Here is a 71268-nt window from a genome sequence, read left to right on the forward strand (position 1 = left end):
TTTGTCTCTGAATAAGTAAAAACAGAAAGAAATGATAGAAGGATACGCCAAGGCATGCAGACGCCTGCAGGACTACCTCGAGTCGTTTGTTGGACTGAAGGCAGCAACCTCACCGCAGTCCAAAAGCTACAACACCGGGATCTGCACACAGTGCAGAATGTAGTATCAGCACAACCGACCCCATGTGATGGTAAGTGCCTAGCCTAACCTCAGCGAAGTAGTGACGAGGCTAGGACCAGACTACCAAATAAACTTGTGTAGTTAAATCATATACAACGGAAAATAAAAGCAGATATTCACAGTTAAAGATGGGAGGGGAAAACATGCTACGGGGAGTTCAGATAACAACAAAATATCAAAGAGGAATGGAAAGAAACCAGAATTTAATTGCTAACAATAATGAGGAAAACAAACACAATATTCACTTTCATTTCTTTCTTGTTGCAGGCGTGCAACCCGATCCCATTTCATATATCTTATTGTAGGCATGCAACCCGCTCCCATTTCATATATCTCGTTGCAGGCGTGCAACCCGCTCCCATTTCATATATCTCGTTGCAGGCGTGCAATCCGATACCATTTCAAATATTTCCGTGGTGGCATTCCACCAGCTCCCATTTCATATATCTTGTTGCAGGCGTGCAACCCGATCCCATTTACAAATCAACATAAATCACAAAAGAATCCCGGCAAAGGAACAAGAGTATAGCAACAACATCCCGGCAAGGGAGACAATATCGTAAACAATAACATCCCGGCAAGGGAGATAATAGCATAAACAATAACATCCCAGCAAAGGAAACAATATCATAAACAATAACATCCTGGCAAGGAAGACAATATCATAAACAATAACATCCCGTCAAGGGAACCAACAATGCTAATCAACATATTAGGCATGAATAAATCTCAATGGAGTCACAACATTTACACCACTAGACCCACAAACATGCTTGACACCGACGTATAGACACTCGTCACCGTGCCTATACATCGTACTCCACAATTTACACAGCAACTAAGACACAACTCATAATCTCTCAAGCTAAGGTTAGACCAAACACTTACCTCAAACTTCCACGGCCAACTCAAGCCTCAAACACTGCCTTTCCTTTAGAATTCGCCTCCAAATTACTTGTATCTAGCCCAAATTAATTTAACAACATCAATAAATGCTAAAGAATTCATACTCAATGCTTAATTATAGGTTTTCTATCATTTTCCCAAAAAGTCAAAAATCGACCCCGGACCCGCTTGGTCGAAACTCAAGGTTCGGACCAAAAACCGATTAGCCATTCACCCACGAGCCCAAATATGCAAGTAGTTTCGAAATCTGACCCCAAAATGAGATCTAAATTCCAATTATTCAAAAAGCCTCAACTCTACCCAAATTCCTAATTTCTACCATAAAAACCCTAGATTTTTGGATGAAAATTGGTGCAATGCAATGGGGAATTGAAAGAAAAAGGTTTAGAATCATATACTAATGCTTTGGGGAAGAAATTATTCTTTGAAAATCGCCTCAATGCTCTCTAGATTTGAAAATATGAAGTTATGGACTCAATCCCGATTTGCTACTATTTTTAATTCACTGGACGGGCCTTCTCCGCATTCAGGCCCAGTTGCCTTCGCGTTCGCGTTTAGTGGCCCATGTTCTCTTAGAACCAAAATCCCTTTCCCCCTGTCCCAGGAAAAAGGCCTTCGAGTTCGCGATAGCAGGTCCTCGTTGGCGAAGGGTAGCACCCCCAAAGCTTCGTGTTCACGTCCTGTTTCTCGCATTCGCGTAGAAGGAATTGTCCTTCAAACTGACTTACCCTTCGCGTTCGCAAGAGTCCTTCCGCGAACCCGAAGAACAAAACTCCAGAATACCAGAAACTGAAAACCTGCAACTTTTCTAAGTGTAAAAACATCCCAAAACCTATACAAAATTGACCTGAGCATTCGGGGCTCCAAACCAAATATGCATACTAACTCAAGAATATCATATGGACTTACTCGTGTGATCAAATCGCCAAATTAACATCTTTAACAACGAATTTAGCATCAAAATCAAAAAAAATCTCAAGAACACTTATGTTTCAAATTTCACAACCGAGGGTCCGATTCACATCATTTCAAGTCCGTTTCATACCAAATTTTACAGGCTTAATCTAAACACCATATAAGACTTGTACCGGGCTCCGGAACCAAGATACGGGCCTGATACCATCAATTTCAAATACATTCAACTTTCAAAAAACTCTAAAAATTTCAGTTAAACAATTTTCTTCAAAAATTCATTTCTCGGGCTTGGGACCTCGAAATTCAATTCTGTCCCATATTTTCTACGGACCCTCCGGGATGTTTACCCAAAATATTGACCGAAGTTAACTTAAGTTCATTTTAAAAGCAACATTTATCATTTTTCACATATTTTCACATAATAGCTTTCTGGATACACGCCCGAACTATGCACACAAATCAATGTAAGACAAAAAGAGGTTTTTAAGGCCTCAGAATACATAATCGACTTGTAAAACAAGTGATGACCTTTTAGGTCATCACAGACTAGCTGGTTGTTGACAGGTTAGAGTGCACAATTTTATTTTCTTCAACTGTTTAACACTTATAATTATAGAGGCAAAATTCTACGTGAGCAGTAAAAATAAGGGGAAGCTATTGTCACGACACAAATTCCATTATAGGCCGTGATGGCACCCAACACCGTTGTTAGGCAAGCTAACACTGATCAATTAGTGAATTCCCATTTTAAATAAATTAGTAAGTGATAACTTTCTCTTTGTTTGATAAAAAGTTTAGGAGTTTGAAATTTTAACGTAAATAAATGGAAACAATAAATACGAATCGTATTCATGTAAGTAAACCAAAGTCATAAGTCTACTAGTGTGTGTGTCAAGACCTGGTGTCACAAGTATGTGGGCAATCTAGTAGAATATACAAAACCATACTATCTTACTGTTTGAAAGGAATAGATAGAAAAATAAAGACATAAGGGAGACTCCAGCTACTGTAGAACGGCTCAAAAGGGCAGCTCACCGGGAAGTCTCAAGTTGGGGAGTCAAGTCTACGCGTTGGACTGATAGCCAGATGCACTTGCCTCAAATCTTGTACAATCGAGTACAGAAGTGTAGCATGAATACATAAAAATATGTACCTAGTAAGTATCTCGTCTAACCTCGAAGAAGTAGTGATGAGGGGTCGACTTCGACACTTGCTAGGGCCAACAATATAATAATATGAAGTTTTAATTTTAAATCATAATGTATGTAGATAACACTAAGCTAAAAATAAGAATAATAACTGAAAAATCCTTCCATCATATTTAAGAATTCAAGACACTTTCTTCATTTAAAACAACTTACCTTTCAAGAAGCAAATTATACAAACTATAAAGAGCTCCAGTTCTATTATCACACATAAATACCACCGAGGACGTTCGACCCGATCCAACATAAGTATAAATTGTGTACTGTCGATGGTCGAATGGCATCATAGTTGCATCTATTCACCTCGCTCGCGAATCATACATGCGACACGGTCAAACATAAATTTAAGGAATTTCCCCGCTCGCGAATCATGCGTGCGATGCGGTCAAGTATAATCTTATCATTTAAATCATAAACCTTTCTAGATTCTTTTTAAAAATAAAGACAATTCAACTTGAAGCCTTTAAATCTTTAGAAAATCCTCAACTTAATTCCTTTCGTTACAATTAGCACATAGAATCAAATAACATTGTCCATAAAGCATGGTGTAAACCTAAAACTACCCGGACATAACAAAAATAGTAGTTACATACGGACTCTCGTCACTTCATGCGTACGTAGCCCCCACAAACAATCACATATTAATTAAGTTTACCTATGGGGAAATTTCCTTCTTACAAGGTTAGAAAGAGACTTACTTTGCTTCAAAGCCTACTTCCAAACTCAAAAATACGCTCAAACCCTCAAAGCGGAGTCGAACAATCCAAATTTATTCAAATAGTGTAAAAACCAATCATTATAGGTTCAAAAGTTTATATTCTAACTAATAAAGTAATTACCCAACCCCAAAGGCAAGATTCCTAAAATTCACCCCGGCCCACGTGCCCGGATTCCGGAAATTTTTGAAGGAAGTTGTTACTCATAACCTGAGAAACATAAATATATGATTATCACTAAGTTTCATGATCAATTTCGTGGTAAAAATCTCATTATTGTCAAACCTTAGGTTTTTCATCTAAACCCATAATTTTCACAATTTTACATGTTAATCTACCCATAATCTAAGTATTTAACTCACATATGGTAGAAATTACTTACCCCCAAAAGCTAGATGAAAATCCTTCTCAAGAAGCTCCAAAATCGCCCAATAATAGACTGAAAATGAGTCAAAAATATCTAAGTCCCGTATTAAATGAAGTGTTGGGTTGGCTGGCATCGCACCTACGGATGGGCTCCCACTCCTGCGGTCCCGCTTCTGTGGAAAGGGAGCCGCTTCTGCGGCACCTAGGTTGCCTTTCCTTGGCTGCTTCTATGATGCTTGGCCCGCACCTGCGAGCTCGCACTTGCGGCTGACCAATCGTAGGTGCAGTTATGACAGTAGCTAGAGCTTCAGCTCTTGCTCCAACTTTCAACTTGGTTTGACCCTCGTCCGATTGAAGCACATAGATCCCCCCTCGAACATGTCAACAAGTTTGGAATTATAAAACAGACTTGCTCGAACTCTCGAAATGCCCGAAACATCATTAAAACTAAGATTCACACCCTAAAACCAATTGAATCAAACTTATGAACTTCAAGTTCTTCAATTTACTTCCAATGTACCGAAACGTACCTATACTACTCAGAATGAACCAAAATTTGTGTGCAAGTCTTAAATGACATTACAGAACTATTCCCGATCTTGAAATTCCATTTGGACCTCGATATCACCAAAATCTGCTCCAAACCAAATTTAAAGAACTTCTAAAAACCTTCAAGAACCAACTTTCACTATTAGGCGCCAAAACACTCCCAGATCATCCAAAACCCAACCCGTACATACACCCAAGTTTGAAATCATCATACGAACCTATTGGAACGGTCAAATTCTGATTCTTAGGTCGTTTTCTCAAAATATTGACCGTAGTCAAACTTGGCATTTTAGGTCAACCTTAAGGAACCAAGTGTTCCGGTTTCAATCCAACTCTTCCAAATCCCGAACCAATCATACCGCAAGTCATCAATTAGTAAAAGCAAATACGGGAAGTCTTATTTAGGGGAGTGTAGTTCTAAAAAGAAAAATGATTGGTCGAGTCGTTACAGCTATAAAACAGGTTAGTTACTTTAAAAATGCTTTACAATGTAGAAAACGTTGATATGGTGGTAAAAGCAGTGGTGTTCGTAGAATATTGTATAAACATGTTGGTTCGTCGATCTATTGTCACGATTTAATTTTTAAGTGGTTTACACCTAGAATAATGATGGTTATTTATGTTTTTACTTTATGTTTCGAATTAACATTTTTAATTTACATCAAATTATACTATATTATAAGTGTGAAGACCTAAAGGGAAAGTTAAAAAACCAAAATGCCCATAAAAGCTGAATGGCCATTTTACCCTTTAGTCAAATATTACCCCTATAATGTTATTGTGGGCGTAAATGTAATTATATATTTATATTTTGTTTCTTTCAACTTCCATGTTAATAGCCTTTCTATACCTTCTCTACATTCTTTATAGCATTAAAATTTTCTTACTTATTACTGATTGTTTGTATCTTTCATATTCTACTGAAGTAATAATAATTTTCTTGCACAACTTTTTACATTCTTTAAAGTATTCTATAAAAGTGCAAAATAAGGTGTCTAAATATTTATATATAGTATTGTAAAATAAAATGTATCAAAGAAAGTGTGATGACCCGGCCAGACGTCTCATGAGTTACCGCTCCGTTTCCCCTATTTATGCTTTATTATGCTTCGTTATCCGTATTTTATATGATCGAATTGAGTAGCTTGTGTTCGAAGTGGATTTGGTAAGAAATGAGACACTTAGTCTCTTTTAAGAAGGTTTAAGTTGGACAAGTCAACCGGATATTGATTTATATGTTAGAGGGCTTAGACGTGAGTTCCTATGGTTCGGTTAGCTTCGAGAGGTGATTTATGACTTAGGAGTGCGATCAGAATTGGTTTTGGAGGTCCGGAGTAGAATTAGGCTTGAATTGGCGAAGTTAGTATTTTGGCAATTTTCGGTTGGTTGGTGAGATTTTGATCCGAGGGTCGGAATGGAATTCCGAGAGTTGTTATAGCTTCGTTACATCATTTTAGATGTGTGCGCAAAATTTCAGGTTATTCGGACATGGTTTGGTTGGGGTTTTGATCGAAAACATATTTCAGAAGTTTTTACAAAAATTTAGGCTTGAATTCGATGTGAATTGATGGATTTGGCGTTGTTTGAGGTGTCTTGATGATTGGAACAAGTTTGAATGAGGCATTGGGTTGTGTTTGTGCTTTTGGTTGAGGTTCCGGGGGCGTCGGGATGATTTCGAGTGGTTATTGGAGGAGTTTGATGTTAATTGCAGCTTCAGATTTTGCTGCTTCTGGTATTTTCGCACCTGCGGTTTGGGGACCGGAGGTGCGGTGCTGCAAAAGCGTCAAGATGGGCGCAGAAGCGGAAAGGGGCCAGGCGAGCTGGACCACAGAAGCGGCTATTGGGATCGCATCTGCGGAATCGCAGATGCGGAGGGAGTTCGCATATGCGGTTTTGGGCTGGTTTAATGAATTCCGCAGAAGCGGAGGTTTGACCGCAAATGCGGTACCGCAAAAGCGGGTTTTGGACCGCAGATGCGGAAATGCCTGGCCAGAAGGTATATATTTCATCCTTCGCGATTTTTGAAGGGTTTGACCATTTTGAACTCGGAATTGGGAGCTTTGGGCGATTTTGAAGAGAGATTTCAAGGGAACTTCGATAAGGTAAGGATTTTGGACCTAAAACACACTTCTATGGTAATATTTCATGGATTGAGACTGAAATTTAAGAGATTAAATGACTAAAAATGGAGGTTTAGGGTTTGAGTTTAAGAGGACTTAAATTAAGGATTTGAGGGGTCAATTGAACTCCGATTCTTGTGTTTTGGATATGTATGAACTCGTGGGGAGGCGAGGAATCTAATGACGTGAAAATTTCTGAGTTTCGAGAAGTGGGTCCGGGGCTAGGGTTTTGCTAATTTCGGGATTTTTGATATTTTTCGAATGTTTTCGCTTGGGCTTTGTTCCCTTAGCATATTGTGACGTATTCGTTCTGATTTTGGATAGATTCGACGCGCGTGGAGGTCGATTCGAGGGGAAAAGGCGTTGCGAGCTAGAGTTGTAGCCGGTTCGAGGTGAGTAATGTTGTAAATGATGTCCTGAGGGTTTGAAACCCCGGATTTGCACATTATAGTGCTATATTGAGGTGAGACACGCGCTGGATGAGCGTGGGGCCTTTTACTACTGGGGATTGTGACTCGGTCCGTCCCGAATGATATTTTACCGCGTATTTGATTGAAACTTATTTGTTATCATCATTATTTGGACTGATTGCCATATCTGGGCTTTGTGCCAACTATTTGAACCCTTCGGGGATTTTTATCACTATCTTCTCACTGCTTTGACTTATTATTTGAACTCAGTCCTGTTGATATCTATTGTTTTACAAACTCAGCCACTTTTACTCAGATTTGAAACTTATGTAATATTTCTAAATGATGTTTTGGGCTGAGAACTACTGTTTTACTAATGCACGAGGGGATTGTGATGATTTTCTAACTGAGTGAGGCCGAGGGCCATATGTGAGGATATGCTGAGTGATATGAGGCTGAGGGCCTGGGATACTTTATATGCCACGAGGTGGCTTGAGTGATGTGAGGCCGAGCGCCGAGAGATGATGCCACGAGGTTGCTTGATATAGCACTTGGGTTGTAAGGGGCCCCTCCGGAGTCTGCACACCCATAGTGAGCGCGAGTACCCATCATGATCTGAGAGAGTGAGCCTGAGGGGCTGATATTGTACTGAGAGTGAGCTCGAGGGGCTGATACTGTACTGAGAGTGAGCCCGAGGGGCTGATACTGTTCTGAGTGATTGATACCGTGCCGAGGGGCGGATTTCTACTTGTTATTTACATATTGAATTACCTGTTTTACTTGTTTTAAAAGGGATTTCGTTTGATTTATTCACTGATTTACTGCCTTAAATGATTTTACTACTTGATATGGAATTGCTTTGTGCCCTTACGTGTTTTCATACTTTCAGTCGTTATTTATAATTATTACTCACTAGGTCGGAATACTCACATTACTCCATGCACCATGTGTGCAGATTCAGGTATCGCAAAGTTCGCTCCTGAGTGCTGATCCTCCCAGTCCAAGCAGTGATTCGGAGACTACGATGTAGCTGTTGGCGTCCGCAGTCCCGTGCCTCCCTTATCTTATCATTTTCGTGTTCTTAGAACTATTGTATCAGATTTAGTGTTCAGTAGACTTGTATCTGGATCTCTTAGTTGCTCATGACTTGTGACACCCTGGTTTGGGCTGTGTCGGGATGGTTCTTACTGATGTTATCGTTAATTCCGCAAATTATGGATATTATATCATGCTTTAGAACTGTTTATGATATTTAATTGTTTAAAAGAGGTGTTCTGTTTGGTCTGACTGACCTTATCTTCATGAGAGGCGCCATCACGATCGAGTTCGGGAATTGGATCGTGACAGAAAGATGGCTTTCTCTTCGAAAATAATATGTTTAGTGATTTTTTATTTACCAAACAACTCGTATGCTATCAAAAACTTTTGATAGAGAACAAGAAGCAAAAGAATATATGTACATTAACAACAAGAGGATTATTTGCAGTTTCCTCTTCTGTCTTCCCATTTTTTTAAGTAGGTGTTACTTTATCTTTTTTATATAAAAGAATTTAAATTCTTCTCCGAGTCACTATCCCTTCAAGATCTAATTCTATGAGGTTATACAGTGCTGATCATTTTATATTTTATATTAATTTTTCTTTGTTACTTCCAATGAGTATTCATGGAACTGTACAAGTATTTATTTTTCATGAGATATATTCTCATTCATGTTAGAACTGGTAATTACGATAGATCAATGGTGATATTCAAAGTAAAGTTTAATGTGCAAGTATCTTTTTTTTATATAGACTCATTCATGCTAGAATTGGTAACTACAACAGATAAATTGTGATATTTAAAGTTTGACGTGTATTCTAACTGGAGGTCATATTACTTCGACAATATTTACTTATAAATTGTATTTTTTTCTTCTTTTTATTAGTTTCTGGAAGAGTTTTAAAGTAAAAATGATATTAATGCAAAAACATCATGTAAAAAGTCACAAGCATGTTAAGCTTATACGGAAAATTTTCAGGACTGTACTGAATACCTTAGAAATTATCATCTTTTATTCAAATAGGCTAATTATTCATCAAATTGAGCTTGTAATTTTTTTTTTATTTTATATTTTGTTATTACTCATTATGCACATACTTTAATATATTATCTATATTATTTTAAACAAATATGTTTTAATTTATATGGGACACACGTGCAACACAAATATACAGAAATTAGTATATTAAATAAGTGATACTATATGACATCATTTATTAAAGGATGTCTTCGCCATTGAGCAAGGGAGAGGCGAGGGCAGGGAGCGGGTATATATTATTTTGTGAATTTTGTTTTTATTTTTAGTGATTCCCAAAGTCAAATAAGAATGAATACCACTACCTAGGGGTGTTCATAAAAACCCGAAAAATCAAATCAAACCGAAAATCAAATTAAACTGACCAAAAAAACTGATACTTTTTAGGTTTGGTTTGGTTTTGATTTAATTTTAAAAACCGATTAAATTTGGTTTGGTTTTTGTTTTAATCAAAAAAATAACCTAAAAAAAAGAACCAAGCCAACTATAAAAGTAGCTATTTAAATTTTTATATTACACCTATATATATGTATACTTTTATATAAAGTATTTAAAATTTTATAGTACATCTTAGTCACTTGTATTTTTAGTCTAGTTCTTTACTATTATAATAATTTAATTCTTTGCTTTTACATTCTAATTTGATTGGTAGTTTTCTTTCGCTAAATACAAGAATTTATTTCATATAAAAATAATCAATTTTTAATTGAGTACTTAAATTATTCTTCATTATTTGATTCAATTATTATCAATATATCTTGGTAAATGATAGATTTCTCAACGAGCAATTGATCTGATAGTGTTATATTGAAAATGTAGTCACCGGAATATGCGTTTGGTAGTGTATCTCTCATATTTAAGAAAAAACCCGATAAATAATCGGAAAAATCGAAAAACCGACAAAAACCGACAAAAACCGAATCGATAAAAAACCGACTTAATTGGTTTGGTTTGGTTCCAATATTTGAAAAACTAACTTACTTGGTTTGGTTTCTTTTTAGGGAAAAACCAACTCAAACCGGAGCATGAACACCCCTACCACTACCACCATTAAGAGCGAGACTTCAGGGGTATAACAAAGATATACTAAACTCGACTTCCTAATGAAATGTTTAACTGATGTCTTGACATTGGGGGGCAACTGCATAGATAGCCATTGTTAGGAATGCTATTTAAAGATTAACTAGTATTTATTTTGTCCTGAATTTTTATTCTGAAAATTTAAATTGAAAAATTGAAATTCAGGACACAATGACTAATTCCTAAATAACAGTCCTTTAGAGTGAATATCTGGTGTCATTTCTACGAAACTATGCAACAAGGAAGCGTTTTTCCTAGCCCAATAGTAAAATGGGATCTTTACACAAATAGCCGCCTTCATTGTTTACTTTTTGTATTCGGTATATATAGATTATAAAAAATTATATAATATGTTATATATGAACTATACATATATATCATACATCTGTGATTATTTTTAGTTTAAGTTGCAAAATGTGCGGCTATTTTGGGTTAATTGAAAGTTTGAAACAATCCCTTCTTTGTTGGATCACACTTAAGCCCATAACATAAGGCCCAGCCTGTGAAATCTGGAATGATCAGAGCGAAAGTAAGGGAGGCAAAACAATGGCGGCGCGGCAAAAGTGACCGCGTGAAATGTGAAATTTTCGCTTGAAAACGTTTTCAGCACACAACATAAAGGCACTGCACCACTCGCACCCTGATTTGAAGGACCAAACTGCACCAGACTCACGCCTACCGACGACACCCATATGTTATCGGCTTAGAGAGAAAGCCTCGGGAACGCCAATTTCTACAGCCATTCTTCCTACTTTTCATACTCTCCTCCACTCAACTCACTCACTCACTTTTCCCAAAAGAAACTTACACCCTCAGTTTGAAGCCCTAGTTCCTACACTCGATTCAAATTCTTTCTTCGTCTCTCTCTCGATTGAAAAAAAAATTAAGGTAATCTTTAATTCTTCTAACCCTTGTAAATTTTGTTGGTCCACACTCTTGCAAACATCGTTTGGGTAAATGTGCGTAGAAACAACAAGAAAAATGGAAATTTGGGACATTTTCAACATTACACTAAATTCATGGATTTTGCACTAGATTCTTTATTCTACTGTTGGTTAGTGTTTTCTTTTTCCTTTTCCCGTACCTTTAGCTTCGCTTTTTTTATTCTTTAACATATTACTAGAGCTAAAATTATGCAGATGAGCTTAATTGTTCGGGTTACTTGAGTTGGCTGGTGGATATTGTATAGTTGCGACTCAAGCTTCTGTCTGTCTCTTTGTTATAAATTGCTAGTTTCTAAAGACAAGCTTTTGACAGATTGACAAGAATTTTTTTTTAAAAAATAATTTAAAAAGGAGGATTACTTTGGTAAAGGTGGTGCTTGTGACAGCTTGTGTTCACGTAGACTATTCTACTTTGGTAGAGGAGATAAGTGAATAAGGTATTTATGTAACACTCAAATCTAGAGGTCAAGTATTCATATTTCTCAAACTAAACACAAGAAAAGAGAAGGATCCAAGATTTAGCTTCCTTTTCCATTCAACTCTAGTAAATGTAATTTAGTTGGAGATATGCGTAGATTTATTAAGTAGAAATCATGATCCTCTTTTCATTGTATGAACGTGTAATTGATGTTAAGTTTTATTCTTATTATGTCCTTGGTGTCTTATTTTGATTTTACATGATGATGAGCACTAATGCCAGGCAAGTGTATATATTGCATAATCCAAAGGAGGAAGTTATTGGTAGTAATTTCTACTAACAAAGAAATAAAGTTTATTATAAAGAGTATAGTGCTACCTTTCTAGCATTTGGTTTAATGTTATATTGACCTTTTGTTTTATTTAGGAAAGTGGACATTATTTTGGACTGACAGATGAGGAAAGTATTCTTTTGTAGTGACCTAAGATCAAGTTATTCATTTGCTCGAGCTGTTCATTGTGGATTAGCCGATTATATCAACCTGAAAAACTTCCTCATCTCAGTATTTCGCCTGTCTTTGTCTTTATATTTCTTCCAGAAACTAATAGATTTGTAGGCCAGTGTACTCATCTAGTCCGCCAAAAGAAAATTGAAATTTAATGTTGTTTTGTGCTCAGTTTTTAATATACATTTGAAACAAACTTTCTCATAATGTGGTCAACCTCACTAATTTTACTTACCTAGGTTCGCTAGCTCCTTTTGTGGTCTCGTGTCAGAAGTAAACTAAGTTAAGCCACTCCACCAAAATGCTTTTTATTGATTGAGCTTTCTGGAAAATGTTATTGTCTTCTTTCCTCGGTATTTAATGCTGCACCCCAGGCTATCAAGAAGAAGGAACACCACTCACTGTGTCTTTTTGTGTCTGTCGCTGAATGGTTAAAAGCTCCCAACCTAGTAAAGGGGCAAATTGTGGGTTCTATTCTTGCTGGACGGGCTGAGAATAGTGCCCGCTCCCTTGCACTTGGGGAGTTGGATGGCTGTTTCTCTCTTTGGAACTTTCCTTCTTTTTCTTTTTAAACGTTAAAGCAAAGGGCTTAAAATACAATTTTTCTAACTAGCCAAAATCTCCTCCCCCAATAGTTAACGCAATATGTACGGCTTGCACAAAAGATGTCACTATATATATTTCATAGTTGAGATTCTAGATTCGTCCAAAAGGAATAAACGAATAGGCTACGGGCCGTACCTTAATGATCCCTAACCATGTTGATATTCACGAGTTCTAGTCTTTTGATAGGTAAATTATAAGTTACACCATTACCAATTCCAGGGACTTTATGTAGTAATTATAGCATGTGGACTAATGTATTTGGATAGTTTTTCTTGGCCCCCACTACTTGAAAGTAATGAAGGTGCCGAGAGCTGCTGCTATTTATTTCTTCATATCCTTACTACTCGATGGAGATCAATTAGCGTCTCTTGCCTCTTTTGTACGGTTGCTTTTATGAAGTTTAGCAGTACAAAAGTAAATATAAGTAATTAACAGTGCTTTTGTATCATGTGACTGGTGATGAAAACATTAGAGAAAACGCCAGCAACCAAGTGTCTCATCTTTTAACTGATTTCATATCATACATTAATTCTCATTATTTTAAGCGCACAATTGATGAGCTTTTCTATTCTGTATCTCCCGTGTTAGTAAGTATTTGAATGCAATTGAGTGTAAGCTTTTTCAAAAAAAGCGCAACTATGATCTGATATTTATGTGCTCATGCCTTTTTTTTTGGGGTCACAGAAGCAATATTGGATTTTTCAATTTGGAGTGTAAGAAATTCAGCGCCTTGACATTGTCTTTCTGAGGATTGGGATAACAGATTGCTTGTGATCTTGCATTGAATATATTCATCACTGCAGTAATTTAGAACTTGAGCACAGAGGTCATTCAGACTAAAATAAAGCGCATAAACTAGTGGAAGCAGGGATTGTAGGATAACTGTCTCCTGAAGACATTTTTGGTAATTCCAATCAGAAAGAGATGAGACCACAGCTAGAAGATCAAACTGAGATGTCGACTCTTGGAAACACAGCAGTGTCACCTGGAAAGGTGGCAAGAACAACTGCTAGGGGCCATAACACAGCATTAGCAGGTAAAATGTCTGAAAATCCTGGTGTTGAACAATTGGGAGATGCATGTGAAAACGCTGTTCAAAAGCTTAACTTATCAGAATGTCAAGAGAAAACACCTGGTCAACCTAGAAAAAGAAAGTCTACTTCAGGAACCCCTATCAGCAGTACTAGACTTCTGCGCTCGAAGTCAAAGGAGAAATCTGGAGCTTCTGAGGTGAATAATACTGTAGTAACTCATGAAGCTAATGAAGAAAAGAAAAGAAAAAGGAGAAAGAAAAAACATAGCAAGCATATAGCTGTGAATGAATTCACAAGCATAAGGGGCCATCTGAGGTACTTATTACAAAGAATAAAATATGAGCAGACATTGATTGAAGCTTACTCTGGTGAAGGCTGGAAAGGACAGAGGTTTGTTAAATTGTATTAGAATTGTTGTGTAGTAAAATGTGTGATACCTTCTTGTATTTTTGTTATACACAGTTTGTCAGATTTTCAAATACTTGACCCTCTCATAGCTGCTTGTTACTCTACTGCAATATTTTCATATTTGTAAAGTTTGAACAGTATACAAGATCGATATTGACCCGTGGATAAGGCTGCTCCTCCCTTAACCAGAGGTTTTGAGTTCAAGCCCTGGGTATGGAAAAATCCTTGGTAGGGAGCGCTACCCCCGAATGGGGCCTTACCCGACGCGAATCCGGATATAGTCGGGCTCCAATGCGGGTACCGGACACCGGGTGGGAAACCAAAAAAAAAAGACCGATATTGATGAAAGAAAGTCATAATACTAGTGTAGTTCTTTGAAACAAGAGATGTTACTATAAAAAATCCTAGGTTAGTGCTTGTATACGGGGCTTCCCTGGTATCAATAAAATTATTTACCTTACCAGAAATGAAAAAAATCCTAGGTTAATTTTGTTTAAATGATGATGGCTTGAGCTTCAGGTGCACACCACTAAAGATATGTTGTGAAGTAGCATCGTGGGCCTTGTACAATCTCAAAGCTTGTTGCAGGATATCAGTTCTTTTTCTTTGTTGGCAATATTGCATAATCATTCTGTTGATTTTTGTTTTTGAAGTATTCCGTGAGGTACAGACTTATCGTAACAAGAAAATAATTAGTCATCCGTGAGAGGTACTTTGGAGGTGCTTATGTGTTGCATTATCAGTGTTGCTTTAATATGATGGTCTAATTATTTGCTCTTTACTAGGAGGAAGCAGGTGGAAGCAAACTAACCCTGTAGACTTATTGGTATTGTGCTTTACTGACATCTGCCATAGACAAAGGCATTGGGTTTAGCAGCAGCCAGTTGCTATTGCCCCAATAAGCTGATTCTAGTTTATCGTGTCATGTCACATTGCTAAGGCAGGGAGAATGTATGTTGTATGTCTAGTGCATTGTTATATTTGTAATTATCTACTGTTTCAGATGGTGCTTCACCCTCCACCCTTTACTGCAGCTACCAGCTTAACCTAGCCTAACATTATCTGGCCTGTCGAAAAGATAATAGAATAGAAATTATGTTATCTCTAGTATTTGTTATTCCTTGCTTAGCTCACTTATGCAGTATTTTCCTGTTTATTTTAAAAAATTGAGAATATACTATGCCGAATCATTGTTGAGTTTTATGGTGTTGATAATCTTGCAGCTTAGAAAAGATAAAGCTGGAGAAGGAGCTAGAACGAGCCAAGGCTCATATTTTTCGTTACAAATTGAAAATTAGAGATTTATTCCAACGCGTTGATACTTTACTCGCTCAAGGGAGACTTCCAGCATCTTTATTTGACAATGAAGGGGAGATTGACAGTGAAGATGTAGGATATACTTGTTGACTGCTGTTTTTTTTAGATGTGTTCACAGTTTTATGGTGAGATAATTGGATAACTCAGGCATCTTTATTCTTCTGCAGATATTCTGTGCTAAGTGTGGCGCTAAGGATCTGCCGGCTGATAATGATATTATTCTCTGTGATGGCGCTTGTGAACGTGGATTTCACCAGTTGTGCTTGGAACCACCTCTGTTAAAAGAAGACAGTAATATTCAATTATCCTGTTGATAGTTGTTCTGATAGCTTTTGTTTTCTTAAGTCTCTAATAACTTCTTTACACTCTTGCTATGCTTGCAGTTCCACCTGATGATGAAGGCTGGCTTTGTCCTGGCTGTGACTGCAAAGTTGACTGCATTGACTTGCTTAATGATCTTCAAGGAACAAATCTTTCCATCACTGACAGCTGGGAGGTTTTGTCTTGATCATTCTTTCCGGATAATCAACAGTTAGTTTTTTTTTAATTGTTATGATCTTAAACATTGTTCCTAAGTGTCTGCTTCTAACATGTGTAGAAAGTATATCCTAAGGAAGCTGCTGCCGCTGCATCCGGGGAAAAGCTGGATGATATTTCTGGACTTCCATCAGATGACTCGGAAGATGATGATTACAACCCTGAAAATCCAGATGTAGAAAAGAATGATTCGGGAGATGAATCCAGTTCTGATGAGTCTGATTTTTTCTCTGCATCTGAAGATTTGTTAGAAGTCCCTCCTAAAGATGATGAGATCTTGGCGCTTCCTTCTGAAGACTCAGAAGATGACGACTATAGTCCTGATGATCCAGATAAGGATGAGCCGGCTAAGACAGAAAGTTCAAGTTCTGACTTTACTTCTGACTCTGAGGATTTAGGTTTGATAGTTGATACTAATAGGCTGCCAGGTGATGAGCTAGGGGTTTCCAGTTCAGTAGATAATAGTAAGCCCAGCTTGGCTTCCCAAGAGGAAAAACCTAAAGGTGGCCGAGCTAAAAGAAATTCGTTGAACAATGAGTTGTCCGATCTTATGCTGTCTTATAGCCCTCTTGTCTCTTGCAAAAGGCACATAGAGAGGTTGGACTACAAAAAGCTGCATGATGTAAGCCTTTCTATTATTATTCCTTGTTTTTTTAATTGTATGTGTCACTATGTATAATTATCCACATGTATGCTGTTTAATTGTCTACTATTTGTGTTTATAACTATAGCAGTACCTTTCAACCCTCTTGACATGGTCTTGCCTTGGTCTGTCTCTTTTGTTGTGGATTAGCAGTATGAAATTTACTGACGTACCCCATGTAGAATTTCTGTAAGAAAACATGGAAACTTTAGTAGTAACGATCATACCAAAACCCTCAGGGGTTGGCCTGGTGGCAATTGACTTGAGCCTTGGGATTTGCTCCCTTTCAAGGTCTCAAGTTCGAAACCCACTGGGTGCAAACAATTTCTGAGGACCATCGGATTGGGTAAAACCTGAATTAACTGTGGTGCACTTGCGGGAAACTCCTTGCCGAGGGCCTATGCACCCCCGGGATTAGTCGGGGCTCTTAGAGACTCGGACACCCGGTGCAAATCAAAAAAAAAAGTAGTAACGATCATACCATTTTTTCTTGAGCGTATTCAAAATGATACTCCTGGTCTTTTTAGCACAATAATTCAATTGCTGTTTGGGTTATTTCCTTGACTTTTGTCTAGATGCAACTTATCTATCCTCGAGCTGTCACTCACATTAACATAATTTCTAGTTTTGTCCAATGATTTCATCAGTATAAAATTGGTTGTGAGAGCTTATTCTCTCTAGGTCAAGGATTGAAGAAAAAATGGGAGCACAAACACAATACCCTTTTGAGTTGGGACAAATATTTAATCTGTTTGTGATTGGTTATTATGATCACTTTCTACCTGAAACATGTTATGGTTAAAATTTTAAACTATCAGATTGTACGTGGCATATATACAATAACCGGGTCACTGAATTTTACTACAAAAAATTTTCAGAGTAAAAACATGCACTCCCCGTTTTGGCTGACTCGAAGCTCTTATATAAAAAAAATTCAAATTGAGTTCTAACATCTGTATTGGCCTTAGCCTTATAATAGGTGCTTAAGTTGTACAAGCAGTCAAACACTTGTCATTATAGTGGAGAACTGTTGTTACTCTTTCAAGTTTCCTCTCTCAAAGAGGTGCATGACTGATGTTTAGGTGCTGAGGTATCGTTTTCACTGAATCCAGTAGCCGACCTTTGATGTTTTCTCTTGTTGGTTACTTGATATAAAGGTCATCTCTTGGCAAGAAAGCAAATGACATTTATCTCCCAAAACACGGCTTGTAACTTTCATATGATGTGGTTCAGCTGGTGGAATGGACAATTACTCTGATACAACCAAGTTGAAATGTCGAGTTTGCAAATGATCTTGGAAATTAAAATGTGAAGGTTTAACTGCTATTTTTAAGGGAAGATCGAGGAAATTGCTTATTTGCGATGGGACATTATTTTTCTTTATTGTATAACATAAACTAAGATCTATTATACCGGAAAAACAATGATTTATTTCATTGAAATGGTATGTCTCTGCATGTGATATTTCATCGATCATATATGTGCTTGTGTTCTTCAGTGTGACTCCCTATCCTCTATCTTCCACTTGCTTGGATTGATTGCTCTGATTCATCTTTGTGTGAAGGAAACATATGGAAATGAATCTTCTGATTCTAGTGATGAAGATTTTGAGGGTGATCCTTTACCCAAGGTGAGAGAGATCAGAAGTGCCAAAGCTGCTAGGACTTCTCCTAGTTCAACTCCAGCAGATACCAAGCATCAAAGTGGGAAGCAGAAAGTGAGTAGACATACTGATAGGGGTCTCTGCAAGCAACTCAAAATTGGAGGCATGGACACCTCTGAACCTCATTCAAGTGGTAAAAAGAAAACATATGGGGAAGGTGCCATCAAGGTATTGAGGGCTTTACTCTGATTCCAACTTTTTACATGTCTGATCAGTGTTTATAGGTCCAGGGACATCTTACTTTCCATGAAATTAAAAACAATTTCTATTGAAGGTAGGAGGAGGTCATTGTTATGTCATGCTTGAACAAGTTGTATAAAATGGATATTATAAACTAACTTTATTAAGTAGCTATTAAGCAGAACTTGTTTACTCTCTAATTGCCTCCAACTTTTTACATGTCTGATCACTGTTTATAGGTCCAGGGACATCTTACTTTCCATGAAATTAAAAACAATTTCTATTGAAGGTAGGAGGAGGTCATTGTTATGTCATGCTTGAACAAGTTGTATAAAATGGATATTATAAACTAACTTTATTAAGTAGCTATTAAGCAGAACTTGTTTACTCTCTAATTGCCTCCAACTTTTTACATGTCTGATCACTGTTTATAGGTCCAGGGACATCTTACTTTCCATGAAATTAAAAACAATTTCTATTGAAGGTAGGAGGAGGTCATTGTTATGTCATGCTTGAACAAGTTGTATAAAATGGATATCATAAACTAACTTTATTAAGTAGCTATTAAGCAGAACTTGTTTACTCTCTAATTGCCTCCAAAAAAGAAAGTAGTATACTTTTTTGTACTTGTGTTAGCCTAATATGGTAATGCCCTCTGAAAGAAAGTATCTTTAAAAAGTTGTATGGGTGTATGATTTTTTATTTTGTTTTGAATATCATGTTTTTTTGAATTTGCTTGAAGAGACAACTTGATTAGTTTATGAATGAGTTGTGACTGAATCCTAGTTTGTGATTTAGAGCAATTGATCGACATATTTCTTTACTTTACTAAAAGAATATTCTTAGTTTTCATGCATTTCCCCACTTCAGCTTAATGTTTTTTTGGTGTTTCAGAGGCTCTACGAATCCTTCAAGGAAAATCAGTATCCTGACCGTGACGCAAAGGAGAAGTTGGGTAAAGAATTAGGCCTAACAGCTCACCAGGTTTTATGAGTTCTCCCTGGCATATGTTAATTTCAGCTTTGTCCGCTTTTTGGCCACTTGTATCTTCGATTTTGCTTTTGCTGCTGCCTTCTTTTTCCTTAGCTTCTTTTTGTCAAATATACAGGTCAGTAAATGGTTTGAAAATGCTCGTCATTGCCATCGTCATTCTTCTCGCTGGGACTCAATTATGAGTCAAAAAGTGTCGAAAGAATCTCCTTCCTCACCAAATATTATTGGAGAACCACTTGGAACTGAATCTAAAAGCACCATAAACAATGTTTTGTGCAATGGGGTTGGAAAAGTGGAACCACCAAAGCAATGTCTTAACGGAGAAAACTGTCATGCAATAGGTAAGAGCGAGGGAGATTTGTTGATACGGGAGACCAGTGGGAAAAAGTCTAGAAAACCAAAAGCAAAAAATGATACCACAGATCGAGGATTGGATGACAGCCCCGCCAATAAGACTTCTAAGAAGTGGAACGCACAGGTTGATACCCCGAATTCTCAGAATGTCCGTAGAAGTAGCAGGTTGCAAAAACAAGGCTGAGTCATGGAAGTGCTGAATTCTGGAACATACAAATACTTTTGAGTGGAATATAAATCTACCGGGAAAGCTTTTTGATCTATATGAATGGTTAAGATTGAAACATTAGCCAGACGATGGGTCTGACACTTAAATACTCATGCGGGGTTTTGGGGGACACAGATATGTGGAGCCCTCCCGTCTATCCAACAGCATTCTGGAGTCTAGGTGAGTAGCAGAATTTGTACTTACTAGTGAGGAAAGCTGGATGTAGCATTCGAATTTCACCATCCGTATTGGATGTAGCAGGACTTCTGGAGCTGTTCTATTTAAATTTTGATAACAGTTTACATTATGTCTAAATCGTATGGTATACATTGTCTGATGTTGCTATATTGTACGTATTGCAGAGTAAAATATTTCTTCCTTTTTATTTATTTGGTTTTCATCGTCCTTCTGTTGTAACTGCTACAGTAAAACCAGCCTATTTCAGTTGGATTCCTGCACAATCCGTCTTCATTTGGGAGAAGCTTTTAATGCTCCAGTATCATTTGTTAAGAGCCAAAATTCACCTCGTGTAGAGTATATGACATAATAGCGAACTTTCCAGCTCTAATTTTCGACACGAGATGTAGTTGTGAGGAGTAATTTGGCTTGGTTTCTGGAATCCAAAAGTGTGTACCTTTTTAAAATAAAGTAATTATTTTGGAGAGTAAGGGTTTTGAGAAAAAGAAAAGTGACTTTTCATGATATATATAAATTTTTCCGAGAGTTTATATTTTCCAGACCATTTCTTCTTAACTTTATTCATTTATTTCTCAATTCTCAGCTATAAACACAACCTCCTTCTCCTCTAACTTTATTTAATTTCTTTTTCAATATTGTTATATGTTGATTTCTAAAGAACAAAAAGAATATTCCCAAGGAGATTGGAGGATCGTGCTTGAATTGTAATTTACATGAATAAATTATTTTCCTAGCAAGGAAGTCACGCTTACAAAGATAATCATGTAAGTTCCAATTTTGTCATTCTATTTAAAATCATTTCCAAAAATGCTTAATGTACATTGTTACTTGTTGAATTACTAATTAAATGTTCTTTTATCAGATAATGTACACTGTTTAAGTTATGTGGCTAGAATGTCTACTTCTTACTTTTCACACCTTCGTGTAATCTACTATAAGTCTTGGGGTACATTTTGTAATAAGGATAACTTTAAGTTTTATTTAGCAAAATGGTATTCTTTGGATAGCTATTAAGTTTTCCTAATTGTGTTTTAGATTGGGTTGTAAAAAGAGAACTACTTTTAGAAATATTTGCATTAGCTTATAGTACTTTTGGTCCTCCAGTTATTAGTAAATTCTAATTTTGATCGATGCGATTGATGCTTCAGCACTTTCATCCTTATGCTTGTGAATTTTACAAGCTCTATAATTTGAGGACAAATAATCTTAAGAATAGCCTAAATTACAATATTTCCTATATAAAGGAACTAAAACCACAAAAGGTTAAATGTACTTAGCCAAATATTATAAGGACCAAAACCAGAATTCATCAATATCTGGGGACCAAAAGTGCTATTTTGCCTTGTGAAAACTATTTTGACTTCTCTGTTATTTTCATAAATAAAGACATCTATATTTGGATCCGCAATGAGAAATTGCTAAAAACTTTTCTAATTTAAAACCTCGGCGAACACTACCGCGTCCCGGGAAGTGAAATTTTTTGAGTTGGTAGATCGGAAAATGGAATGGGAAAGTGATGAGAGAGAATTAAAGGCGGCGGGAGCTGAGGTTCTGCCGGAGGGACGGAGGGGACTCCGAATTCACGGCTGGGAGATTGAGTCTCGGAAGCGTTCCATTCTCACTTCTCTTCAGCTCCAACAGTACTCTTTTTTCCTTCAATTAAGCACTGATTTTGTTTTGTTGAATGCAGCTTGCTTTATTCATGTATAATAAGCAATTCCAACTAGATTATCTGATATATTTCTTACTTAAGCTAAGATGATTTCTGCCATCAATGTAGGAATTATGGGCGTGTTTCATTTTACATACTTCGATATACATAAATCATGTGTTTAAAATTGATTTTTTTCTTTTATTAGCTTTGAAATATGCGGATTCAAGTGCTCCTTTTGCTGTCTTAGTCATATATGAACAATTACTTGCAGACTTTTTATGCTTTTTTTTATAACTGAGAAATTTCCAAGGGCCAGTAGCCCACAGTTCTAAACTCAATGAATAATGGGTCTGCCCTCTGTCTTCTCTTGTTAAATATCAGGCTTTTGTCATGGGCCTAACCCAAACATCACAAGCTGTGCTCTTACTGCTCGACCAAAGCCCCCCGGGGCATAAACTTTTTATGCTTTAGCGTATAATAGTTCATATCCTCTTCTTGTCAAGCACACCTCTCTTCAATGTCTTGAAAGGGTCTATTTCCTCCCTAAATGGCTTGATATGCATACAGATGGGAAGAGGAACTCCAGACCTCTCACTTGCCAGAGATGGTATTTGGGGACAATTCTTTGGTGATTAAACATGTGAATACTGGCACAAAAATTCACTTTAACGCATTCGATGCTCTAGTTGGTTGGAAACGCGAAGCATTACCACCTGTTGAAGTTCCAGCAGCTGAACAATGGAAATTCAGAAGGTATTATTAGTTTTCCAATTAATTGCAGCTGATGAAAGAAAGAATGCGCTAATATTTCTGACTATATTAAAGGAACATCTTTTAGGAGGTTCACAAAAACACTGAATTAGCTGTAAACATGCACTTCCTTTCGGGTGGTTATTGCCTAAAGAACTCATTCAGCTTACACTGTGCAGCAGGAGTGAGTACCGATTTCAGTTTTTTTATTTTTTTGGGGGGGGGGGTGAGCAAGAAGTCAGATGGGGATTAGCAATAGCGAAACCGAAAATTTTGATGTTTAAATTGAGGACTACAAGAGTGTGCATTCTATATGTCAAAGTCCTTATTATATCATTTATTCTGGATCCTCTTTTAGTTAACCTCTCTATGTTCATCTCTGTTTCTTTTCTTGGGGAGGGATACCTTGCATTTCAGCTGTTTATGAAAGCTCCTTCACTCATCTTATGTTTGGTAAAAGTTCCACGTGTAATTGAAAAAGAAAGATAGGAAAGCAGAGAAGACATGGTGCAGCTTTACTAGGAGGTACTGGCATGGTGAAGTTTATAACAATCCTAGAAGAATAAGTGAGCATTGCCATTGCCCTTTTATTGAGATCCACACTCTTAGACTTATGCTTTTTCTAGGCTAGTACTATTGTTGGAATGTGGCCATCTCATCTAAAAGCTTTTTAAACTTTAGGAGAGAGCACACTTTTGATTACTTAATTATATTATGTCTCAAGTCCCCCCCTCACATGTCGGCTTGATTCTGTTTCATGGACCAAAAACGTGGAAATATCATTTGTCTTTTGGGTGGCGGTGAGATTTTTAGATGAGATGGTTATACTCCAACATGGTATTAGAGGAGGCAGAGGTCCTAGGCTCAGCACACTTCTTTTCAGCTATGTGACCAAATAGCGTAAAAATAAAATATAAAAGTCCACTGGTTAAAAATTGTAAAGAAAAAAGAACTGTATGAAGGCTCTTGCACATTTTTGGTACCTGCTGAATGGTTCTTGGCACATTTGAAAGGCTTAAGCTCTGCAGAAAGAGAACTAAATCAAATCAAAAGGGAGAAGAAAAACAAAAACAAAAATCGCAAAAGAAAAAAAAAGAAAGAAAAGAAAAAAGGTCAGCAACTGTCTTGAATGTTGTTCTTCATTCTTTCTTCCTACCACGGTTGGTAACTTCTAATAACAACAGAATCTAGGAGCATGTCTAATCTCTCACAACATTGGATTACAAAACTAATGTCATGGATTAGCTACTGGCTTAAAAGAATGTTGAGGACATTGAATGATTCTGATACAGGACCTAGTCAACTAGAACTCATATGCTTTAAAGCAAATCCTGCCTTTTACTTGGTGTTCATTTCCTTCTTTTCCCTTCAGAAATAGCTTTGATATCTATGGTGAAAGTGGGCCTACAGAATGCTTTCTTCATTGCTCTCTTTCCTCCCTCTCTCTCTCTCTCTCTCTCTCTCATTTATTTATATGTGTGTCTGCAGTAAACCTTTGCAACAGGTGGTGCTTGACTATGACTATACCTTCACGACACCTTACAGTGGAAGTGAAACTTTCGATACGAATGCTGAGGTCTGAATCTTTTATCATTTATTAAGGTTTGAGGATGTCTTATTATTCATTCACACTTTCTAAATTGTGTTAAAGCTAATAGGCAAGCTGGTTTAATGCTTGCCACCGTGGTTGCGCTGTTTCATCAGTTATTTTGTCCTTATCCTCCAGCCATTGACTCGAATGTTGTATTTTTGAGTTACACTTTAGCAATAATCGCTGATTACTTGGAAAGTTAATTCATTTGAATGGAACTTTTTCTTTATATTCCTTCTTCTATCTTTTCCTTTAGCTTTTGCTCCTTCGCGGTTGAGCTCAAAGTTATTTGAACTATTCTTGTTGCTTTTGTATAATTAGCGCGTAAGAGGGTTATCAAATGAAAGCAGCTGCAGTCTTCAATGGGAGGATTGCGCGGAGAAAATTGATTTGGTTGCACTGGCATCAAAAGAACCTATTCTCTTTTATGATGAGGTTAGTGACTCAGAATGTGGTGATTTCTGGGTTATGTGACTCAGTGACTGAGTAATGTTATCCATTTTCTACTTGTGTTACTGTTACCTTCCAGCACCCAAGTTTATTTCATTGTTCCATTCAACAGATCATCTTGTATGAGGATGAACTTGCTGATAATGGAATCTCACTTTTGACTGTTAAAGTGGTAATGTTGTTTCTGGCTTTTATTTAGTCATATCAATACGACTGACTTCCAATTCACTGAACGACTTCTGTGTATTTCTAGAGAGTCATGCCAAGTGGTTGGTTCCTATTGCTGCGTTTTTGGGTGAGTGGCTCTGTTGCAAATTCTACATAAGCAATTACCACCATGGTTCCTGAGGAATCTGTTCTTTGCACCCGAATTATTGTTTGTTTATCTCTTTTACTGATGGTTGGATGCGTTACACAGCTTAGAGTTGATGGAGTGCTTATGAGGCTAAGAGACACTCGTTTACATTGTTTATTTGGAGATCATATGAAATCAGTTATTCTTCGAGAAAGCTGCTGGAGAGAAGCCACATTTCAAGCATTGTCTTCTGTGAGTGAAATATTATCTCTATCTGCATTGTCTGTCACTACTGGTGCCTCCCTAAATTGTTCTATAGACATCATAGGTTGTTTGGCATACTAGAGACGCATTTTATCGACTGTTTGAGTAGGCAGTCTCAATGTTCCTTTACCTTTGTACTTTTAGGTTTCATCCACTCCTTGTCTAGGCTGATTGGCATGTTTCACAATCCCTAAGGGGTTGTTGATGCAGCACTGGTCCAGGATACTCTGGTGCAGAAATTAGTTACACAAGGCGGAATAGTTGACGGGCTTCAGGGAGGATTTTCATTAAGAATTGATTAGGACTTCGGAATATGATTGCTTGTGTAGTGACTAGTGAGATGAAGAAACCAGATCCCAGTGCAGTCAGAAGAAATGCAGGAAACAAAGAAGAGAAGAGCAAGTGGGAGAAAAGGGGTGGGAAGGTGGACAGTCCTCTTTACCCTAATAAGGATAGAAGCTATATGTACATACCACATTTTCAAATCATAATCTTCTTCATAAGCAGACCATTACAACTCATGTTTCCATTACACCTAATAATAATAAGAAGCATAAGTCTTAGAGATCAAAACCTCTTGTTGCCTTTGAAAATCAGGGGACTAAGTTAACTAGACATTTTAGAGATTTCTCCTAGATTTTACAAGGACTTAATTGTACTTCAAGAAACGGGCCTAACAATTATAAGTCTATAACAAATCCCCTATTGTTCAAGTGCACACAGGGAAAAATGAAAAAGATAGAGAAGTCTTAAGGAAAAGTAGTTGGGCCCCCTTTTACCAAAATTTCAAAATATACAATTGAAGGTAAAAGTCCTTGAAACTAATGTCAGCACTATTTACATGGCATATTACACACATTATCTGTATATGGGCTTTAATTATTCCATGTAAAAGCAACTGCAAGGGATGATGTGATTATCTTAGTCCTCTTAGAAGTATATTCAGCCTCAGTTGTATTGTTGGTAAGAATTTTGAGAGAGTTCAGTTTAGTTGGTCCAACTAAGTGTCAGAGATCTCTCTTCTTGTATACCTGTTTTCACAGAAATCACTACTTTAGACGTGCACATTGTATCTAGTTATCACTTCATTTTTATGTTAACATAACTCAGGTGTTAGATCACATTTTGTTTGACTTTTATTTGTTTTGTACAATTCTGTCACTAATCTTCTTAATTTCTGCAGAAAGGATATCCTTCTGACTGTGCTGCGTATAGTGATCCAAGCACTATTAGTGAAAGGCTTCCCATCATAATGCAGAAGACTCAAAAGCGCAGTATCGAAATACCATGTAAGCAATAGGTGTGATCAACATTGTTATATCAGATTCTTCATTCTATGTTCCTCCTATTTGTGGAATTTGGTGAATGATAATTAATCTTCAAGGAGATTATGGAATTATTTGACCTTATGAATATTGCCACTATTTGAGTGCCTGCATCGTGTCATTCTTCTTCTTCCGACTTTTGATTTTCTTCCCCACGCAAGTGTTGTCTTGATCTGAAGAGAAATCACACTGCATCAAGATGTGCAAAGAGCACAGAGACATTGTTGGTGCCTTGAATGAATGGAAGAGCGGAATGGCACAGTAGTGACTAACTGAATATTACATTGGAGACTTTTAAAAAGAATCAAAAGGCTCTGTGAGTGATTAAAATACTAGGTAATTTCCTCCTATCCACCTAAGCCTTGGTGAATGGAGTTATCTGTTACCTGTGCTGGTGGGAGGTTGCACATACCATGTGGAATCGTCGAGGTACGCACAAGCTGTCCCTGACACCATCATTATTAAAAAAAAGGGCCTCTATGAGCGATAAACTTTTGGACATTCTGCACCTTCCCACCTGAACTTCTTTTGCTAGCATTTAACTTTCGAACTTCCAAAATGATGCATCTGTGAACTTATCCTCATATATCCAACAGATATGTCTATCGGCACCTCATCAGGGCTTAAGCATTGATATTTTTGTGGCTCTTGGGGAAGATGTTGCTGGTGGTGTTTTGGTTGCATTAGAAGAGTTGTGCTGATCAAAAAATAAAAAATGAAAGCACGTCGTATGCTTTTCGTGAAACTTCCTTTCCCTTGATATAAGATCTGGTTGAGCAAACAAATCTGTTGTTCGTGAACTTTTTGGCTGAGGAATAAATGTCATTTGGGAACTCACTGATGAAGGACTTAGTAAACGAACGCCATAGAACCCATTTATGTGATGACAATGGTCAACTTTATGATCAACATTATTGCAGAAGTAAAATAAATAAATACAAAAGTTGGTGCTTTTATCAACAGAACTATTTAGTGTGATTGGCCAAAGAAAAAGAATCGTTGATATTGGGTACTAGTTAAACTTTAGTCGCAACCCAACTTTTTCCCCCCAAAATACTTTCTTAGATTTTTTTTTTTTTTTGTGTAAAGTGCTCTATTAGTACGTGTAACAGAGATTGCCTTCAACTATAGGGTGTGGTTCTGATTTATATAAACTGTAAGATTACAAAGTCCATTAGGATTTGATGGTCTATGCTAGTACAGCTAGGGCAATGATGAGATCTAAAGGGGCATTCTCCTTTAATCGGCCAAGCAGGGATATTAGGTTCAATGGGTTAAACTAATATATCTTAGATAGTGAAGGGCAGTCCCGAAAAGTTTATGAAGTGTTCAAGCATATATGCAGCATGTAAAGAAATAAATGAAATAGTCAGAGTTGGAGAGTGGCGATTTGTAAAATGTGAAAGGAATAAAATTTCCTAAAAGTGTTATAAGCTATGTATTAGAATCTTGTATCGTTTTTACAAAAAAATTTATAACGCACACCTTAATTTACATTCCCTAGTATAGGTGACTGTTGACTTTTAATATCTCAACTGGTGAGCAAGTGGTACTGGGTGACTTTTTCTCAAGTCAATACAAAATATAAAAGCTTCAAAGCATTCACTAATCACATCAAAAATTCAAGGTGGCGGTGGGTGAGGAGTGGAGGCCTGTGCTAAGTGCTAACCCTCCTTTTTAACCGCCTCATGTCAATCGAAGATCACTTCTTCCTCAGAAAAGTTCTTATGAGAAAGTGCATGGTATGCAATAACATTGAGGAAGCACCACTTCTTCCCCAAAGTTTTGAGATGCTCAAAACTTGAAAATTGCCAGATTGAGAAGTCTAGCTCTATTTGCTACTGGCTCTGAAATATTTTAACTCCGAGTGGTAATGTGGGTTGATAGGGAAGTTGTGAAGTCACATAGGTCAAACATTTGGTGCTACAATGAATATTATCTTACGTTGCTATCTGTTGTGTATTGGCCAATCTGAAAGTTGAGAGTTTGACTAGTAGGTCTGCTATTTCTGGAGAATCTGATAGCACTAGTATACTGCTCTGAACAGTTAGTGTGATTACCGACATGCTTTCGCACCAACCTCATAAGCACTTTGTAGAGAATGGCATGCTGACTTTGGTGCTGAATAAAGTAGGCCTAGATTTCTGTTGATTTTGGCATGGGAAAGTATAAAATGATCTCATTTAGATTTGTATTTCATGTGTGTGTGGCAGAAGTTCACAAAATTCTAGGAGGAGTGCAATTGGTGGGTTTCTACATTGCTGCTTCATGCAGTAATTTAAAATAAGTGTTGTCGCTGACTGCTGACTGCTGACTGGAAGGCGTTTTTATTTCTGTTGTTTGGCATGTGATAGTGGAAATAGGTCCAGCTTACATTTGATATGTTGAAAACAATAGAGGTGAAGGCCCACTCATTACTTTGGCAGTGTACTATGTCACAACTTAATCCTGAACACCATCCACTACCATCTAAAATTACAAGAAGTAGGGAAGAAACTCTTACTCGGGTCAAATATTTTTCTCAGTATGAGAACTCTTTCATAGCTTCCATCTGGCACTAATACCTCAGTGCTCCTTTCACACACTCTTCCCTCTCATTCTCTCCATTTTGCAAGTTTACCTCGTTAAAGTTCATCGATAAATCAATAGAATTGTTGCTTCCTCTAAAAATGTAATTGGAATTTGTCTAATTTCTTGTAGCTTAAACATAGTGCTTCTGGATTGCTGGAGCTTAATACAAAAAAATTATACATGCATAACTCAGTAACCTTCTGCCACTATTTGGGAGAGAGTAGGATGTTAAAAAGTTGTTCTAGGTGCAGTAGCAACAAAAGCAACTGAAAAGTACATATTACATCTTAGGTATCATTCATCTGACAGGTTATAGCTGGAAATCTTGACATCTAGGAGCACTGCTTCTCTAGGATCTTTTTTAATCTAAAAGTGTTTGCAGATCATACAGTCAGTTCATGTACTGATGATGAACCAAGCTGAAGCTGTTACAGGAGAGGTAGTAAATAGTTCCATTTGTGATAGATGAGTAGAATAATTACAGCTTGAGATTGAGATCTATCTTATTTGTATTTGAGGCCTGGTCTTCTGACTGTTGTGGATTTAGTCGGAAACTTCCTGGCCACTTCAAGTCAAATCTTTCATCTACTGGATTGGGACGCGATGTCATTTGAAAGCCTGCACTAGCCTCGCTGAACCTTGCCACTGTTGTACTTACATCTCTGCCAGCTTTATGCACAAGTGAGTGGGGAACCATGCCAAGAGATCTGTACATGGGATTGTTGATAGGCAAAGCCATCATTGTCATCATCCTCTGGGACTGATACTGTCTCACTGCTCCTCTTTCCCTCTTGTGAGCATTCTGATGGCCTCCCAGAGCCTGTGAACTGTAGAACTTTCTCATGCAGAAGTTACATGAAAAAATCTTACCTGGAGTAGGTCTTGTCCGTGACTCAGATTCTTTAGATGTTGTAGGTGAGATTCTTCCTAAGCTCAAACTCAACCACTCTCCTTGATCAACTGTCAAAGTTCCCCGGCCATCCTCGTCACTTCTCATTCTGTTGGCTGTTGCAGTTATGTAGAAATCTTTTTTTCCCTCCCCACAATATCACTGAAGAGCAATTTGAAATTTGTAGATGTAGTTAGAGGCTTTATGGAGATACTGACCAAAAGGACTCTTAAAGGGCTAGAGATCAGAGAGCCAAGGAATAAAAATGAGATCATGCAGGAGGTGAAGGTGAGATTAGGTATTGAAATTTATCATCTCTCTTTTCACTGTCCCCACCTAGTGAGGCTTGGTGTTCGGGGGGACAATGCTTACGTCATGTTTCACTGCAGTCCCTGTCAACGCTGTGATTCCCACTTTTTTTTTCTTCTCTTTTATCTAATCAAATAATTCTGCCTTTAACAATTTCTTGTTGGAGTTAATCTAGACTGCCAATCACTATGATTCAATTTATCGTCTAATCATAATCCTATAGTTTGTTTTGTCTGCCGTGTTGCTTCTTCTAATGTAGACTGTGATATAGGATGTATTAGATTATGCTAGTATTGCTCTTTGGCTGTATGATAAGAATTTAGAAGCCACACCACTGAACTTTATGGGTTTGAGATCAGTTCAAGAGGCATAGATTCTTAACGGATCTGGCAGCTTGAGATTATAGCTTGTCCAATTTTGAAGAATTAGTTGGTTTTTCGATCAGGATATTTACCGGATAGCTCCGAGAATAATGCACTGATTCTCTCTATCATTTTTCCTGTTATTTTTGCTAGTTTTGGGGTAAAATTTTGTAGTTTGCGAAAAATTTCATATAAAGTAGGTGGTGAAGTATTATAAAGATGGAACCCACCTGCAGAGAGTTGTTTCCCTTGTGAAAGACTGAGTGAATGAGAAGCTTTAAGAGCAGAATGTGGATGTAGGAGTTAGTGGTGATAGAGTCATACTAAATTGAGTGTGGCTTGTTTCAATGTCTGATGGAGTGGTAGGGTCCAAAGATTTGGCAATAATAGTGATTAAAATAGGATAGAGATGAGATAGCATCTTTGCCAACTTTGTTTAGTATTTTCTTCTAAACATGAGTATCTATGTGGGTGTCTTCATGTTGGGGTTTCTTTCCTGACAGATAGTGGGCATTGTATATGAACAGCAGAAAGCCCAGTTCACCATGAGATAAAGATACCTCTCTCTCTCTCTCTCAATAATTAAGTTGTTAGAATGAGTTGATAAAAAAAAATTGAGTGAAAAGTATTTGTTTTGTTGAGTAACAGATAATAACTTTTGCAACATATGGTCACCGCCATTATTTGAAAAGAAAAAAGCTTCTGCAACTGAAGCTAGAATTATCGTTTGGTGACTGTCACTTGATGTCTTTCCTTTTATGGAGCATCGGGTAATTGGTTGAGGTTCATGTAACGAAGTCTTCTACTGTCACATAGGTTGAGGCAATAGTCAGTTCAATGTTGTCCTGTTTTAAGATTGTCCTTATTCTAGACAATTGTAATAAGAGTTACAGTTTCCCACTTACTAGTCTGTTTCGTCATAGTTCACCTCCAGAAAATGAAATAGTATTTTTACATCCCAAATGTCTCAAAAAGTATGGTGGGTCACACTTTTACACTTGTTAAATCCAAGGGCTGATCCAGAGGATTAGATACGGGTTCCCGTAAACCCAGTAACTTTTGTCTAGATCCGGTATTTGTATTGAAAAATTCATTAAATATATAAAAATATTTAGTTTGGAACCCAGTCCGTTAATCCAGTTATTGTTGTATATTAACTTAAGATTTGTGTAGAAATGCATAACCTTAAAATTCTGAATCCGCCTCTTGTTAAATCCATACCCCTCTTTCTTTATATGTTACGTATGTTTTGTGGTTTGTCTATCTTTTTTTTTTTTTTTTGATTACGATTGCACATTACCGCGAGTAATTTTACCCACTAAGACTAGATAGATGAGAATAGATCATTTAATGTTTTTTTTTGTCTCAGCTGGGTTGGAGTCATGTTCTTTCCACGCCTTTATTTTGTTGACTGTTAGGCTACACCCATAGATGCTTGTGATTCATCCATTCTTTTGTTGAATCAAAGTTACACAAATATTTAGCCTGTGTATTCAGGTATATGTACAACGAAGTAGTGGATTCCAACTTTCCAAGCTTCTCATGTGGTCCAAATTACCAGTTAGGTTTATTCCTTGGCTTAGGTACGAATAAGTTTGCTGACCTTATTTGAAGAATCAATGAGATAAGGCATATTTGGAGGAGGATAACGATGATGATGCGACTAGTCAATCAACCATATGTCCTTCCCTATATCTCAAAGAACCTTTTGCTCTGAACTATGATTTTCGAGTAGTTTCATCTTTTTGGAAAGTAGTTTAGATATGGTAGATAGAGAGGAATCCCCAACTGAAGACATTAAGCGAATTTCTAGCAGAGTTTGATTTGGACCTTAGGCCAATTGGGAGCCAAAATGGTGCTTTTTCACTGGCAAAGGATTGAATCAAGAGTAGGTGGTCTTATTGAGTCAAGTCTATTATTGGTCGGACGGAGAGGAGATAATGAATACGATAGATGGACGTTTTCATGGGTCGAATGTTAGTTATATAACTTTGACATCTTTTTTCATTAAAGTTAGAGAAGTGCTAGGTCAACTATGGCAAAAATCAACAAAAACTTGATGAGGTGCTGATACTTTAGAGAAAGAAGGTATATCATATCATGGGTAGGCTGATAGGCATCATGAGGACCAACTTTAGATGAAATGCCAAATTGCTTTTTTGTTCACTCAACTTTCTCTTTAGAGAGGAAATATATCTTTTTCGACCGTTCTTTGTCATGAGGGGTTACATAATCACTAAATAGATATGAGGAAATAGTTTCGGCTGAACGCAACTAGTAATAATTAGCCCCGTGAGCATAAATTCTTATCCAGTATTTACAAGTACTCAGTTTTAACACTTGTTTGACCATGAGTATTTGCAACGATGCGAGTCTGTAAATGTTAGAAATTCAAATAGAATGTTAAAACACTAGTTTGTTAGTGTATTTAACTTTTCTAGTTTTAATTAAAATATGAAATAATAATTTTTTAAAGATATCTATATTACGAGCTTAATAAGTACTCAAGTTAGTCAAGTTCAGAGGCGGAGCCAGGATTTTCACTAAGGGGTGTTAAAATATAAAATATAAAATATATCGAAAAGTCAAGGGGAGTCAATCTATACTAAATAGACATAAAACAAAAAAATTTATCTAGCAATACTATATAATTTTCCAGTGATGGGGTGTCGATTGACACCCCTTGGCTGACTGTGGTTCCGTCACTGGTCAATTTTCTTCGAATGTTGAGTAATGCGTTACATTAATTTTAATCCCAAAATTGCGTTTTCGGCGGAAGAGAATGAATTCTGGTGTTTACATCAGATTCCCCGATTAAAAGATCAAGATTGAATTTCAAGATTAGGTAAGGAGCAACGTCCAGTAGATGTGGAAAAGCCTCCATCTCTAATTTATTCCATCTTTTGGGAAAACAAAATAAAACGAAAGATCTACAGTCCTTCAATAGTCTATTTTTGGCGCATGTACTATCATTCTCCGAAAATATGCATGTTTTTTTCTTCTTCTTTCGGTTCAACCATTCTGGCACATGTAAACTCAAGACCTCAAATTAAAGTTAGAATAAGAGGACCCACCAATGGAGGTAAAGCACTCTCAACTGAAAGATTTTTCATACCAAGATATGAACTCAAGACCTTTGCTTAAGGTTAGATGGAGAAAAAAAGGCAGCTCGATGCACGAAGTGTTGAAGTTTGGCAAAATGTCAAAGTCCCACATCGGTTGGGAGTTGAGATTGGAGGGGAGGGGGGGGGGAGATTTTCCCCCAATAAAAGAAGGTCTAATGTTTAGGATTTAAAGGCACCTCTTATTTGTCTTCTCATCTGTTTAAGACATTTGTATCTTCTCTCTTTAGTATTATTTCACTTGTATTTTTGGAGTGGAATAAAATATTGGTTGTGTCCGAGGAGTAGGCAAAATTAGTCGAACCTCGTAAATTCTGGTGTTCCTTTTATTGTTGCTTTATTGTCTTATTTATTATTTAGTGGCTGTCATAATTTTTGGTATAGTAGTTGTGACTTATTCACAATATATACATTTGGCTTCCGCAACAATTGGTATCAGAGCCAAGGTACTGTCTAAGTATGCTCTGTGGTTGCAGCATAGTCTGATCTTCCATATCAGAAAAGATTTATCTTGGTAACTGAGTTAAGGTTCTGCCTGAGTATGCTCTGTGGTTGCAGCTTAGTCTGATCTTCTACATCAGAAAGGAAATAATCTTGATTTGTGTCGTCAGCTATTAAATAATATTTGTGTCAAAATTGGGAGACAATAAACAAGAAGAATCTACATCAAGTGTCAATAATACGTCATCATTGACATCTTCGCTTATGACAAGAATTGTGTCAAATGCGAAATTTGCGGTAGAAATTTTTGACGGGTCCGGGCATTTTGAGATATGGCAAGGCGAGGTTCTAGATGTCCTTTTTCAACAAGGGCTAGATCTTGCCATTGAAGAAAAGAGACCAAATGTTATTGGAGAAGAAGATTGGAAAATTATCAACCGTGTTGCTTGCGGTACCATTCGATCCTTCCTTGCTAGAGAGCAGAAATATCCATACACAAAGGAAACTTCTGCAAGTAAATTATGGAAAGCACTGGAGGATAAATTTTTGAAGAAAAATAGTCAAAATAAATTGTACATGAAGAAGAGACTGTTTCACTTCACCTATGTTCCTGGTACCACGATGAATGAACATATCACCAGTTTCAATAAGTTGGTCACAGATTTGCAAAATATGGATACAACTTATGATGATGGTGACTTGGCCTTGATGTTGTTGGCGTCACTTCCTGATGAGTACGAGCACCTTGAAACTACTCTACTCCATGGAAATGACGAAGTTTCTCTTAGAGAAGTTTGTTCGGCTTTGTACAGCTATGAACAAAGAAAGCGAGAAAAACAGAAGGGCGGAGAAGGAGAAACACTATTTGTGAGGGGTCGTCCTCAAAATCAAACGAGGACAAAGAAGGGAAGATCCAAGTCAAGATCCAGACCCAGCAAAGATGAATGTGCCTTTTGTCGAGAAAAAGGGCACTGGAAGAAAGACTGTCCGAAGTTGAAGAATAAGGCCAAACATAACAATGGAAAGGCCATTATGGATTCAAATGTAGCTGATTGTGATGATTCAGACTTCTCATTAGTTACAACAGAGTCATCAACATCATCAGACATATGGTTGATGGACTCGGCTTGTAGCTATCATATGTGTCCCAACAGGGACTGGTTCGTGGAATTTCAAGAAGGAGAATATGGAGTCATCCACACAGCGGATAACATCCCTCTTACCTCATATGGCATTGGTTTAATACGATTAAGGAACCATGATGGAATGATCAGAACATTAACTGATGTTCGATATGTACCGGATTTGAAGAAGAATCTCATCTATGTGGGAGCCCTAGAATCAAAAGGGTTCAAAATCATTGCAGAAAATGGAGTGATGAGAGTATGCTCCGGTGCACTAGTGGTAATGAAGGCTAATCGGAAGAATAATAATATGTACCGCTATCATGGCAGTACAGTTATTGGGACAACGACAGTGACATCCAGTGACGACAAAGAGGCAGAAGCAACCAAGCTATGGCATATGCGCTTGGGACATGCTGGAGGAAAATCCTTGAAAACTCTATCAGATCAAGGATTGTTAAAAGGAGTAAAGGCTTGCAACTTAGAGTTTTGTGAGCATTGTGTTAAAGGGAAACAGACAAGGGTTAAATTTGGTACAGCGATCCATAATACTAAAGGCATTTTGGATTATGTACACTCTGATGTTTGGGGTCCTTCCAAAACACCTTCATTGGGTGGGAAGCACTATTTTGTAACCTTTGTTGATGATTTTTCCCGAAGAGTATGGGTGTATACAATGAAGAGCAAAGATGAAGTGTTGGGAATTTTTCTCAAATGGAAGACGATGGTGGAGAATCAAACAGGCAAGAGGATCAAGTGTATTCGCACAGACAATGGAGGTGAATACAAAAATGATCATTTCAATAAGGTCTGTCAAAATGATGGCATCGTCCGACACTTCACTGTCAGACATACACCACAACAGAATGGAGTGGCAGAACGTATGAACCGGACCTTGCTGGAGAAGGTACGGTGTATGTTGTCCAATGCTGGCTTGGGCAAAGAATTTTGGGCTGAGGCAATTACATATGCATGCCACCTCATTAATCGTCTACCATCTGCTGCTATTGATGGCAAGACACCATTTGAAAAATGGTATGGAAAGCATGCTGTAGATTATGACTCTTTGCACGTGTTTGGCTCAACTGCATATTATCATGTGACAGAGTCAAAATTGGATCCAAGGGCAAAGAAGGCTATTTTTATGGGAATTACTTCGGGAGTCAAAGGATATCGCTTATGGTGTCCTATGACAAAGAAAGTAATATTCAGCAGGGATGTTACCTTTGATGAATCTACTTTGGTAAATAAGGTAACAGAAGATACCAAACAAAATGAAGGTGCTTCTAAGCAGGTGGAGTTTGAGGGGAAATTTATTTTTCCTACACAAGAAGCAGAAGAGGAAACAAATGAAGATTACCCTCTGGAAGGAGAGCCAGTAGAGGAGATTCCAACTCAGGAACCTCAACAACAACTTGAATCAATAGCAACCAGCAGGCTAAAAAGAACAATAACGAAACCTGTTCGTCTCATAGAGACAGTTGCTTGTGCAACCTCAATTGTAGCTGATGATGTTCCTACCACTTATAAAGATGTTGTCCAAAGTTCAGAAGAAGATAAGTGGAGGATTGCCATGAATGATGAAATACAGTCCCTTCATCAGAATCATACATGGAGATTGGCCAATCTCCCGAAGGGAAAGAAAGCAATTGGGTGCAAATGGGTATTTGCAAAGAAGGAAGGATTTCCTAACCAAGTAGATGTTCGCTACAAAGCAAGATTGGTGGCCAAAGGATATGCTCAAAAGGAAGGAATTGATTACAATGAAGTGTTTTCTCCAGTTGTAAAATATTCCTCCATTAGAATTATGTTGGCTTTGGTAGCACAATTGGATTTGGAACTAGTTCAGATGGATGTAAAAACTGCGTTTTTACATGGAAACTTGGATGAGGAAATCTATATGACTCAGCCAGAAGGATTCAAAGTTGCTGGAAAAGAAAATATGGTGTGCAAACTTGAATAATCGTTGTACGGATTGAAACAATCTTCTAGACAATGGTACAAGCGATTTGACGAGTTTATGTTGCGGCAAGGGTACAAGAGAAGCAAATACGATCATTGTGTGTATTTGCACAAGCTTAAAGATGGTTCTTTTGTATATCTTCTCCTATATGTTGATGATATGTTGATAGCTTCAAGAATTCGGAAGAAATTGATAAGTTGAAGATTCAACTGAAGAAGGAGTTTGAGATGAAGGATTTGGGTGAGGCAAAGAAAATTCTTGGCATGGAGATAATTAGAGATAGACGTTCAAAGAAACTCTGTTTATCTCAAAAGGAATATTTGAAGAGAGTACTTCAACGTTTTGGCATAGATGACAAGACTAAGCCAGTTATTACTCCATTTGCTTCCCATTTTAAGCTAAGTACTACTATGTCGCCAATGGATGAAGCTGAACGAGAATATATGTCAAAGGTACCATACGCAAATGTTGTTGGTAGCTTGATGTATGCAATGGTTTGCACAAGGCCTGACATTTCACAAGCTGTTAGAGTTATTAGCAGATATATGCACAATCCAGGGAAGGAGCATTGGCAAGCTGTGAAGTGGATTCTACAGTATATTCATAATACTATAGATGTCGGGTTAGTTTTTGAGCAGGAAGACAATCAGTCTGTAGTTGGATATTGTGACTCAAATTTTGCGGGTGATCTGGACAAACGAAGATCAACTACTGGTTATGTGTTTACTTTTGCAAAGGCACCAGTTAGTTGGAAGTCTACTTTGCAGTCAACAGTTGCTTTGTCTACAACAGAGGCAGAGTACATGGCTATTACAGAGGCTGTGAAGGAGGCAATTTGGCTTCAAGGATTGCTAAAGGAGCTTGGTGTTGAACAAAAAAGTATCACAATTTTTTGTGATAGTCAAAGTGCTATTCAATTAGCGAAGAACCAAGTTTATCATGCAAGGACGAAGCATATTGATGTTCGGTATCATTTCGTACGAGAAATCATAGAAGAAGGAGGAGTCACAGTGAAGAAAATTCATACTACGGAGAATCCTGCTGATATGCTGACAAAGGTGGTGACTGCGATCAAGTTTCAACATTGTTTGGATTTGATCAACATTGTTGAACACTGAAGATTGAAGATGAAGACACAACAAAATTTGTTATTGAGAGAGAATTGAAGATGTGGAATTTTGCCAAGGTGGAGATTTGTTGAAGTTTGGCAAAATGCCAAAGTCCCACATCGGTTGGGAGTTGGGCTCTTGAATTTTGGGGGGATTTTCCCCCTATAAAAGAAGGCCTAATGTTTAGGATTTAAACACACCTCTTATTTGCCTTCTCATCTGTTTAAGGCATTTGTATCTTCTCTCTTTAGTATTATTTCACTTGTATTTTTGGAGTGGAATAAAATATTGGTTGTGTTCGAGGAGTAGGCAAAATTAGCCGAACCTCGTAAATTCTGGTGTTCCTTTTATTGTTGCTTTATTGTCTTATTTATTATTTGGTGGCTGTCATAATTTTTAGTATAGTAGTTGTGACTTATTCATACTATATACATTTGGCTTCCGCAACACGAAGTCCTATTATGCGCGGGGTCCTGAAAAAGACCGGACCACAGGTTAGAGGGAGAGAACCTACTAATTGAGAAAAACGCTCTCTAGCGAAAGATTTTTCATGCCAAGATATGAACTCAAAGACCTCTTATTAAAGTTAGACGGAGAGGGATCTCAATTATCTGAAACTCAATTTTAGCTACCAACACTATTTTCGAGAAAATATTTAGGAGTATGAATTTTGGGATTAATAAATTAAACTAGCAAGACAAATAGTAACTTTGTACACCTCAAATAGTCAACACCACGAATGAATATCATCAAGTTAAAAACAATTTATCATTTAATCTTACTAAAGTTCAAGTTTTAAAAGATCAAAAGTTATGACTTGCCGCTTTCAGTTTACAGGTTACCACTTTTTACAGTAACTTGCTGCATGGAACAGTTTAGAAAAATGGACGCTTCACCTAACTCAATTCCAATATAAAACACTCTTTCTTCCATTCAGATGCTCTTTATTCACATCATTGTGATACAGGTATGTAAGAAAATGGAAGGCCAATATTTTTCTGACTCGGAACAAACAAAAGGAAGGAAAAAAAGAAAAAAGAGAGGCAAATATGGTGCAGGTATGTATAGATGTTGAAGGAAAAGAAAATTAGAAGAAAAGGAAAATAGGGTAGGTATGTATAGTTTATGCAGAAAATAATGATAAATCTATTTCTTCATTATCGGTCTATTGTAATTGTGTAAATTCTTGTAGCAAGTGTTATAGTTAACTTCAATGCAAGTAAACCGGATTTGCTGACGTTGCTTGTAGGGGTGTGCATTCGATTTATCGATTCGATTTTGACCCTTATCGATAATTACTTATCGATTATCGATTTGTACATATGCTTATCGTTATCGTTTCAATAAGGTTTCGATTTTTTCGATTTCGATTTATCGATTTTTGGGGCTTATCGATTCGGTTATCGATTACACCAATAAGAAAATTTACGGGATTCCACGGAAAGTATTATCGCTACAAACACACCTAACTAATATGGACAAAAGGAAGCTAAAATAAGAAGAACACCGTTTATAACATAAAAATTGTGTCAACAAGCACATGCAACGAAACTAAAGTAAGGGATCAAATGTATGTCACCAACACTCCAACAGTATAAACAAACAAAAAATCAAAATACATCATCACGGCTAATTCTGTTTTCCATTAATTTGAACTTCATTCACTTGAGCTTTAAATATGATCATTCCTTAAATGTGGTAGAGGAAATAATAGGGTTAGAGACTTAGGGTAAAGGAAAGGGTATTATAGAATAAGGGTAAAAAAAATTTAAATTTTTTTAAAAAAAATTACTGTATCTTATCGGTTTATCGATAAACCGATAATCGAAGAGGACAAAATCGAAATCGAAATCGATAAGGAAAATTTTGAAATCGATAAACCGATAACAAATAATCGATTCGATTTATCGATAAACCGATTCGAATGCACACCCCTAGTTGCTTGTGTTTTATTCAAGCTTGTGTTTTATTCAAATGTACAGTTATCAGGTATGCTTCAACGACTACTAGAGAAATAAGGGCAAAAACCACTTCTTCATATTCGTAGACCTGAACTTGATGAACCAAAAAAAGCTTTGTTTCCCCTGAACGGTTGGAAATAAGCTTTTTATTTTTCCATATTTACCAAAACTGTGATAGCGTGGTGCAGTTTACTAAGTTGTGATCACAAATGGAAAGTGAGTATGTGTAGGTGCATGAAAGAAAATTACTATTAAAGGAAAGAAAATGAAGAAAAAAAAGGAAAATTTCGTGCAAGTATGTACATTGATGCAGGAAAAGAAAATTGCTACTTAAAGGAAAGTTAGCAGATATATTGATGGATCGAAGCCCAATTTCAATCCCAGTTTCAGTTTCCAATTAGGGATGTAAATAGGGGGCGGGGTGGGGCAGGTCTAACTTTGACCTGCTAAAAAATTAACCCACCCTGCCTTGCCCAGTTTAACATTTTTCAATAATTATTAACTTAGCCTAGTGACATTGATGGAGTAAGGCTGTGGAAGACCAAATATCATATCGCCAAGATTTTGTTTTCATGTTCAAGTTCACAGTTCACAGTTCAAGCCGTTACTAATAGTGTGACCCTCTTTAATGTACAATGGAAGCGAAAAGAGAGGCACGTTTTACATAATCCTACCTAAAGCATTATAAGACCCTCAAGGATACATAAAATAAGGGGGGGGGGGAAGCAGATAAAGAAAAATACAATACGCTATCTAAAATGAATTGTCCCTCTTTTGAAGCGGTAAATCAAAACCAGTATCTTACTCTGAGTGAGTTTTTCTTTTTGACAAGTGCTTCCGACTTTACAAGCTATTTCTTCATATGCTGTTTCAAAATCATTCTCACTAGTCGCTAATGTGTTGAATACAAATAATCGCAGATCTACACCAAAACACAGGTCATAGAAGGAAAGATTTTACAGAAGTTCTCCCAAAGAACCAAATCTGCTCAACCCTGAGTGTATTGTTGCACTAACAATAAAAGATGGCCACAGTAAAGGCTGGAAATGCTCCTAAAGTACGCGCACATTAGACAACATAACCTTGGCTCAATTTATATCAACGGCACTAGTAAAATGACATCAAACAAGATTGCTAAAGAAAAGCAGAATAAGAAGCATTTTAAACTGCTTACATAAAATAGGTCAACCACGAATGAGCACTAAGACTTGCTCTCGTGTTTCAAACTTAAATTTTGACAAGGTCCAAGCAAAAGATATTACTAGTCTCTCTTTGGAAGATGAATAACAAATACTACGGCTATTATTTTGTGCATCCAAAACAGATTGTCACAGATGCATTTACCCCCCAAGACCACCATAATATTCATGCACTTTGTGCTGCTCCAGTAATGTGTTCAAGTACCTGGTAGAAACAAATCATGTGCTATATGTGTTAGTCAATGCAAGTGTATAACAACAACAACAACAAAAAAAAAAAAAAACAAGCTTAATCCCATATGTGGCGTCTGGGGAGGATAATGTGTAAGCAACCTTACCCCTATCCTATAAAGGCAGAGAGAGGCTGTTTCTGATAGACAGTCAATACAAGTGTATAGAACTACTAAAACAATTCTAATAGTGCTAGGTTTCAAAAGCAACTCATGCAATTTAGGTCCACCACCAAAAACACATGCTAATACTCTTTGACATAGAAATCTTGTTTAATGATGCACTCCACTTAGCACTCGAAGTTACAAATCGAGGTAATGGTGCATCTCTAGGTCTGCATCAGAAGTATACATCATTTTACAAAATTCCAAGTGCATCTGAGTGATTCTAGCCCTAGTACATTACACTAAACTTATATCAGGCGAATGAATAGAAGGGGAAAGCTATTTAGAGAAAAGGTGCTCATGAAAAGCTGCTTGTTTTTTTTGGAGAATGAATGAAAAGCTGCTTGTTAGTATGTCTTGTATATACTCGCTATATGTACATGCCTCCAATTCCAAGTTGACAGGTTTTAGGGACACACCTAGGATCAGTATAATTAAATTCAAGAAAAGAAATAAGATGCTGACTTATTAAATATGTCATATCTTTTGGCTGACCTTACGATCCCTCTTGAGCCCAAATAAGATAATTCCACAAGATGGAATTAGGAAACCAACAAAGCTGTAATTGGGAAGGAGACACTGTTTTCTGTCTGTTGTATATAGGTGTCTTGGTAGCAATAAGGGATCTTGAATTTCCAAATCTTACTATTTGGTGTTTCGTAGCTCATACTAGGTCTTAGTTATAGATTATTAGTAAAATACAATGGTGTTGACCATTACTTCTTTCAAACCACCACTCCCTAATGCGAACCAACTCACAACTTACCAACCCACACCGGGGTATCTCCCCCACCTAAATGTTTAGTTATATTTTTATCGACTTAACATATGGCTGACTTTACTTGCTTGTCTGTAACAAATAAATGGCTACACATTACACCAGATTCAGTCGTATCATAATCCCCTTGCGTATAGTTGCATTACAATCTTACTAATGCGACCATAGTTGATTCTTATATCTGATTGAATTCGAATCAGACGAACCCAGGTGTGGGCACTAAAAGAATTTCCCAAATATAGGAAATCTAATACGTGATAAAGATCATCTTCCAACTTGTCTAGCTACAACAGAGTTAGTCACCCACAGCGGTGACCATTGTTTTAAAAAGTGATCGCTTCATCGCTTTAAGCGAGAAGCGATGCGAAGCGACAGCCCTTCGCTTTTTTGAAGCCGAGGCGACTTGACCAGCAGAAGTGATCGCTTCAGGTGTTGAAGCGAGAAGCGCAAAAGCGATCGCTTCAGTCAACATGGGCCAATTTTTATTTTTATTTTTAAAAAATAAACCCAATCTTTTTTTTATTATACAAAACATAGACCCCAAAGTGAACTGAAAACATTTCTTATCTTCTTCCCTTCCATCGACCTCATTCTAGGGTTCCGTCTAGCAGCCTCCGGTCCAGGTAATTTTTTCTTCTTTCTTTTTATTGATGACCGAGAAATCCGTCTGGGGCCGATCTTTTAGACCAACCGCAGCCTTCGAAACTCGGTGGATAATGGGGCCGCCCCTCTACCCTTCTCCACTTAAATACCAGGCTTTGCTTTGCATAGTGTGGGGGCTTGAACCTGTGATATAAGACACAAATCCACCACCCTTTGCCACTTGAGCTAGGCCCTGGGGGCTTTTCTTCTTTCTTCTTCTTCTTCTCCTTTTTTTCACATTTCTTTCTTCTTCTTTTTCCCGTTCGTCTGCTCTGCTAGGGCAGGCTCGTTTTTTTTCTTTTTATCTTTTCCTTTTATTCTTCTTATTTAGCCTTTATTTATTAATTTTAAGTGTATTTCAGTTTATAAAGTTAATTTTATATATATATATTTATTACATTATGTTTGTAACAATTGCGCTTCACTTCAATGAAGCGTGCGCTTCGCTTTTGAAGCGAGGCGAGCCCTTGCCGCTTTTTTGCGCTTCTCGCTCTCAAAACACTGGCGGTGACTTCTTGTCCCCTCCCAACCTAGTTAAGTGCTGTTTTGAATCTTAATGCCCTTTAGATTACTTCCTTGATGCCTGCCTGATTGTTTATGCCATTTGACTACCAAAGATTTTACCAGTTCGGTTAACTGTTGATAACTCCATTATGCTATGTTACTAGTCCATGGAAAACAATTGAACTGCATTCCTCCATAGCTTATAGGTCACCTCTTGAACTACACTATACACTTCGATTGAACTGCTTATGGATTATACTCTTAATAAAAAGAAATTGTCTTGAACTATAAGGCAATTTCTGTTATCTCGATACTACAAAATGAATAGGAATATATCGGAATAACTACTTAAAAATTTACACAGATGTAGAAGTACTAGAAAAGAGCAAAAAAACAAAACTGTCTAGAACCTACTAGCTCCTTAAACATCAATGATTACATTAGGCTTAAGTTGACTAAACAGCTTTGATCATACAGATTAAATTTACAATGTAGAAGACAGGTATGATAAGGTTTAGCATAAGAAAAGACTTAACAACACAAAGAAAACTGCAAATCATACACATATGTGAATAGCTCCCATAGAGAAAGTAACACTTCATTTCATATAAGGCCACTCAAATTCTGAAGACTCTCTGTAAGATTTTCAGCGCCTGTACTTGTAAATATAAGATACCAGCCCCGTTTTTTGGGTGGTGAAGAATATAATTGTTAACTTTTTCAAAAAAAAAAAATCTGAAGACTCATCATTTCTCTGACTCAATGCAATTTTTTGCATCAACAATGCTGAATTGCTAACTTAAGATACTATTATATTACCAATCAAAAACCATAAAAAAAGAAGGTGGAATATAAGAAACCTACAATGCTGCAAAATGCCCCGTTGGAGGTTTGGAAGCGCTGCTGACATCACCCATCTTTTCCATTCCTCCCTATAAATCCCCAATTCCTTCTTATCAACCAATTATAACAAACAAAACAAATATTTAACTAGAACACCCCTCAGTTCACCAATCAAAAAGGCAAGCAACATTCTAGTTATGCACACAAACATGTGAGAGATTCTAAAACTGCTTTCCAAACATAATCATTCTATTTCTTCTATCCTAAAAAACGGAAACAAGACTCACAAAGAGTTACTACTAGCGATCCTGACAAGAACGTTGGAAGGTACCATGATACAGCTCGCAGCAAGCCCGCATGTTGACTGTCAAGTGAGATGTCAATCGAGTTCCTGCCACCAGCGGCAAAAGTGACTGTGTACACCCCAATGCTCCAAATGTCCTAATCAGATATAACAAATCAGACATAAACGACTTGTCATAAAACAATTCTCCTTTATTTTTCATTTTTTGTGATAAGGGTGATAAAACAAATATAAAATACAATATTGGAGCTACTTTAACAACAAAACAATATGAATCTTCTATATTCATTCTGCTCTATTTGGACCTGTATAATTCTAGTTTTATTTTCTCACTCAGTAACAATAATTACTATGCCTCAATCCCAAATAAACTAGTTGGCATTAATTAACTATATAAATTCCCTATAATTTGTGTCTAATTTGTTTCTCATTTGCTAATTCTCTTATTCAAGCCCAACAATTACTGTTCCTCAATCCCAAACTAGATGGGAACAGATATCTAAATTCTCTATATCTATTTATATCCATTTCGTTGCAATACTCAATAATTCCCCAAAAAACAGATGGAGGAGGACCTGGGAGCGGCGAATGAGAAGCGGCGCGTGTGGGAACGAGGGGCGGAGATCGGCGGAGTGCGGACGCGGTTAAGGGCGGGGGATGAACGGGAGGTGGAAACCCTAGCGAGTGATCTGGTAATGGAACCACGCCAAGCCATAGCTGCTCAGATTTTCTGTTTGAATCTCGAAACACAGCAAAATGCTCTTTGAGGGTTTAGATTAGGGTTTACGGTTATACTATGCTGCTGCTCATGACCAGGTAAATGGATGTGTACTTGCTGAAATTTTCATTTGCAAATAATAGCCCCAAGTAAACCGCTAGTATGATTATTGGCTAACCAGTCCCCTTGTTTTTATATTTGGTGTACATTTTGTCCCTAAAACGCGTTCTTATTGGATATTGAACATGAAATTCCATCCAAGAGTAACCATGTAATCCTTAGAATGGATATAGCTACATATATTTACGTGTACTCTTATTTGGTCCTAGTTGATGAATCCTCAATTTTAATAAAAATTTAATCACAATTTCAGTATGACCGATCATTATTTATTGATGTAAGTATGCCAAATTAAATCTTTGAACGTATGTGGTAAACAAATATCAAGTAATAAATGGTCACTAGCCTCAAACATTATTTTGCTTTTGTGTCTAGCTACTATTTCACATTTCAATTTTAACAATCACCATTTGGCGGGTTCTAGTCCTCATAAACTATTCATGGAAAAGGATAAGAGGATCAAGTGCTAAACTAACTTTAATGGAGGACGAAGAAGAAAAAGAAAAGTAGCTCTCTCCACAGAAATTCACTTGATCTTGATTATGGTCCTTTAACAATTGCAGCCAGAACTAGTCAAAGGAGTCCTCACTCATTTCAACCCTTGTTAAAGGTACGAACTATTTTAGAATTCAATATGCATAAATGACTCTGAACTACAATCCATTTGGATTGTGACGGATAACATGGGATAATACAATACCACCAGATTCAAAATTTAAATTTAATTGGTTCAACTTTTAAGCTTTTACTACCGAACTCATTACACTTACCATCGTAGAACACATTTCATCGCTAATCTGGTTCCTTTTCATTCACAAGCAGATAATACTTGATAGTAGCGGGAAGAGAAGGCAACATCACATCTAAATTAAAGGGAAATCGGTTATTAACATGGTAATTTTACCTTCCGCTAGAAAATAAAAGTGACATGTAATGAGTTCAAATTCCCATCAGGCTAGCTTGGAACCACTAGAAGAGAGCGTATGTTTTCACACAATTCAACTGCTTGTTGAACGTGTAAACCTTGCCGGTCAGTATCTTTGTTGCGATACTACGCCCTCTGTAATGCAGCCGTTTTGTAGTAGTCCGTCCATTTGACCATAGGCCGAATTCGTGGAGATCTCCTTCATTCCAGCAGATGCTGACCGTCACACCTCCACGTGCTTTCAAGCCTTTAACACAACCGTTTGGCCATTTATCTCTAGGAAGGGCTGGGAGCAAGTACAAATCTCTCATGGTGCTCTGCACAAGCATTTCTGCTACTGCTGCAGAAAAACTAACAACAAATTTGCAAATTAGCACCTTCAGCAATCCAGCATCCGTTGTGTCATTTGTCAACGTTTAAATAGGCAAATGTCATGAGTTATGTTATTTCATACAGAAATCTCGACATGTCATTAGTTTCAGTTAACAACAGTACTGTCAAAGAAATTAGATGAGCGCAAAATAGAGAGCGATGGACTTTATGGATCCATATAGACAACAGGCGTAGTTGTTGTTGTAACAACAACGTCAAAAGTGAACTTTCTAAAGACAATTACAGGGAACCTCATAATAAGGACTTACCCAAAGTTGGCATCAATCTGGAAAGGAGGGTGTGCTGTGAACAGGTTAGAGTAGAGACCTCCTTCAAAGTTGGCCTCATGATCAGGATCTACCAAATCAAACAGATGCTTGACCATGCGGTATGCATGCTCGCTGTTATGAAGACGCGCCCATAGTGCGGTTTTCCATGTTGTTGACCAACCTGGACCCTCCTCCCCTGCTCAAAAAATAAGTCTTGATTCTTCAAATAATTGTATGAGCCTAGCACCAAAGCTCAAGCACTCTAAAGTCTAAACCCCAGCAAACGAGAATAGAAGAGAATAGAATCAGGGATGTCTACAGATGGCATCTCAATGACATAATTTGAACTTACGAAGAAACGAGAGGAACAAGAAGAAAGTGACGTGAAGCAAGTCAAACGCTTTTGAAAATATGGCCTTATTTCTTGTACAAGAGGAACTCCTTTTCTCTGGTTCATACATAGTTGCAATAGTTCCGAGCATTTTTACTTTGCAATACCTCTGAGTTCCCCGTAATGCATGGTTATATTGCTATAAAAATGTTTGGAAGTTTTTTAAGGTTGGACAATAAGGAGAACACCTTTGTGGAAGTACGATTTATAGAATCACAGGCAACAAAAAAGTTAATCTAGAGCCAATTTCAGGAGTCAACTAGAAGAGTCGAAATGATCTCCAACTCATATCCCAAAACAAACCTCTTTTATATAGGGTATAATCTGCCGCTTTACAGAGGGCAGGAGTTCCCCGTACACCGATTGTGTGCCCTGGGAAGAGGCCAAAAAGGTGTGAGACATGACGATGATGAATCTCTGGATCCTCAAAATCTTGTGCCTGCCATTACACCCATAGTATGAATTACTAACGATAACGTTATCTCAAATTAAAGTTTGTTAAAACTTGTTACTCATAAGCAGCTCAATACTATGAAGACCATTCTACCACCAAGAAGTAAGGAATCTGTGCTTCATCACATACCCATTCCATGATAGAACCATCCCTTGCAATTCTGGTTGGACAAAGATGAGGTTGAGCTTTAAGAACTCTTTTAATTAGATCATCATCACTTTTTCCAAGTACCTGCTAACAAGAACTGAACTTATTATATGTTGCACAAATATTTTATTTTCATTTTTCAATAAGGTATATGTGGCATCATATTTGTAAGTATATGTGATAACATACATAATAAGGTGCCGAAAAGAGAAACAAAAAGCTAAAATGTCACTAAATCAAGAAGAAAATCGACCTCAGCAGCAGAGACAATGTCACTGAAAACTTCTTTAATGATTGACATGTCCATGGTTGATGAGTAGCTCACACTAGCAGCCTTACCATCCGGTGCAATAAAAGCATGCTCAGGAGAGGTTGATGGGTTGGTTTCCAAATAACCTCCGCGGCCTTCAATTAACCAATCCAACAGAAATGAAGTACAACCTTCCAGCAAGGGATAAGTCTTATTTGCCAAAAACGCCTATATATTTGCAGAAGATGCACACTGTCAAACAATGGTTGCAGTATAATTTTCACGTTAAGGAAATAGAGTGCTTGTCCTAAACTTATGCAAGCACGATATTCTTGTGCTTCCGATGGATCAACAAATAGTTAGAATACAAAATCCTTTTCTCATAGTTCTTCTCCTTTTAGGATCATGGTATTAGCAGTAGCATGTGAACCCTTCATAATGCTTCAATTTCTTTTATTACCATAACTAATGTGCCAGTAAGGAAACCAAAGTCAAGCAATTCTTATTCCTTGATTGACCAAGAATTTGCTTAAGTCAGGCAACTGGCCTTCTATTTCTATAGGTGGCCAAAAGTCAAAACAACGGGAAGTGTTAAAACTGCACCGCGAAGTAATTAAAAGGCCTATATCATATAAAACAATGTGTCTGCAAAAGAGATGGAAATTGCATTAAGAGACTATTACTTTATCCAATGTGTAAGTATAATGCTCCCATAAATGGGTGCAAATCCAAGCTCCACCCATTTGCCACAGAGCCCAAACAGCCTGACCTCGATCTGGGGATGTTTTTGCCCATATATCAGACACTTGATGAGCAACCCAACCTGATGCTTCGTAGTTCACCTGTAATGTACTGTAACTAAATACATGAGGGTTGCACACATAATATGACAAGAAATGTCAAGGACCTTAACCGTCACAAGATACTAGCAACAAACTCATATACTCATGATTACTGGAGGATAGTACAATATAAGGATTCCAAAATTTTCTAGCATACAGCAAATTACCAGTACTCAGAAACAAAATTTCACAGCTTATCCAAGTACACGGGTTATCATTTTGGTGGGGTGGGATAGAAGAGCAGAAGGGATAGAAAGGATTAAAATCTTCCTGCACTGCAGCTGTATGCCCTACTCATTAACAGAGGGCGTAAGCTATTCACTTGCATACATTATAAGATTCTGCTCTTAACAGGGATGCTGCTTTGTGTACATCTCCAGACATACAAAGCATGTTTTGATATGCACAGAAATGACATTTACAAAGAGTTGAGCATGCAGGATGAGAATAAAGCTCTTACTTTTGCAGTTTTGCATCCACTGAGGGACAGAGATGTTGTGTAGTCGTAAAGAGGTTCTTGACACTCCTTAAGATTGCACGAGAGTGCAGGCCAATAGTTCATTTGAAGATTGATATTCAAATGAGGGGCACAACTGAAAAGGAGAAAGTAAAATTCAAAACAATCTTGATTTTTACAACATGAAGAGAGACTGTAAAGTAAAGCTATAAAGAGAGGGTCCAGACTAAAAGAGTTATACATTCAAAAAGCTAAAGAGGAACTAAAAATATTTATGAAGGACATACTCCCATGGTGGCTCTAACATGCAGTTCCATATGCCCTGCAGGTTCGCTGGCTGGGTACCAGGACGTGAACAAGCAATAAGCAGGTATCGACCATACTGGAATAGAAGCTCAACTAGAGATGGATCTTCATCAGTTTTAAAGGATTTCACCCTATCTGCAGTCGAAACTCTACCACTTTCTTTTGCTACGCTGTCTGAGCTTTTTGACAGCTGCAGTGAAACTCGATGAAACAGCTTCTGATAGTCATCCAAGTGCCGCGCATACAATTCAGAATATGAAAACTTCTTTATTGAATTCAACATGCTTGAACACTCTGACTTGGGATCCCTTTTTGAATCCGCAGGCTTAATAAAAGGTCCATTAAATGATGAAGAGGCCACTAGAAGGATAATAGCCCAATCACAATGCTCGACACGGAACCTCCTATTGTCCAAAACTTGTAGATTATCTGAGCCTCCACTGATCTGTAAGTCAAGAATTGCTGTAAATTGAATTCCCTTGGGATTGTCATTTGCGTCCACCTTGGGGGGCTTTCTTTTGCCTGGGCAACTTCCTTCCATAATAATTTGATTATTTCCACTGACATAAGTATGATGATGCATTTTGCTATCCATAGATAGAGTAAAAGCCAAATACCCCGGCTTATTTGCGGAAACCTTTGCTGCAATCACTTGATCTGGATTTGATGCAAAATATTCCCTTGCAAATTCTACATCACCCACAGAGTAGTTTACTTTCACTGTTGCTGTGTCCAAATCCAACACTCTCTCATACTTTTCTTCTTGAAATGTCCCATGAGAATCATCAAACTCCAGCTTAATATCTCCAAGGAGCTGGTAAACCTTCACCATTGTCCATTGACATTTGCCCCAGCAAAAAAAAAAAAGAACGGTTATTAGGAAATCTAGTTAAAGAGTGCACTCTTCTTCACCTTGTCAAGATTTAAGAAGGAAACCTCATCTACTTCCTACAAAGTTGGTCCCTGCGTCTGTACCAGCCCCTAGGTGTCAGGAGACATGGCTTAAGCAAGCCAAGAAATAAATGGGACTTCATGTATCAGCAGAGGGTTAATCCCTGCAACGGCTAATAACCGTGTTACATTAATTCCTCAATACCTTCATAAGGCTACTAACAATAGCAAGATCAGACTGTTCCATTAATATTCTCATACTTTTTTCAAGGCATAATGTAACAGGTGTCGAATCGATATAACTTAGTAGCCTTATTAATGTCGGAATCTGTGCAAGTATTGGTACACCTTAGTGGCTTTATGAAGGTCTTCATGGTATAATGTAACACAGTTGTGGGACTTAGCCGCTTCGGGATTAACCCTCTGCAAGTGCTTGATGGGAACCACTCAAACTACTCCATACTCTTTTGTTTTTCGGAAACAAGAGCAAACTACCGTCCACACGCCATTTACTTTGTTTTAAATAATTTCATGGAGCTGGGTGGGTGGTTTCTAAGGATTTTAATATAGACTAGAACATACAGATGCAAACTTAAAATTCACATATAGAGCATAAAACTCTTAATGTGATCACAACATGCAACTTGGTAAAGTTCCCGCTCTATTCCATTATTTGTAACCTCTTTGGTAACATTGTCATTTAAGTGAAACATAGAATTAAACAAAGAGTGAGACGGAAAATCAAATTTCAACATCAATGGACTATTTATTTTCATAGTGATTATCTCTTCATTAGTTCACTTCATTTTCTCTTTGTTATATAGAGTATCTATGTGTTTAACAATGAGGCTTGGGGTTTTCTTTTAAATTATTATTTTATACCAAAGATCAAAACCAAACCATTAAAAGTTGAATGATGCAAACAAAGGACGAAGGCGTGATGGTAAATAAAAACCAAGCTAATAAAGAAGCGCACATCAGGGGAATTATCCGTCAATTGTACAGCCGCTTCAGTAGCCTCAGCATATTGGCCATTATCAACAAGTTTTCTGACCTCAGCCAATGACTTTGGAGCTTCAGGTTTAGTATAATCCCCAGGAGTTCCAGTCCAGAGTGTGTCCTCTAAACAAATCACAAAAGAAACTTCAGTTTGTAATGCTCTCTGCCTAAAACCAAAATACTCTAAGATAGCTCTTTAAATTCAAAGGTTAAACAAAACATGTTTAAACGGGTCGAAAAATATAAATCCTGAATGGTAACACAAAAGCAACTAGTGCAAGTTAATATCAGGTCTTTTCTAATAGGAATTCCTCAAAGAAATCTTTATTTCTAAAACCCCAAGTAACCATATTAACAGATGAAAGACACATGCATTACCAAGGAAACCAGCAGCTTACCATTAAGATTGAGAATTTCAGATGAAACACCACCCCAAATCATGGCACCAAGCCGGCCATTACCAATGGGAAGAGCATCAGTCCAATGCTTAGCTGCCTCATTGAACCTTATCTCCAGAGGCCTCGAAGAAGAACTTTCTTCACCATTTTTCAAACTTGGGCTCCATATATCTCTGTCTGTGGGCTCCTTTACAAGAACCCATTCACAATCTTCCATTGAAACCCCAAGAAAAGTGACTCAAAGAATGGAAGTCACTTATTAAAGTAGGGTTTTGAAACTTGAGTGCAGTGAATTCCAAGCACTTCCGATTTTAATTCAACCCGTGAATTGAGCAAACAAAGGATATATTGAAGTATGGCAAATGTGACGTAGAGAAAGAATACTGAGGGCGGTTGGGGCTGGTGTGTAACGAAGAGACGGTGACAGCAAAAGAATGTGACGCCCAGTTTTCTTCTCTTGCACTGCACATGACATGTATGTCCAAGAATTTATGGTCCCACGTTTTCATTGCTTTAATTTGCACAATAACTCCATTTGCCACATTTAGTAAAAGCTACAAAACTACTGCTACGCATGTCAGCTCCCACAGTAGTTGCCTCGCGTCTCGTCTCATAGTGCATGGGCGAATATTTTGTCTTAGATGTACGGTGTATTTTGAATCCTCTTCCCACCGCCCAAAAGCACATAGATCAATGTGATGACCTGCCATGTTATCATGTTATATAGGCGTCATTTAGCAATATTAATGCTATGTGGAAACTTACGTGGGAGCAAGGCTAGCACTTGCGAGAAGATTCTAGAAAAGTCTGGATATTTCATTAGAAAGACCCTAGATCCATATGGATTTGCTAGGAAAGTCCTTGGAATCTTCTAGGTTTGTAGAGAGTTCTAGAGAAAGCCCTTATTTTGTAAATATTAAGGACTTGTATAACAATTAATATTTACATACTATCCCTAGGAGACTAGTATATAAATGGGGTCATTCATTTGTAATTCTCCAAGAAAACAATTCAAGTTCTCTCTAATACAAACCTGTAACAGCTCGACCGGTCATTTTGAGCTTTTGCACTTCGCTCGCCAGTTCTCGGGCATGACTTGCCCCGTGTGGTGTATTATGACTTATGTAAATCGTTGGTGTTGGGTTTCAGGTTAATCAGAATGAATTTGGAAGAACAGTCTTAGTTGAAAGCTTAAAATTTGAAAGGTTTGACCAAGATTTGACTTGTGTGTATTTGATCTCAGATTGGAATTTTTATGGTTTGGTTAGCTCCGTTAGGTGATTTGGGACTTAGGAGTGTGATCGGAATGCATTTTGGAAGTCCGTGGAAAGTTTAGGCTTGAATTGGCGAAATTGAGATTTCGGCGTTTTCCGGTTGATAGGCGAGATTTTGACATAGGGGTCGGAATGGAATTCCGAGAGTTGCAGTAGCTTCGTTGTGTCATTTGGTATGTGTGTACAAAATTTCAGGTCATTCGCACGAGATTTGGTAGGCTTTTTGATCGAAAGCATAATTTAAGAGTTCTTGGAGTTCTTAGGCTTGAATCATATGTTAAATTGGTGATTTGATGTTGTTATGAGCGTTCCAAAGTTTTGAACAAGTTTGAACAATGTCATGGGATGTATTGGTACAATTGGTTTGAAGTTCCGGGTAGGTTCCGAGATGTTTTAGGCCGAAAGTCATAGTTGTAGCAGGTCCAGAAGGGTTGCAGACCTCGGAACCCACCCGCACGGTCCGCACAAAAAGAAGTGCGACCGCGATATTTGCTGTGAGGACTGCACAAAATAAAGTGCGGCCGCGGTAGGTGCTGTGCGGACCGCACAAAATGCAGTGCGGCCGCGGTGGGGGACATTTCTATGGTCCTACTTCGGAAGCTCATATCTTTTGATCTACAAGGAATTTTGAGATGATTCAAAAATGAAAGTTGTATCCCTTCGTGTCTAGTTTTCAGTAAGGTAAATATAATGCAATTTGGACATTTGTAGCGAAAGTTATGGCCAAAATACTAAAGTCTGTCACTGCAGAGGAAAGCCTGTGCGGCCGCGGTCATTTTTGTGCGGACCGCACTGGTTTTGTGCGGACCACGGTCGATTTTGTGCGGTCCGCAGAGGTGGAAATATGTGGGGAACTCTATAAATACGAGGTTTTGGATTTTGTTTGATATTTTGACCTAGAGAGCTCGGATTTTGGCGATTTTTCGAAGGTTTTTAAGAAATTCATCGGGGTAAATGATTCTAACTCAGATTTGGCTAGAGTACATGAATCCATCATTGAATTCATCATTTAATTCGTGATTTGGGATGGAATTTGGGAAGAAAATTGTGAAATCTTTTAAAAATGTAAAATGATGAATTGAAGGATCAAATGGTATCGGAATTGGATAATATTCATATGGTTAGACTCGTGAGGGTATAAGGATTCTAGTTTTGTGAATTTTGTCAAATTCCAAAATGTGGGCCCGGGGTCGGGTTTGACCAATTTCTAGAATTTTGTGGTAATTCGATTGTTTTCGCTTGGGCTTTGTTCCCTTAGCATATTGTGACGTATTCGTTCTGATTTTGGATAGATTCGACGCGCGTGGAGGCCAATTTGAGGAGCAAAGGCGTCGCGAGCTAGAGAATTAGCCGGTTCGGGGTGAGTAATGATTGTAAATGATGCTTTGAGAGTTTGAAACCCCGGATTGCATATCGTAGTGCTATATTGAGGTGAGACACACGCTTGTTGACGAGCGTGGGGTCGTGCACTATTGGGAATTGTGACTTGGTCCGTCCCGATTGATGCTTTTACCGCGTATTTACTGAAACTTATTTGTTATCATCATAATTTGGGTTGATTGTCATATTTGGGCTTCGTGCCAACTATTTAAACCCTTCGAGGATTTTTATTACTATTTCCTCACTGCTTTGACTTATTAATTGAACTCAATCATGTTATTTTCCACTGTTTTACCACTCGACCATTTTTACTCCGTTTTGAGACTTAAATGATATTCTAAATGATGTTTTGGGCTGAGAAATACTGTTTTACTAATGCCCGAGGGGCTTGTAAGTATTTTTGACTGAGTAAGGTCGAGGGCCTAGTTGTGAGGAAACACTGATACTGATTAAGGCTGAGGGCCTGAGATATGTACGCTACGAGGTGGCTTGTTGATATTATTTATGAGGCCGAGGGCCTAAGATATATACGCCCCAAGGTGGATTGATTGATATGAGGCCGAGGGCCTAGATTTGATGCCACGAGATGGCTTGATATTGCGCTTGGGCTGTAAGGGGCCCCTCCCGGAGTCTGTACACCCCCAGTGGGTGCGGGTACCCATTGTGATGTGAGAGATAGCCCGAGGGGCTGATATTGTTCTATGTGATAGCCCGAGGGGCTAGTATTGTTCTATGTGATTGCCCAAAGGACGGAGTTGTTGACATTGTGCCCGAGGGGCGAACCTTTATTTGTTTATCTTTCATATTTACTTGTCATTTTACCTGTTAAACTATGGTATTTGTGCCCGAGGGGCAAATTTCTGTGCTTCTCTGCACTAACTATTTTGCATTCATTTGCGTAACCATTGAAAAAGCCATTTTCAAAGAAGTTTAAACTGAGCTAAGATATTTTAAGAGATTTTTACAGCTTCACTGCTTTCTTACTGGTTTTGGACTGCTTCTATACAACATCTTGATATGTTTTACGTGATTTCTTGCCTTCAGTCTTTATTTATTATTATTACTTACTGAGTCGGAGTACTCACATTACTCCCTGCACCTTGTGTGCAGATTCAGGTATGTTTTGGTTGATCAGAGGCAGAGTCATCAGAGTTTAGCAAGGTAGCTACCGGCGTTCGCAGCACTGCTTTTCTCTCTCTTCATTTCATTAGACTGTATTTGCACTCTAGGCTTTCAGTTGTATTTATACCTTAGTAGATGCTCGTGAATTGTGACACCCCGGTTAACGCTGTGTCGGGTTGTATAACCGCTACTTATTATCATTAAATCATGTTTAGACTACTTTTATATTGTTTAACTGTTTTAAAAAGTAAATTGGGTTTAATTGACTGGCCTTGTCTTCACGAGAGGCGCCATCACAACCGGGTTCGGGGTTAGGGTCGTGACAAGTTGGTATCAGAGCCTAGGTTACATAGGTCTCACAAGTCATGAGCAAGTTTAGTAGAGTCTCGCGGATCGATACGGAGATGTCTGTATTTATCCTCGAGAGGCTGCAGAATCTTTAGGAAAACATCACATTCTTGAATTCTTATCGTACGTCCTTTGATTCAACTTGAAATGTAACTCTTTGAATTCCTTCCACGCGTTCGTGTGCGTGCATGAGCGCTCAGTATCAGATGTGCATCGATGGTTTGTGATTCCCCGATCGAGGGGCGAGACGTAATCTCTGTGAGTTAATGTTGGGTTAGTTTGGAGGACTTGAGGTCAGATATTTGCCTATAGCTTGAGCACTGAGGTGCTGATTGTGCGAGCAAGTGTCTTCGAACTGATATGTTCGGTAGTGTCCCTATTAGTGGAAGTGACGACTGCATAACTATGTGATGAGTATGTTAGTACTGCGAGATGTATCCATATGATTTGGAAGCGACGAGAAGGGCCTGCTGGAGGATAGAAGAACTATTAGGTGCTTGATTTTCATTTTTGATTTGAGGTATAGCCCCGAGTTATGGGTGTGCGACGAGTTTTTTCATGTGTCCTAGTTGGGAGTAAAGTAAATTTCATGTTGCGGTATGAGTTCAGACTCAGGAAGGCTAAGTGACTGCTAATGTTTGTGACGGTGGAAGGTATACAAAAATGTTAGTTGAAGACAAGGCAGGTAGGTTATCTCCTGCGAAGTGTTCCGAGGTTGTGTGATCCTTATGTGTCTTTTAGAAGTTCTCATTTACAAGTGAAATATAAGTGTTGAAATTTGAATTTTGAGTCGCTTAAGAGAGTGGGCTTGACTGTTGCAAGGATGAATGCGAGATTTGCTGAAGATTTAAAGTACTAGATGTTCTGTGTTTTCACAACTTACAAAGGGATTTGAGTTTAATCTCACTATGGTATTATGGCAGCATGAGAGTATATGCGTTATGAGTTATTGGGTGTGTGATGATCTATGGCTTCGAGCCAAGTGGGGGAGTCTGCTATTAATTAGTTGATTGCACGGTTATGTGCTATGTTGATTCCAGTTTGAGGTGTGCTGGTGAATCAGTTATGGCTTGCAGAAATTGAGATCGAGGATGGCTCGAGTAAAGGAATTTTTTTAACAAAGGTTATAAGATGTTTCACAGGTGTGTGAGAATCACAGAATGTCTTGAGTTGTTGTTGGTAAAGGATGCTCGGTGCATAGAGCAGGAAGTTGCTTGGTTGTAATGGAATGATGTCACATTCTACGGTGTCAGAGTGCCAACGAGGCACGAGTTGTTCGGTTCGCTTGATCAGGCTAATTGCATTTTAAATAAAGTGAATGATTCTCGAGAATGGTTCCAATGTATTTAAGATTCTACATGTAACAATTGGGTATTTTAAAGTCGTATATATGGTTAAGAACTGAGTTTTCATTTGGAAGATGTCAAGACTTATGGTACTTTCTACATTAACTATGGGATTCTATATATCAGTATCAAGAAGGTAAAGGTAACGGATTTAGATTCTCATGAAGTTTTCTCAGCGTAAAGTATTTTCAATGTGGTGCTTTTGGGAATATTTGAGAGAGTACTCAGCGGCTTGTGAGCCTTAGATAGTGTAGTTTTATGCTTGGGTCTCGTGTGGTAAGTCTGGGTTGAGGAATTGTGGTGCTACAGCAAGAGGGGATATCAAGTTGAAGATAAATCAGAAGGAAACTCGGATATATAGGATAGCTGGGTAGTAGGCCGGATCGGTATGGTAAGGATATGATTAGTTCCTTGGGTGTATACGGGGTAATGAGTTCCTACAGGTATTTCACGGTAATGCTCTTAGGTTTTGATGGTTTGCATAGCTTGGTCGAGTTAGAAGGATTCAGTCCTGGCAGGTCTGGCTTGTGCAAGGGGAACTCGGAGAGTTCTTGATGGTTTCTACTTTGATTGGAGATGTATATTTTCTATGGACATGAGGAGCATGGTATGCATAGTGATTTTCTTCTAGATAGGATCAATGGAAAGTTCTTGACTAGTTGAGTACGTAGATGTTTGTGGCTTGGAAGGGAGATGAAGTTCTCATGTTATCCTAGGATGGTATGGTATATGCGATATATTGTGGAGGATTGAGATTTGCGTGTGTAAGGTTACAATTCAGTTTTGAATGGAAAGTCATAAAATTCTTAGGCAGCACGGGTAGTTTCAGATGATTAGAGAAATGAACTTCAGATGAATAGGGGGATGATATCCAAGTGATTAAGGAAATGGTATTGCTAAATGGGAGTGATTTGACGAGGGTATATGTTTCAGAAAAATCAATGTGATTAAGTTGATGGTACTTTGGTGGAATCGCGGCACTTTCTTGTTAGATCGACTGTTGATATTCGAGTTTGCTTGGTGACACAGGGGAATTTTAGAGTATCTTTCGTTGAATGATTGGGTATTCGAGGTGCGGTATACATTCGGACGGCAGAATTGGGATCAGGTGTGTTGAGTCATGTGCCATATGGACTTAGAGTCAGGGAAGTTCTCATATTTAGGCTATATTGTAATTGTGAGTCATGTGTATCAACACTGTTTAGTGATTATTGGGGGTTTGGTGACCCGAGCAGATCTTTCGTTGCTTGGTATATTAGATTTTGGATGTGATATTGGGTTCAGACTGGTTGTCTCCATGCTGTGTCATTTTGGACTATTGCAGTAAGGCGGCGCTGTTGGCTATGCCGAAAATGCCACGGATTGAGTGGCGAGGTTCGATGGATTATGTCCTATTGAAGTGGTTTTATATTTTGAAGACCCAACGGACTGCTGGGAAGAATTATTTTTCTTATACTCGTAATAAATGTCAGTGTAGAGGCTCCTACCATTGATTCGGTTCCGGTGGTGATAGACTTTTCGGATATGTTTCTTGTGGTCGGGCATGTCACCGGGCAGGGTGGTTGATTTCGGTATTGATTTGATGCCGGTCACCATATCGTATGGCACCGTCAGAATTAGAGGAGTTGAAGGAACAGCCTCAGGATTTCCTTGATGAGGAGTTCATGGCAGGCCAATGTGGATGCGTGTTCTAACTTGAGTTAGCTTGGGTGGCTCCGAATTGTATTATTGAGAGATGTGTTGTGATTTGTCAGTTATAGGCATCTAGGGTGCGGTTCTATTGGTGTTTCATAGTGGAAGTCGAGCAGGAAGAGAAATTGGGTGTTACTCGGTGAATGGTGTATGGGTTATGTCCTTTCGGGTTTGTGTGGTATAGGTTATTTGCTCTATCGTGGGTATGATGACTTGCTTTGGTTCCAAATATCAAATTGTGCGTGGTTGTCGATTTCGAGCATAGTGACTTGAGGTAGTTCATGTAGAGCAGTGTTGGATAGGATCGCGCATCGCAACGAAGTTATGTGGAGGTATGACCTTGCGGGTTAGATTCGTGTGTTCTGTTCCTACGATGCGAGATGGGTTCTCAGCCTTGTGTTGTGGTGGTACTAGTGAGCTTGAGGTACAGCTTTTTCATTTTAGTCATTTTCATGATTTGAGTATGTTCGGACCGTTGCTTATTGGTGCGCGCATTATGCAAGTTATGGCTTAGGCCTATATTGCTGTGGTATGTCACCAGAGTGGTGTGTTGGATTAGATGAGATCGTTGGAAACATTAATGAATACGAACGGATTCGATTTCAGCATATTGGAAGGATAATATCGAGGTTCGGCTCGGAGATTTGCTATGGTATTTGCTAAAGGAGAAGTGGTTTCATTAATGGTTGATCTGAGATATGGTTATGGTTTATTGCGTGTTTCATTTATCGTTGGTAGTATATGAAAGTGTTGGAATGAGATTTTAGTTTATAGGAGGTTTTCTAGCGGTATTCGATTGTTGTGGGCAGCTATTGTGAATAGAAGTTATCACTACGAGCGTTTGAGTTACATGGTTTATCATGTAATTGCACCTGAGGTTGCAGGTATGGGTTATTACAGCTGGTTCGGGCTTATTATGAATATTGATGTGAGATTCTGATCGTATTGAGGATTTTAGAAGTGAAAATGTGATTCTATGGTTTATGGGCTAGATTGGGTTGTGAAATTTCAGTTACAATGTGTTATCGGACCTATATGAGATAGGGTGACGTGGGATCACCCCTGGGTATATGCATGGTAAGGTTATTCAGCGATTGGTTGGCTTTTGGAACAACTCTAAGCACGTTCGAGGACGAACGTATGTTTAAGTGGGGGAGGATGTAACGGCCCGACCGGTCGTTTTGAGCTTTTGCACTTCGCTCGCCAGTTCTCGGGCATGACTTGCCCTGTATGGTATATTATGACTTATATAAATCGTTGGTTTTGAGTTTCAGGTTAATCAGAATGAATTTGGAAGAACAGTCTCAGTTGAAAGCTTAAAATTTGAAATGTTTGACCAAGATTTGACTTGTGTATATTTGATCTCATATTGGAATTTTTATGGTGTGGTTAGATCCGTTACGTGATTTGAGACTTAGGAGCATGATCGGAATGCATTTTGGAAGTCCATGGAAGTTTTAGGCTTGAATTGGCGAAATTGAGATTTCGACATTTTACGGTTGATAGACGAGATTTTGACATAAAGGTCGGAATGGAATTCCAAGAGTTGCAATAGCTTCGTTGTGTCATTTGGGATGTGTGTGCAAAATTTCAGGTCATTCGCACGAGATTTGATAGGCTTTTTGATCGAAAGCATAATTTAAGAGCTCTTAGGCTTGAATCCTATGTTAAAATGGTGATTTGATGTTGTTGTGAGCGTTCCAAAGTTTTGAACAAGTTTGAACAATGTCATGGGATGTGTTGCTACAATTGGTTTGAAGTTTCGGGAGTTCCGGGTAGGTTCCAGGATGTTTTAGGCCGGAAATCATAGCTGTAGCAGGTCCAGAAGGGTTGCAGGCCTCGAAACCCACCCGCACGGTCCACACAAAAAGAAGTGCGGCTGCAGTATGTGCTGTGGGACCACACAAAATGAAGTGCGCCGCGGTAGGTGCTATGCGGACCGCACAAAATGCAGTGTGGCCGCGGTGGGAGACATTTCACCGGTCCTACTTCAGAAGCTCATATCTTTTGATCTACAAGGAATTTTGAGATGATTCAAAAACAAAAGTTTTAGCCCTTCGTGTCTAGTTTCCAGAAAGGTAAAGATATTGCAATTTGGACATCTGTAGTAAAGGTTATGTCCAAAACACTAAAGTCTGTTGCTGCAGAGGAAAACTTGTGCGACCGCGGTCGTTTTTGTGCTGACCGCAATTGCTTTTGTGCGGTCTGCGGAGGTGGAAATCTGTGGGGTACTCTATAAATACGAGGTTTTGGTTTTTATTTGACATTTTGACCTAGAGAGCTCGAATTTTGGCGATTTTTTTAAAGGTTTTTCAAGAAATTCATCGGGGTAAGTGATTCTAACTCAGATTTGGCTAGAGTACATGAATCCATCATTGAATTCATCATTTAATTCGTGATTTGGGAAGAAAATTGTGAAATCTTTAAAAAATGTAAAATGAAGAATTGAAGGACCAAATGATATCGGAATTGGATAATTTTTGTATGGTTAGACTTGTGAGGGTATAAGGATTCTAGTTCTGTGAATTTTGCCAAATTTCGAGATGTGGGCCCGGGGGTCGGGTTTGACCAATTTCTAGAATTTTGTGGTAATTCGATTGTTTTCGCTTGGGCTTTGTTCCCTTAGCATATTGTGACATATTCATTCTGATTTTGGATAGATTCGACGCGCGTGGAGGCCAATTCAAGGGGCAAAGGCGTCGCGAGCTAGAGAATCAGCCGGTTCGAGGTGAGTAATGATTGTAAATGATGCTCTAAGGTTTTGAAACCCCGGATTCATATCGTAGTGCTATATTGAGGTGAGGTACACGCTTGTTGACGAGCGTGGGGTCATGCACTATTGGGAATTGTGACTTGGTCCGTCTCGATTGATGCTTTTACCGCGTATTTACTGAAACTTATTTGTTATCATCATGATTTGGGCTGATTGTCATATTTGGGCTTCGTGCCAACTATTTAAACCCTTCGAGGATTTTTATTACTATTTCCTCACTGCTTTGACTTATTAATTGAACTCACTCATGTTATTTTCCACTGTTTTACCACTCAGCCATTTTTACTCTGTTTTGAGACTTAAATGATATTCTAAATGATGTTTTGGGCTGAGAAATACTGTTTTACTAATGCCCGAGGGGCTTGTGAGTATTTTTGACTGAGTAAGGCCGAGGGCCTAGTGGTGAGGAAACACTAATACTGATTGAGGCCGAGGGCCTAAGATATGCACGCCACGAGATGGCTTGTTGATATTGTTTATGAGGCCGAGGGCCTGAGATATATACGCCACAAGGTGGCTTGACTGATAAGGTCGATGGCCTAGATTTGATGCCACGAGATGGCTTGATATTGCACTTGGGCCGTAAGGGGCCCCACCCGAAGTCTGTACACCCCCAGTGAGCGCGGGTACCCATTGTGATGTGAGAGATAGCCCGAGGGGCTCATATTATTCTATGTGATAGCCCAAGGGGCTGGTATTGTTCTATGTGATTGCCCGAGGGGCTGGTACCGTTCTATGTGATTGCCCGAGGGGCTAGTATTGTTTTGAGATATTACCCAAGGGGTGGAGTTGTTGACATTGTGCCCGAGGGGCGAACCTTTATTTGTTTATCTTTCATATTTACTTGTCATTTTACCTGTTAAACTATGGTATTTGTGCCTGAAGGGAAAATTTTTGTGCTTCTCTGCACTAACTATTTTGCATTCATTTGCGTAACCATTGAAAAAGCCATTTTCAAAGAAGTTTAAACTGAGCTAAGATATTTTAAGAGATTTTAACAGCTTCACTGCTTTCTTACTGGTTTTGGACTACTTCTATACAACATCTTGATATGTTTTACGTGATTTCTTGCCTTCAGTCTCTATTTATTATTATTACTCACTGAGTCGGAGTACTCATATTACTAAAGTTGTATTTATACCCTAGTAGATGCTCGTGACTTGTGACACCCCGGTTAGGGCTGTGTCCGGTTGTATAGCCGCTACTTATTATCATTAAATCATGTTTAGACTGCTTTTATATTGTTTAACTGTTTTAAAAAGCGAATTGGGTTTAATTGGTTGGCTTTGTCTTCACGAGAGGCGCCATCACGACCGGGTTCGGGGTTAGGGTCATGACAAAAGCTTCCTTTATCAATTTCTTATGTTCTTTCTAAAATTCTCTTAGAGATCTTAAGTGTAGTATTTTAGGCTGACTTGGCATAGCAAGATCGTGAGCGAGTTATGCAAGAACTCGAGAAAATTGTCAAGTGTCGCACATGGGCTTAGTTGAAGACTAAGGACGTGACAAAGTGGTATAAGAGCAAAGGTTGCAATTAAGGGAATGGCGAACGACGGAGAAATTAACGCTGCCAACACCCAAGCCAACGTCATCTAGGATGCTGCTGGTAAGAAGGGCCGTAACAAAAAGAGGAATGCCACTAACAAGAGCCAGAATATGCCACCCGAAGTTATGTCAAACGAAGGGCTTACATCCCAAGAACCATCTGCCACTGAGGCGAGCGAGGATGAAGTGGAGGTCCATCCCGAGGACATCTCGCTCGGTAAAGAGTGGGTGCTGAAGATGAACACGAGGATGGACGTCGTGAGATCTTTGGCCAACACTTGGGGAAGGTGGAAGGCACCCTTAGCGTTCTTGAGGGGGCACACTCTTGAAGAGATTGAGAGTATCCGAAATGACATGGAGGGACGTACACATGCTGAGATGGAACTAAGTCAAACCATCACTGCCTTAGAGTGCAGACTCATGGAGGCTTTGAGTACTATAAATGCTATGAAGGCAAAGATAGAGTCACTTGAGGAGCATGTTGATGTTGGCATGACAGAGGCAACCAACAATGTTGTGGTAACGAGGGAGGCCAAGATCGAGGCTCCCAAACCCCCGGTGTTCAAAGGTGTTCGTGGTGCACAAGAAGTGGAAAACATCCTTTGGCATTTGGAGAACTACTTCAGGCACAACAAAGTGAGGGACGACGAGGCCAAGATCAACACTTCGGTGTTGTGCCTCTCAAAGACTGTCATGCTATGGTGGAGAAGGAAGATGGCTGATATGGATAAAGGTCTATGTACTATTAGCACGTGAGATCAGTTCAAAGCCGAGTTCAAGTGATAGTTTTTTCCAAACAATGTCTTGTACGAGACAAGGCGCAAGCTTAGGGAGTTGAAGCAAATAAGGAGCATACGTGACTATGTCAAGGAGTTCACTACCCTTATGCTTCAAATCCACAACCTGACCAATGATGACTTGTTGTTCCACTTCTTGGACGAGTTGCAAAATTGGGCTAAGTAAGAGTTGCAACACCAGCAAGTCGTGAATATAGACCAAGCCATAGTAGAGGCTGAATCATTGATGGATTTTTGGCATGACAAGCACGACAAAGGCAAAGGCAAAGAGTCAAAGGTTAACAATGTCAAAGGTGGGGGAGACCGTGGCAAAGGCAAGGAGATACAACAACAATACTACAAGACTCAAGATTCCAAAAAGTCAAGTGGCCGTCAGGGCTATGCCAAGAAGAAGGCACTGGCCGAGAAGAAGGGACGCTATATATACGAAGTCTGCACGGCTTCAGGAATCCTAACCTAAAAAGCCTCAGTGCCATGGTCCGTGAACGGAAAGGAGAAGTCACAAGGTGAGAGTTCGGGAACCGGACAATTGGGTATGATCGGATTATGTGGTGTTGTCACGAAGAAAGTTATCCAACCTACCGAGAATGACAATCAATACGTGGTTCTCACCATCAACAACAAACTCACTCGTGCAATGATGGATACTGGAGCAACTCATAATTTTGTGACTGAGGCTATTGCAAATAGACTAGAATTGAAGCTTGCCCCAACCAACTCTCGCGTAAAGACCATGAATGCCGAGATACAGAATGCTCGTGGGATAGCTAATGGAGTTGGTGTCAAATTGGGAACTTGGAAAGGTATGACAAACTTTACCGCAACCGCTATGGATATCTTTGACATCATACTGGGGCAAGAGTTCTTTAGACATTGTCATACTTTAATCGACCCCTACCTCCAACGTCTCTTGGTTTTGGAGCGAGAAGGAGCTTGCATGGTACCTACAGTGACTATGCCATACGGACAGAGCCAAGCACAATTGTCAGCTATGCAGGTTGTCAAGGGGATCAAGAAGGGGGAGCCGATGTTCGTGGAAACCATTGCAAGTCTGGAGGAAGACAAGGGTTTTCAAGAGACACTGCTGCTTTGAATAGAGAAGTTACTTGAGGAAAACAAAGATGTCATGCCCGAGGAGTTGCCTAAGCATTTGTCGCCTAGGCGAGAGGTGGATCACAAGATTGAGTTGGAGCAAGGGGCTAAGCCACCCACATTTGGCCCATGTCGTATAGCATCGCCCGAGCTAGAGGAGCTCAAGAAACAATTGAAAGAGCTGCTAGATGTTGGTCACATTCACCCATCAAAGGCACATTTCGGAGCACCAGTATTGTTCTAGAAGAAGAAGGATGGATCATTGTGCTTATGCATAGACTACCGAGCACTTAATAAGGTCACAATAAAGAATAAGTACCTGATCCCGCTCGTTGCTAACTTGTTAGATAGACTTGGGCAAGGCAAGTGCTTTACCAAGGTGGATCTTCGCAAGGGCTATTACCGGGTTCGCATTGCCGAAAGGGATGAGCCGAAGATAACATATGTGACGAGATATGGAGCCTTTGATTGGTTGGTGATGCCCTTTGGCTTAGCCAATGCACCGTCCACATTTTGCACCCCTATGAACAAGATTTTTCATCCCTACCTTGATCAGTTCATGGTAGTTTACCTAGACGACATAGTCATCTACAACAACACCTTGGAGGAGCACATGGAGAACTTAAGGAAGGTTTTCCAAGTCTCGTGGGAGAACGAGTTATACATCAAGAGGGAGAAATATGAGTTTGCACAATCAAAACTGCACTTCTTAGGCCATGTCATTAGCAATGGCGAGCTACGCATGGACGAGGATAAGGTACATGCTATCCAGGAGTGGGAGGCACCTATAAAGGTAACTGAGTTGAGATCTTTCCTTGGCCTTATTAACTACTATCATCGGTTCATTAGTGGCTACTTAGCCAAGGCCGCACTATTGACTGAATTGCTAAAGAAGAACAATCCATGGGTTTGGAGGAACATTGTCAAAAGGCGTTTGAAGGCCTTAAGGAAGCTGTAACAAAAGAGCCAATCTTGGCCTTACCTGACTTTTCCAAGACATTTGAGGTGCACACAGATACCTCAGACTTTTCCACTAGGGGTGTCCTGATACAGGATAAGCAACCCATAACGTTTGAGAGCCGCAAGTTAAATGAGACGGAACACATTGTACAACAACAACAACAACCCAGTGTAATCCTACAAGTGGGGTCTGGGGAGGGTAATATGTACGCAGACCTTACCTCTACCCGAGAGGCAGAGAGGCTGTTTCCAGGAGACCCTCGGCTCAAAGAGGCAACAAGAGACACTATATTAGTACTATCAATAGACTCATAATAAAACAACATAAAATACCATGAAATCCATAACATAACATAAATGCCATAAAAAACAAAGTAACAGCAATATAAGAGATATAGGAAATACGAGAAAGATATAAGGTATTAATACACAGCAGATAAAGCCCATCATCAGTAGTTGATCAATAGCATCCTAAGACTAACTCCTAACTGGCTAGTCTCACTCTAGTGCGCTGTAAAAAAGACATCACAATTTCCCCTAACCTACAACCTTAATGCTCGATCTCCACAATTCCCTGTTTAGGGCCATGTCCTCAGTAACCCTAAGTCGCGCCATATCCTGCTTGATCACCTCTCCCCAATACTTCTTAGGTCTCCCTCTACCTCTCTTCGTACCCACCACCGCCAGTCGTTCACACCTTCTCACCGGTGCATCAGTGTTCCTCCTCTGAATGTGCCCGAACCATCTGAGTCTTGCTTCCCGCATCTTGTCCTCTATGGGGGCCACACCCACCTTCTCTCGAATATCTTCATTTCTAATCTTATCCCTCCTTATATGCCCGCACATCCACCTCAACATCCTCATCTCTGCAACTTTCATCCTCTGGATGTGTGAGATCTTCACCGGCCAACACTCGGTCCCATACAACATAGCAGGCCTAACCACTGCCCTATAAAATTTACCTTTCAGTAACAGTGGCACTTTCTTGTCACACAGGACTCCCGACGCTAACCTCTATTTCATCCACCCCACCCCTATATGGTGTGTGACATCCTCGTCGATCTCCCCGGACCCCTGAATAAACGACCCCAGGTACTTGAAACTACCCCTCTTAGGGATGACTTGAGAATCAAGCCTCACTTCCACTCCCGCTTCCGTCGGCTCTGCCCCAAATTTGCACTCAAGGTATTCCGTCTTCGTCCTGCTCAACCTGAAACCTTTGGACTCAAGGGTATGTCTCCAAACCTCTAACCTCTCGCTGACGCCGCGTCGTGTCTCGTCGATTAGGACTATGTCATCAGCAAATAGCATGCACCATGGCACCTCCCCTTGTAAGAGAAGAAAATGACTGCCATTGTGTATTGCCTTCGTACATGGCGACATTATTTGCTTGGGTCGAGATTTGTGGTCAAGACGGACAATGTGGCTACTAGCTACTTTCAGACGCAGAAGAAGCTCACGCCAAAATAGGCTAAGTGGCAGGATTTCTTGGCCGAGTTTGATTATGTGCTAGAGTATAAGTCGAGCAAAGATAATGTTGTAGCCGATGCCTTGAACCGGAAAGCCGAGCTTGTTGCCATCACTTCAGCAAGTTGGGACATTCATGAGGCTATAAAAGAAGGCATGTAGCATGATCTAGCAGTCAAACATCTTATCGAGTTAGCCAACTAAGGTAATATGAGATGTTTTTGGGTAGAAGACGGCCTATTGCTTACTATGGGTCGGCAAGTTTACGTGCCTAAGTTTGGAGATATTAGATGGTGAATCATAAGGGAGAGTCATGACACAATGTGGTCTGGTCATCCTGGCCAATGTCGCACTAGGGCCTTGGTTGAGTCAGTCTACTATTGGCCACACATGCGAGATGACATAGAGTGTAATGTGCAAAATTGTCTTGTTTGTTAGCTGGACAAGGTTGAGAAACAATAGCCCGGAGGACTTCTGGAACCACTACCAGTCACAAAGCATCTACGGGAGAGCGTGACTTTGGACTTTATCACTTGTCTACCGAAGTCCAACGGTTATGGTACTATTATGGTGGTTGTGGATAGATTTTCTAAATATGCCACATTAATGTCCGCCCCACTAGGTTACATAGCCAAGGAAGCCGCCAAGCTATTCTTTAAAAACGTAGTAAAGTATTGGCTTACCGAAGCATATCATCAGTGATCGAGACCCCCATTTTACTGGAAATTTTTGGAGGGAGCTGTTCTACATACTTGGCACGGAACTGCACTTTTTCACTAGTTTCCACCCATAGATGGATGGACAAACGGAACGAGTCAATGCCTTACTAGAATGCTACTTGAGGCATAATATAAGTGCGCATCAGAAAGATTAGGCAAGGCTCCTAGACATCGCCCAATTCTCTTATAACTTGCAGTGTAGTGAGTCCACGGGGCGGATACCATTTGAGCTAGCCACAGGCCAACAACCACAAACTCCCCATTCATTACCAGCCGCGTTCGAGGGAAAGAGTTTGGGGGCTTATCTTATGGCTAAGGGATGGGAGGAGTAGCTTTTTCACTGCTAAGTCCTGCTTGATCAAGGCAGCTAAGAAGATGAAGAAGTTTACGGAGCATAAGCGGTGTCCCACGGACTATAGAGTTGGGGACATGGTCATGGTGAAGTTTAACCCGAGATAATTCAAGGCACTATTGGGCATGCATCAGAATCTGATTCACAAGTATTGTCACACCTCCTTTTTGCGCGCCCGCCCCGAAGGGTTAATGCGCGAGGAAGTTTTTCCAATTTAAGTGACAATATTCGAAATGGGATTATTTATTTAATTTAGAGTTGCCACTTGGGAAAGGTTTGGCTTTTGGTGTCCCAAGTCACCGGTTTATCTTGAATCCCAAATCGAGGAAATTTTCGACTTTCCAAATGAAGTCTGCGAACCAAAAATTCTAAGTAAGGAATTCTGTTGACCCGAGGGAAGGTGTTAGGCACCCTCGAATCCCGTGGTTCTAGCACGGTCGCTTAAATTGTTATAATGGCTAAATATCTGATTTAAATACATGTTGTGACTTATGTGCCTTTATTAAGTTTAAACCGCTTTTATTATTATCATTTATTTTTTATAGAATTGCAACGTCGTGAAAATGCATCTCGAACCACGTCACAATCAATGCACCCGTAGTTGTTAACACATTTCGACTCCGTTGAGATTTGGATTTGGGTCATATAAATGTGCACCCGAATTTAAGAAGGTAAGATTATTAAAACACGCGCCTGAAGCAATTATCGTATTATTATTTCTGGGTAAGGCCGTGGAATTTTGCTAAACGGCTCATCCTGAAGTCTAAGTAATTTTAATTAAACATTTATCGAGGGCCCCGCAAATGTGCGTTTTATTGGGCGAGGCTCATCTCATTTATTTTATCAGGATAATCCTAAAGTGCCTACATTTTCTATTAAAATTGTCTCCAAAAATGAAAGAGAAAATGTCTTAATTTATTTACATGCTTGAGTTGTTGTAGTTGAGTTTCGAATATGATTCGTAAATTCTGAAAAATGATACAAGCAAGGCAGTCCGTTGCCAATACGGGCACAGGCCCAACGTATATGGCATTAAACTAAACCTGGGCTTCACGTATTACTACCTAATTACATTATACTAGGCATGTTCTCAGTTTGTCAAATTAAAAAAAAAATTGGCAATCTAATTTTAATCCTAAAACAATTACATGCTGGAATTAACCAATATTATTTAACTAAACAATTTTCTTACAAGTTCCGAAATGGTCTATTCGTTTGATTTTTAACTTAGACGGAGTTACTACACCATTTATTTATTTTTAAGCAATATATAGATAGTTCATCCGTTAAGCTATCGTTGGATGCTCAACTATATATACATTAAATAGCTACATGATTCCGATTTTTGTAAGCTAAATAATTTATATATACAAATAAAATTAAGAATATAATTCAAAATAAATTTAGAACTTCAATTCTTCATTTTTCGTATTCATGCTTCATGTTTCAGTTTACAATAATCAGCGTGTCAGTTGTGTACCTGATATT

The 71268-nt window shown here is 38.6% G+C and overlaps 5 protein-coding genes across 8 annotated transcripts; 2 read left to right on the forward strand and 3 right to left on the reverse strand.

Moving 5' to 3' along the window:
• Positions 1 to 11063: 11063 nt before the first annotated feature.
• Positions 11064 to 20674, forward strand: LOC107807352 (pathogenesis-related homeodomain protein). 2 transcript variants are annotated; one of them, XM_016631709.2, is made up of 9 exons: positions 11064 to 11409; positions 13679 to 14418; positions 15660 to 15825; positions 15921 to 16044; positions 16137 to 16249; positions 16352 to 16912; positions 18498 to 18764; positions 19671 to 19760; positions 19885 to 20674. In XM_016631709.2, exons 2-9 carry the CDS (start codon positions 13919 to 13921, stop codon positions 20305 to 20307), a joined length of 2244 nt encoding a protein of 747 aa, XP_016487195.1. In that variant the 5' UTR covers positions 11064 to 11409; positions 13679 to 13918; the 3' UTR covers positions 20308 to 20674. The 2 variants fall into 2 exon arrangements, with proteins under 2 accessions (XP_016487195.1, XP_016487196.1); XM_016631710.2 differs by having other exon boundaries at positions 11169 to 11575.
• A 1244-nt stretch (positions 20675 to 21918) lies between these two features.
• LOC107807353 (TIP41-like protein) lies at positions 21919 to 26969 on the forward strand. The gene is made up of 8 exons (XM_016631711.2): positions 21919 to 22169; positions 22751 to 22936; positions 24422 to 24509; positions 24846 to 24959; positions 25087 to 25146; positions 25228 to 25269; positions 25393 to 25521; positions 26717 to 26969. The coding sequence occupies exons 1-8, from the start codon at positions 22030 to 22032 to the stop codon at positions 26831 to 26833; spliced, it is 876 nt and encodes a 291-aa protein (XP_016487197.1). The 5' UTR covers positions 21919 to 22029; the 3' UTR covers positions 26834 to 26969.
• A 2561-nt stretch (positions 26970 to 29530) lies between these two features.
• Positions 29531 to 30570, reverse strand: LOC107807354 (zinc finger protein 7-like). Its single transcript, XM_016631712.2, has one exon. It carries the CDS (start codon positions 30424 to 30426, stop codon positions 29908 to 29910), a length of 519 nt encoding a protein of 172 aa, XP_016487198.1. The 5' UTR covers positions 30427 to 30570; the 3' UTR covers positions 29531 to 29907.
• Positions 30571 to 41825: 11255 nt separating this feature from the next.
• On the reverse strand, positions 41826 to 46321 carry LOC107826474 (uncharacterized). The gene is made up of 4 exons (XM_016653461.2): positions 45950 to 46321; positions 45402 to 45511; positions 45092 to 45159; positions 41826 to 42113 (listed from the first exon to the last, which is right to left on the reverse strand). The coding sequence occupies exons 1-3, from the start codon at positions 46087 to 46089 to the stop codon at positions 45137 to 45139; spliced, it is 273 nt and encodes a 90-aa protein (XP_016508947.1). The 5' UTR covers positions 46090 to 46321; the 3' UTR covers positions 41826 to 42113; positions 45092 to 45136.
• A 675-nt stretch (positions 46322 to 46996) lies between these two features.
• On the reverse strand, positions 46997 to 53520 carry LOC107826473 (alpha-L-fucosidase 2). Of its 3 annotated transcripts, XM_016653460.2 has the most exons (11): positions 52914 to 53520; positions 52493 to 52638; positions 51243 to 51448; positions 50607 to 51155; positions 50323 to 50455; positions 49704 to 49862; positions 49024 to 49248; positions 48753 to 48854; positions 48473 to 48608; positions 47779 to 47974; positions 46997 to 47488 (listed from the first exon to the last, which is right to left on the reverse strand). In XM_016653460.2, exons 1-11 carry the CDS (start codon positions 53128 to 53130, stop codon positions 47182 to 47184), a joined length of 2376 nt encoding a protein of 791 aa, XP_016508946.1. In that variant the 5' UTR covers positions 53131 to 53520; the 3' UTR covers positions 46997 to 47181. The 3 variants fall into 3 exon arrangements, 2 of the variants coding, with proteins under 2 accessions (XP_016508946.1, XP_016508945.1); XM_016653459.2 differs by having other exon boundaries at positions 50607 to 51448; XR_012693685.1 differs by lacking the exon at positions 46997 to 47488 and having other exon boundaries at positions 47835 to 47974; positions 48131 to 48608; positions 50607 to 51448.
• Between the last annotated feature and the right edge of the window lie 17748 nt (positions 53521 to 71268).

Source organism: Nicotiana tabacum, chromosome 7 (genome assembly GCF_000715075.1).
Source record: "Nicotiana tabacum cultivar K326 chromosome 7, ASM71507v2, whole genome shotgun sequence".
Classification (NCBI taxonomy): domain Eukaryota; kingdom Viridiplantae; phylum Streptophyta; class Magnoliopsida; order Solanales; family Solanaceae; genus Nicotiana; species Nicotiana tabacum.

Bases quoted from the DNA above. Each gene is read 5' to 3' on its own strand.
- LOC107807352 (XM_016631709.2), top strand. From the start codon at position 13,919: ATGAGACCACAGCTAGAAGATCAAACTGAGATGTCGACTCTTGGAAAC. The intron at 15,826-15,920 runs GTAGGATATACT...ATTCTTCTGCAG, and splicing joins GGGAGATTGACAGTGAAGAT to ATATTCTGTGCTAAGTGTGG. The intron at 18,765-19,670 runs GTATTGAGGGCT...TTGGTGTTTCAG, and splicing joins ATGGGGAAGGTGCCATCAAG to AGGCTCTACGAATCCTTCAA.
- LOC107807353 (XM_016631711.2), top strand. From the start codon at position 22,030: ATGGAATGGGAAAGTGATGAGAGAGAATTAAAGGCGGCGGGAGCTGAG. The intron at 24,960-25,086 runs GTTAGTGACTCA...TCCATTCAACAG, and splicing joins CTATTCTCTTTTATGATGAG to ATCATCTTGTATGAGGATGA. The intron at 25,522-26,716 runs GTGAGTGAAATA...TAATTTCTGCAG, and splicing joins CATTTCAAGCATTGTCTTCT to AAAGGATATCCTTCTGACTG.
- LOC107807354 (XM_016631712.2), bottom strand. From the start codon at position 30,426: ATGAGAAGTGACGAGGATGGCCGGGGAACTTTGACAGTTGATCAAGGA.
- LOC107826474 (XM_016653461.2), bottom strand. From the start codon at position 46,089: ATGGCTTGGCGTGGTTCCATTACCAGATCACTCGCTAGGGTTTCCACC. The intron at 45,512-45,949 runs GTCCTCCTCCAT...ATATCTGATTAG, and splicing joins TTCTCATTCGCCGCTCCCAG to GACATTTGGAGCATTGGGGT. The intron at 45,160-45,401 runs GTACCTTCCAAC...GGGGATTTATAG, and splicing joins TTGCTGCGAGCTGTATCATG to GGAGGAATGGAAAAGATGGG.
- LOC107826473 (XM_016653459.2), bottom strand. From the start codon at position 53,130: ATGGAAGATTGTGAATGGGTTCTTGTAAAGGAGCCCACAGACAGAGAT. The intron at 48,609-48,752 runs GTATGTGATGAA...GTGTAATGGCAG, and splicing joins ATGGTTCTATCATGGAATGG to GCACAAGATTTTGAGGATCC. The intron at 47,489-47,778 runs GTAAGTCCTTAT...ATTTGTTGTTAG, and splicing joins CAGATTGATGCCAACTTTGG to TTTTTCTGCAGCAGTAGCAG.